Source organism: Scyliorhinus torazame, chromosome 3, assembly GCF_047496885.1.
Source record: "Scyliorhinus torazame isolate Kashiwa2021f chromosome 3, sScyTor2.1, whole genome shotgun sequence".
Taxonomy (NCBI): domain Eukaryota; kingdom Metazoa; phylum Chordata; class Chondrichthyes; order Carcharhiniformes; family Scyliorhinidae; genus Scyliorhinus; species Scyliorhinus torazame.
The window spans coordinates 243147702-243219790 of NC_092709.1; the positions used below are offsets into that span (position 1 = coordinate 243147702).

The following is a 72089-nucleotide window of genomic DNA, read 5'->3' on the forward strand; positions in this document are numbered from 1 at the left end:
TAACTATCATACATACTTTAACTGTGGGTTGACACTATGCTGACTTGACTGGAGACCTGAGGCAAACCTGACAAGACTATCTTACTACCACATGGTGTATGTTCTAGTTGCTGCTCACAGGCTCTGACTGTCTCAGAGGCTGCATCCCGAGAGAGCGGGAACACTGGTGCCCTCTGGCTTTATAGTGGTCGTGTCCTGTCTGGTGATTGGCTGCTGTGTTCTGTGTGTTCACTGGTCATCCTGTGTGTCAATCACTGCCTGTCTGTGCACCATAATATACCTGTGTGCATATTATAACAGCAGCCTCTGATTTAACGCTCCTTTACAGATTTAACTATGGATGGCCAAGCTTCTTAGGCCGGGCGAAATCTGTCAACTGAAGAGAGCTGAGGACAGTTTCGGCAATAAGTTAAGTGCTTTTCCCCCATCCCTTCAAGCTCTACCCCATCATAAGTTCTCTTTCCCTTCCCCCGGTCAGGGAGCAGACCTCCCACCATCCCGCGCGCCCACGGATCTATGCCACCCGATTGATTGCCTGGCCATCCATGAGGCACCCGCCCGATGAAGGATCCCCGCACCCTCCACCAGGATGGCTGCGGACTGAGTCTGCAGCCACCACCGGCCGTTCCCGATGGTCGATATGTGGTTCGAACCACGCCGTCGAGAACTCGGCCAGTTTTCCTCGGAGAATCGCGGGAGTGCCTTCAGACCGGATTTCAGCGTAAACGCCCATTCTCTGGCCCCCCGCTGATCGCGATTTTGGTGTGGACGCTCTGACAATCCAACCTCTTATACCTGTCAGTGCCGGGGTGACTCAGTTAATGTTCTTGAGCTGTGATCCTCACAGCACAGACTAGCACAGTGGCACCAGAACAACAGACTAGCACACATAGACCAGAGCTGCAGTTGGTTTTTAACATCTTTTCTTGTGTATTCCTGGAAGGGAGACCTCAGGAGTAGATCAAGATGGATCATCTATTCGGCACTTCTGGTTGAAGATTGTGAATTCTGCAGCACTATGTTTTGCACTGATGTGCTGGGCGCTCTCATCATTGAGGTGGGATATTTGTGGAGCTTCCACCTCTAGGGAGTTGTTTAATTGTTCACCAGCATTCACAACTGGTTATGGTGTGATGTCAAACTTGGATCTGGGGCTGGATTTTCCAAAAATGGGGCAATGACCCCACGCCTGCGTCAAAATGCTGGTGTTTCACTCTGGACTTTCCTGAAGAAAGTCCAGAGTGTTTCTCCCACCTGCAGGGGCTGGCAGGGCCCCGGAGTGCTCCTCGCAGCTCTGGCTGCGGATACAGGGCCCCGTACTGCCACCCCTTGCGACATGGCGGACTCGCACCGCGGACTCTGATGCAAGAAGTAGGTCCCCCCGAGGTCACGCGCGTCCGCGGATCAGTGCCTCCCGATCGCTTGCCTGGCTGTCCAATGGCCCCCCCGGTGAAGGATCCCCCGCCCCTCCACCAGGGCGGCCGCGGACTGAGTCTGCAGCCACTACCGGGCGTTCCCGATGGTCGATATGTGGTCAGAACCACGGCGGCGGGAACTTGGCCAGTTTTCCGTGGAGAATCGCAGGAGGGGGGGGGGGGGTTCTGTCAATGGTCCCCTACCGGTGCCACGTTGATCGCGCACGAGAGTTTCCCGAGCGATTCTCCGGGGACCTGAGAATCGCAGGTGCGGCGTCGGACTGGATTTCGGTGTAAATGCCCATTCTCCGCCCCCACGTTGATCGCGATTTTAGCGCGGAGGCTGGGGGAATCCAGCTCCTGATCGGTTAGTTATGGGATTGCTGAGCTCTACCGCTTGTTGCGTATGCTGTTTGGCACACAAGAATTCCTGTGTTGTAGCTTCACCAGGTTGACACCTCATTTTTAGGTGTGTCTGGTGCTGCTCCTTGCCTGCCCCCTTCACTCGTCATTCAATCAGAGTTAATTCCTTGGCTTGGTGGTAATGGTCGAGTGGGAATACGTCGGGCCAAGAGGTTACAGATTGTGGTTGCATATAATTCTGCTGCTGCTGCTGATGGCCCATGGCACCTCATCGGTGCCCAGTCTTGAGTTGCTAGATCTGTTTGAAATCGATCCAATTTAGCACGGTGGTAGTGCGGCACAACACAATGAAGGGTATCCTCAATGTGGGGATGGAACATTGTCTCCACAAGGACTGTGCGGTGGTCATTCCTACCAATCATGGACATCTGCATCTATGGCTGGCAAGTTGGTGAGGATACGGTCAAGTATGGTATTCCCTCTTGCTGGTTCCCTCACCATTTGCCACAGACTGAATCTAGCAGCTATGTCCCTTAGGACTTGGCCAGTATGGTCTGTAGCGGTGCTGCCAGACCACTCTTGGTGATGAGCATTGGAGTTCCCCACCCAGAGTACATTTTACATTTTTGCCACTTTCAGTACTTCTTCCAAGTGGTGTTCAACATGGAGGAGTACTGATTCATCAGCTGAGGGGTATGGTATCCGGTAATCAGCAGGAAGTTTCCTTACCCATTTTGACCTGATGGCGTGAAACTTCATGAGGTCCAGAGTCAATGTTGAGGACTCTCAAGGCAACTGTCTCCCAACTGTGTATGATGGTGTCGTCAACTCTGCTAAGTCTGTCCTGCTGATGGAACAGGACATACCCAAAAATGGTAATGCTGATGTCTGTGATTTTATTTGTAAGGTATGATTCTGTGAGTATGACTATGTTAGACAGTTGCTTGGCTAATCTGTGAAACAGCTCTCCCAAATTTTGACTAACCCCCAGATGTTAGTCAGGGTGACTTTGCAGAGTCAACAGGGTTGAGTTGGATGTTGTCATTTCTGGTCGAGGCCGGGTGGTGTGTCCGATTTCAGTCTTTTTTTGCGGTTTGATACAACTGAGTGGCTTGCCAGGCCATTTAAGAGGTCATTTAAGAACCAATGACGTTTCTGTGGATCTGGAGTCACATGTAGGCCAGACCTGGTAAGAATGGCAAATTTCCTTCCCTGAAGGACATTAGTGAACCACAATGGACAATGGTTTCATGGCCATCGTCTGAATTTTAATTCCAGATTTTTATTGAATTCGTATTTCCCCATCTGCTGTGGTGGGATGCAAGCCAGGTGACCCAGGGCATTTCTCTTGGTCTCTGGATTATGACTCAGTGACAATATCACTATGCCACTGCCTCTCCAGAGGCACTGGCCATTATTTGCCAATCTTCCTTAGACTCAGGTGTGGTGTCAGAGGACTGGAGTATTGCAAACATTTCACCCTTGTTAAAAAAAAAGAGGTAAAGATATGCCCAGCGACTCCAGACCAGTAGGTTTAACCTTGATGTTGCAGAAGCTTCTAGAAACAATACTACCGAACAAAATGAATAGTCACTGCAAATACAGGTTAATTAAGGAAAGCCAGCATGGATTTATTACGGGCACATTGTGTTTAACTAACTTGATGTAGTTTTTTGAAGAGGTAACAGAGAGGTTTGATAAGGGCAGTGCTGTGGATGTGGTTTACATGGACTTCCAAAGGGCAGATGATAAAAGTGCCGCGCAATAAACTTGTGGACAATGTTATTGCTCATGGAATTAAAAGGACAACTTAGATATTGTCATGTGTGAGTACTTTTAAGAAATGGGAGTTTATAAATGGGTGTGTATATAAATATCTGTAGTGAGAGTACTTTTAGGAAATGGGTGTTTATTACTTCAGTGATGTCAGAGAGGGGGTGGAGCTGGGCTGTCTGTCAACTTATTACTTTAGTTTTAGGCTGTTTGCTGCAGGGTGTGTTTTAGTTGCGTTTTCAGAGCTGGATAGTTGCAGTCACAGGCAGAAAGTGTATTAGAGTCTCTCTCTGTAATCTAAAGAATGTAAATCGATCCTTTGGTGATTTAATATTACTAACTGCTCGCAGTAGTGACTTTAACCTGATGTGCTTCTGTTTAAAGGTTTTTTTTCCAAGTCGTCTGGATGTTAAAAGGACAGCTTACAGATTACTTAGTGTTGTATTCTTTGGGGGTTATATTTGAAATAATGGTTGCTAAGATGTTCACTGTATGTTTTAAAAATGGTAACTTGAGTTCATAGAATAAACATTGTTTTGCTTTAAAAAATACTTTTCCATTTCTGCTGTACCACACCTGTAGAGTGGGCCGTGTGCTCCCCATACCACAATCTAGTAAAAGTAGTGGGTCAGGTGAACTCCATGATACACTTTGGGGTTCTCTAAACCTTGGCCCACAACAAATTGGGGGCTCGAGGGGGATAAAAGTCTATCTATTGGATTGGCTTTGTGAACTTAAAGACAGTGAGGGGTGAGCATATTGTGGTTGCTTTTCAGGTATGGTATTTCAGTTTAAGTAGGGAGTGTGTTGTGGATAATGGCTCTTTCAGAGGCTCTGAAGTTTTTGGGGTGGAGACGGTCAAACGCAGTACCTTATGGACAGAGACTAAAAGTGGACTGTTAGATTTGGCAAAAACATTGCAGTTAACATTACCTGACAAAATGCGAAAAGGTGAGGTAATTATGGCGGTGGCTAAGCATTTAAAGTTGCCTGAGATACAGTTTGACTCATTGGAAATGGCAAAAATTCAGTTACCAATCAAAGAAATGGAACATGAGAAAGAATTAAAGCAGCTTGAATACGAAAGAGAGAGAGAGGAAAAAGAAAGAGAAAGAGAGAGAGAGGAAAATGAGAAAGAAGAAAGAAAAACAGAAAGAATAGCCCTAACAGAACAAAAAGAAAGAGAAAGGGAGATACACATCAGGGAAAAAGATAAAGAGAGAGAGTTTGAACTTCAGAAAATCGCCATGAAACATGACAGTCAGTTAAAATTGGCAGACATAAAGGGAAACGTACAGTTGGTTGATAGTGATGAGGATAGTGAGAAAGAGCGTCATAGTCGAAGGCTTGATGGGGATCTATTTAGATATGTCCAAGCATTGCCAAGGTTTGACGAGAAGGAAGTGGAAGCCTTTTTCATTTCATTTGAGAAGGTGGCTGAACAAATGAAATGGCCACAGGACATGTGGGTATTACTGATTCAAACAAAGCTGGTAAGTAGGGTTAGTGAAATGTTTGCATCACTATCAGAGGAGGTATCTGAGACGTGTGAGGAGGTGAAAAAATCCATCTTCGGTGCATATGAACTAGTGCCTGGAAGCTTACAGAAAAAGGTTTAGAAATTTAAGGAAAGAATTTGGTCAAACATACATGGAGTTTGAAAAGATCAAACAGAGTAATTTTGATAGATGGATACGGGCTTTGAAATTAGACCAAACGTATGAAGCTCTCAGAGAAATTATACTTTTGGAGGAGTTTAAAAATTCAATTCCTGATGTAGTGAGAACTCATGTGGAAGAGCAGAGGGTTAAAACTACGAGATTAGCAGCAGAAATGGCAGATGATTATGAATTAGTTCATAAATCAAAGCTTGGTTTCCGACATCAGTTTCAGCCTGTGAGGAATAGAAACTGGGGACATGAGAAATACTCATGTGGTAAAGGTAAAGGTGATCTGATGGGAGATAATAAAGAAAGTATACCTCAGATTAAAAAAGAAATCCAGGAGAGTGGAAAAGAAATGAAAAATTTCAAATGTTTTCACTGTAATAAACTAGGCCATGTAAAGTCACAGTGTTAGTTATTGAAGAAAATCACTGGGAAGGCTGATCTGGTAAAACAGGATAAGACAGTGGGGTTTGTTAAAGTGGTAAAGGAAAGCCCAAGTGAAGCGAAGGAGGTGCACAAGATTGTACAGCCTGATCAAGAAGGGATTGATAAGAAGGTGCCAGATCTCTTTAAAAATTTTACTTGTGTGGGTAGATGAGGAGTTATGTAGTCTGGAAAGTATATTGCCAGAAAAGGTGGTAATATGTGGAATTCAGGGTGAGAGGAGTAGTGTTCCATTATATAAGATAAGGTTGGAAAGTCCAGTGAAGAGTGGTGAAGTGGTAGTAGGAGTAATAGAGAAACTATCTTGTCCAGGAATACAGTTTATCTTGGTAATGATATAGCTGGATCGCAGGTGGGAGTGATGCCTACTGTGGTGGATAAGCTAGTCGTAAATCAGACAGCTGAAGTGTTGAAGGACGAATATCCTGGGATTTTTCCGGATTGTGTAGTAAAGTCACAGGTTAAGACAAGAGGCAAAAGCAGGGAGTGAAGATAAAGTTGAAGTGCAATTACCAGAAACGATTTTTGATCAGATGGTTGAAAAAGAACAAGAACAGGTGGAGGATGAGGTGGATATTTTTAGTTCAGGAAAATTGGTGGAGTTACAACAAAAAGATACAGAAATAAAATGGATGTATCAGAAAGCATACACGGAAGAGGAATCTGAGTGGATCCCAGAGTGTTATTACCGTAAAAGTGATGTCTTGATGAGAAAATGGAGACCTTTACATATGCAGGTGGCTGAAAAGTGGGCAGAAGTTCACCAAGTAGTATTGCCCGTAGGGTATAGAAAGCAGGTGTTGTGAGTTGCACATGAGGTACCAGTGGGAGGTCATTTGGGAATCAGGAAAACTCAAGCTAAAATTAAAAAACATTTTTATTGGCCTGCTCTACATAAAGATGTAGTTTAATTTTGTCAATCATGTCACACATGTAAAGTGATAAGGAAACCTCAAGCCATGATAAAACCAGCGCCCTTAATACCCATTCCAGCATTTGAGGAACCTTTTACAAGGGTCCTAATTGATTGTGCAGGACCGCTTCCCAAAACAAAAAGTGGGAATCAATATCTTTTGACGATAATGGATGTGACTACTAGGTTTCCAGAGGCCATTCCAGTATGTAACATTACAGCTAAAAGGATTGTGGAGGAGTTACTTAAATTCTTTACTAGATATGGACTACCCACAGAAATGCAATTGGATCAAGGATTGAATTTCACCTCAAGGTTACTCAAAGAAGTTATGGATAGCTCAGGAATAAAACAATTTAAATCAACTGCGTACCATCCAGAATCGCAGGGAGCGTTAGAAATGTGGCATCAGACATTAAAGACAACGTTGAGGGCTTATTGCCACGATTATCCAGAGGATTGGGATAAAGGAATTCCATTCATACAGTTTGCAATTAGGGATGCACCTAATGAATCAACCAAATTCAGTCCTTTTGAACTAATTTTTGGTCATGAGGTAAGAGGACCACTTAAATTGATTAAGGAAATTGAGTGAGAAATCGGAAATTACATTATTGGATTACGTGTCAAATTTTAGGGAACGATTAAATAGAGCAGGTGAATTGGCTAGACAACATTTAAAAGTTGCACAAAATGTGATGAAACGGGTAGCGGACAAGAAATCCAAAGTTCGTAGTTTTGCCAGTGGAGATAAAGTTTTAGTATTGTTACCAGTGGTAGGTGAACCTTTAAAAGCTAGGTTTTGTGGATCTTATCAGATTGAAAGGAAATTAAGTGAGGTGAATTATGTGGTAAAAACACCAGACAGAAGGAAGACTCACCGAGTGTGTCATGTGAATATGCTTAAAAGGTACTTTGAAAGGGAAGGAGAGAAAAAGGAGGAGGTTTTAATGATCCTAACTCAAAGTGACGAACCAAATCCAGATGACTGTGAATTTGACATACGTCAAATTAAATTGGAAAAGGCGGATGTTCTTAAAAATTGGGATAAATTGTTGAGTTACCTTCCAGAGGAAAAACGAACTGACCTGGAAGAGTTATTGATATCACATGGGCATATTTGTGGAGATAAATTGGGAAGTACTAAAATGGCTATACATGATGTAGATGTAGGAAATGCTGTTCCAATCAAACAACATCCACACAGACGTAACCCTTTAAAATTGGCACAGGTTAACAAAGAAATTGAGGGTATGCTTAAAAATAGCATAATTAAACTGGGTTGCAGCCAATGGAGCTCACCCATAGTGATGGTACCTAAACCAGACGGTTCCCAACGGTTGTGTGTGGACGATAGAAAGGTTAATGCAGTTACAAGAACGATCTCTTTTCCTATCCCACGTTTGCAGGATTACATTGAGTAAGTGGGACAATCAGCTTTTATTTCCAGACTGGATTTACTTAAAGGTTACTGGCAGGTACCTTTATCCGAAAGGGCAAAGGAGATTTCAGCTTTTGTGACTCCAGATGGTATATACCAATTCAAAGTTATGCCATTTGGCATGAAAAATGCCCCAGCAACATTTCAACTGTTAACTAACAAAGTTGTTTCAGGATTACCCAATTGTGCGGTATACACGACGATCTGGTAATTTTCATCGAGACATGGAAAGAACATTTGAATCATCTGATTCAATCGACTTCAGGAGGCGGGTTTGGTGATAAACCTAGCCAAAATTAAATTTGGAAAAGCCCAAGTCACTTTCCTTGTCCATACAATTGGACAGGGTCGAATGGTCACACGGATGTGAAACCAACAATTATTGAGAAGTTTCCGATACCCTCAAGACGAAGGGAAATAATGCGATTTCTTGGCATGAGTGGATTTGTTTGAACATTGGTGAAAAAGTTTTGTCGCGTGATTGCTCCAGTGATGAACAAATGATTGCGTGATTGCTCCACTGCTCAAGAAGTGTCACAAATTCCAATGGACAGCGGAGTTTCAACAGGCACTTGACTGCCTGAGAGCTGTGATAACCAATGCTCCTGTGTTGGAGAATTACAAGGGACTCTGTAATCAGATAGAACTAAAGTATCTGACTTTAAAGGGTAATGCCGAGGCGAAGAGAAATGGACTGATGCAGAGACCTTCTTGTTCAAAGAGACTGTAAATTGAGAAGGATTTCAGTTGGAGGAAGAAGAACGAAAAAAAATGGACTAGATTATTAGACCTGTTTGCGTGTGCTTTTTTTTTAAACGATAGAGTATATTTACTGTGTGCATTTCTTAAAGGATGGTGAAAAGTTGAAAAATGAAACCATCTTGAAGTTGATGGTTTATTTTTTTTATCTTGGGGGGAGGTGTCATGTGAGAGAACCTTTAAGAAATGGATGTTTATAAATGGGTGTGTATGTAAATATCTGTAGTGAGAGTACCTTTAAGAAATAGGTGTTTATTACTGCAGTGATGTCAGGGAGGGGGTAGAGTTGGGCTGTCTGTCAGCTTTTTACATTTGTTTTAGGCTGTCTGCTGCAGGGTGTGTTTTAGTTGCGTTTTCAGAGCTGGATAGCTTCAGTCACAAGCAGAAAGTGTATTAGAGTCTCTCTCTGTAATCTAAAGAATGTAAATCGATCCTTTGGTGATTTAATATTAATAACTGCTCGCAGTAGTGACTTTAACCTGATGTGCTTCTGTTTAAAGGTTTTTTTTCCGAGTCTTCTGGATGTTAAAAGGACAGCTTACAGATTACTTAGTGTTGTATTCTTTGGGGGTTGTATTTTAATTAATGGTTGCTAAGATGTTCACTGTATGTTTTAAAAAGGGTAACTTGAGTTCATAGAATAAACATTGTTTTGCTTTAAAAAATACTTTTCCATTTCTGCCGTACCACATCTGTAGAGTGGGCCGTGTGCTCCCCATACCACAATCTAGTAAAAGTTGTGGGTCAGGTGAACTCCATGATACACTTTGGGGTTCTCTAACCCCTGGCCCATAACAATATAAAATTGGCTGAGAGTCAGAAAACACAGAAATAATGCTTGATGGATATATTTCAGCCTGGAGGAAGATTTACAGTGGAGTCCCAGTGCTATTCCTGATATATTTTAATGACCTAGATCTTGGTATACAGGATATAATTTCAAAGTCTGCAGCTGATTGAAAAGTTGGACGCATTGTGGACTGCGAGGAAGATTGTATACAACTTCAAAAGAACATAGACAGTTTAGTAGAATGGGCAAAAAAATGGGAGATGAAATTAAGTGCAGAGAAGTATAAAGTGATTAATTTTGGATGGAAAAATGCAAAGAGACATTATAAATAAGGTACAATTCTATTATTGATGCTGGCGAGGAGGGATTTGGGTGTATCTGTGCAAAATTCATTGATGGTTACAGGACAAGCTGAGAGAGCTGTGAATAAAGCATACAACACCCTGGACTTTATTAATAGGGGGATAGGTTATAAAAGCAAGGAAGATATGTTAAATTTGTATTATGGTTCAGTCTTGACTGAAGAATTGTATCGGGTTCCTGGTGTCACAGTGTAGGAAAAATGTGAAGGCATTAGAGCGAGTGCAAAAACATTTATGTGAAAGATTTTTTGGTGTGTGCCATCATGTTTGGTCTCCAAACCTAACATCTCCACCTGGATCCCTGTCTCACGGGTAGATAGAAACATAGGCATTGGTCCCTGTTAATATCTGGGATACTTAAAATAGTTTGCTTTCCTTGACCCTGCAAACTGTGGTAAAGTCAATGCTGGAGATGACTTGCAATTGGAATCCGGCATTTATATACGTTCTAAAGTTTCTAGATTTTGAATTCTATTATAATCCTACATTATTTAAAGCATTGCATGAGTCATGCATGTCCAATCAATCGCCTTGCTTCCAATTTTTGTCTGCCTTTTTGTGTCAATATTTGCAATTGTAAATTGCTAATTCAACTGCTCCAATCAGTTTTGGGATGTCAGCTGTCACAGTATAGTTGCCAGCTCTGCAAATGCAAGCTAATTCTTTCTTTTGTTGCAAACTTTTGGTTGGCCCTTAATTCGTAATTTGCTCTGTTTGTTTAACCTTTGCTCTAGAGTCGCCAGGTATCTTTATGATACCGCCACGAGGTTCAAGTTCAAGTAATGATCAATAACTCAACACACCAATTAGTAAGAGTCAAATCAAAACACATTTATTAAACACAGTAAATCACTGCTCATGCATAAACTCTACTTTCTAGACTATTCCTATCACTAAAAGGCCTATACTTAGCTTCGGAATTGGCCCACCAGGTCAGGGGAACAAATCGCCTTTCGTTCAGGTCCTGAGTCTGCAGGATTCAAAAGCTGGTATGGACTTGTAGCTAGGAGCACCTATCTCGTAGCGAGCGTTGACTGGAGACTTACTTGGTTGATGCGGAAGCTTAGACAGGTCACTCTCACGGGTTGATTCAAGTTGTTGAGTGACCCTGCCAAAGAAGACCGATTTAAACGTGGCGGCTTTACTTTATAGTCCCCAGGGGCTTCCTGCCCTTCGGGGCGGACCCCATACCTAGTTCCAAATAATTGGACTGCGTTCCAATCACTTGGATCGATTTCTCCAATACTGGAGTTCTTCCCTGATCGCTGGGCGGTCCCTAAATGCCCGTTGGCCTTCCTTTGTCTTGGCTCCTGCTGGCGCCGAGGAGTCTGGCTTGGCCTTATTCACCATAAGTGTTTCAATTGTGTCCGGGGATCGCTCATTAATATGCAGATGGCTGCTGGTTTCAGTGCTGTCTGGGCTTTTGCAAGTTCTAATACACAGGATTTCTGCACTTGCTAGTTTTTGCCTGTGTTGGCTGAATTTCCCTGTAGTCTTTGCGGACCACCATTTTAAGTCGGGAAGTGGCCAACACCCTACTTGTGATCCCTAACACGAAGCGTGAAGGATCACATAACTGCATTGTCTTCTCTTCCTGACCCAGCGAGCACTCTTCAATGGCCTCTACACTGACCATAACTATGTATGAACATTTTTTAACTAACAATTCTAAGTGGCGCTATGTCAGACAGGGACATGCATTACAACAAAAAAAATGATACCTCTAACTATCTCTCATAAACTACATTTACTCAAACATTCAATCATACTAACTTCCTAACAATACAAAAATAATAGCAGCATTCACATTTTACCTCTGGCTTGGCAGTCAAGCACAGGGGTGTACAATATTTCCAATTCTTTATTTGCAAAAGATGCAACACAAATGGTCTTTATTGTAGAACAAGGGGTTCGGGGGCCTGGTGCAAACTTAAAATAGGGGATCTCATTCTGTATTCCGGGGTGCTAGCGCGGTAGGCTCTCCTTCGCCATTTCCTCATGCGGATAGTCTGCACGATGCTGCAGAGTATCGCCAATACTAGAAGGGATTTGACTAGGTAGGAAAGGGAGTACCATGTTATGAGCTTATCACACCATGATGGTGTGGTGTTGCCTGTTACTGGGCTCTGGGTGCTATGGGGAAGTTAATCATTAACAGCCGGGGGGGGTTGGGGTCAGGGGGTTCACTTTCGCGCGCATCCGAATACACATTATAATGGTGGTGATCAACACGGAGGATGTCCTCATTGTTCTTCTTCTTTCTCTTCTCTTCTTTTCTTTCCTTGGGGCTTCTGGAGTTCTGTGGAATCAAGCATAGTTTCTGTTACTATCTTGGTTAATAGCTCGTATGTTAGTATGTCTGTCCTTTAGTGCAAATTCCCCTTTACAATTTGTCACCATGTGTGACTCCCTCATTTTTTTTTTAAACCGAATATTCAGGACAAGGCACACTTAAAAATACTGAAACAGTGTGAGCCGTCTCGCAGGCTGTGCGATTTACCATCCAAATGTTTGAGGTGTAAATAGCATAGGGATGGCAACCTAAGGGTTGCCGGAAAACAAAACAAAACTTTTTGAACCAAGAGTGCCGAAATGAGGTGCGTGTGGGCCGCGGCGGGTAAGATTTGGATGGAATCCCCAGGTAGGATGGTGATCAATGCTGTATGTGCTCTACCCGAGCGTAGCTGACCAGAGGGGGGTCCTCAGGCAGGGTGGAGACCAATGCCGTTTCTCCACTGCCTGAGCAACCGGCAAGAACGGGCAAGAAATGTAGTCATCATGGGGGGTTGCCGTATTGGTTCTACCTTTGAACCAGAAGAGCAGTTACGAACGGGGTTCTGGCAAGCTCTCAGCGGTTTCTGCCGATGAGCGTGCTGGCAAGTTCTTATAGGTTTCGGCCGACAAATATGGCGTGTGGCCGTGGAACTTCCGAATGCACAACAACATTTAACAATAACACTAACAAACAACATTAAACAACATGCTGCAGGTTCCATCAGAAAGGACACCGTTTCTTCCAAGCCGTTCCTTTTTAAAACATCATCTGGACACCTCAGTTATCAGTTGCGAACAGGGTCGCAAAGGGGTTCTCGCTTTGGGAGTCAGACTCAAAGTCGTCATCTTCTCCCGGATGCCATACTCTCGAATGTATTAGGGCTGATAGGGCTGTATGGTGCGATTTGGGGTCCATCTCGTCGTTCCGGGCGAGTCTGTATGAATTATCGCAGTGCCAAAAGGTGATGTCTAGTTCTGTGGGGACGGAGTCGTCGTCATAGGGCGGTGGTCTTTGGTGGGGTTTGTTGAGGAATGTGATGAGGAAGGGATCACTCGAATTGTGGTCAGATTCGCTGGGTATGGGTCCTGTTGCCTGGGGATAGTAGGGAGGCGTGCTGTGACTATCGTCTGAGTCACAGTCGCTGTCGCTGCTGCTTCTGTCTGTGGGCGTTCCGTGGTGGAGTCTAGAGGTCAGGGATGGAGTCGAGGGCGAGTCCGTGGATGTGGTGGGCGTGTTGGGGGAGGGTAGGGATACGTTGGGTGTGGGCGGGGTGTGATCTGCTGTGTCGAGCATGACGTGGTGTGCGTGATTGGACTGTGGGCCATATGCCTTAAGCTGGTTAATATGGAACCACGCAGTCTTTCCGTTGGGGTATTTAATTTTATACACGGAGTGGCTTACTTTGTCCGCAATCGGGTATGGACCCGAATACTTTGGTGACAGGAATGTGCTGGGGTTGTAAATTGAGAGCATGACCTGCGGTCCTACCTCAAACTCAGTCGCATGCACTGTCTTGTTGAAACAGGCCTTGCTCTGTTTCTTTCTTGTGCCTTATCTTACTGCAGCTGCTAGCTGAGCCGTTTTCACATTTTCAACTAACTGTTTGACTGCGTTCTCGTGTGCGAGGGCCGTCACTTCGGGGCTGGTCAAGTCCAATCCTAATAAAAATTGTGTGCCTTTCATGGGGCGTCCGGTCATGAGAGTGTGTGGGGTGTAACCTGTGGATGTTGAATTAGTATTTCTCAAAAACATCAGCGCAAAAGGGAGGACTGAATCCCAAGTGGTGTTGTTTTGTTGGACCATTTTTCTGAGGGTGGCTTTTAGGGTCCGATTAATGCGCTCCACGATACCACTTGACTGGGGGTGGTATGCGATGTGGAATTTTTGGGTAATGCCACATATCGTGAGGACGTTCTTCATGACACGTCACGTAAAATGGGAGCCTTGGTCTGATTCAATGCTGCGGGAGAGTCCCCATCTCGTAAAGATGTGGTGGGTTAAGATCTTTGCGGTGGTCTTTGCCATGTTCGTTCTGGGTGGGAATGCCTCTACCCATTTCGTAAAAGTGTCTATGACGACTAATATGTACTTGTAACCATTCCTGCAAGGGGGCAATGATCCTATAAAATCGATCTGGATGTTCGTCCAGGGGTCATTAACGGGGCGGGTGTGACTAAGTTGAGCTTTCTTTGCGTATCTGTCCAGATTGTTTTGGGCACAGATAAGGCAATTCTCAACGTAGTGCGTTACGTCTTCTTTTAAACTTGGCCACCAACAGAGCTGCCTGAGGTAGGCTGTAGTGGGATCAATTCCCTGATGTCCATGACTGTCATGGAATAAACAAATAAGTTGATTCCTGTCCTGTTCAAGAACCACATAAAAGGTGTCTTTTAACACCACAACGTCATGTGTGTTCAGTGCATTTTTAAATCTATCGTAAGGTGCCGTAAATTTTCCTTTCAAAATCTCCCTGAGATTGCTATCTTGCTTCTGGGCCTGCACTAAATCCTCGATATTAGTCTGCGAGACCGGAACTGCATTTACTGGTGCACTTTCGGGGGATGTCCAAAAATATCCATGCCTGGAAACTGCTTTGGCCAATGCGTCGGCTGTTACATTTCCAGGGGGGGAGGAACGGTGGTGACTGCGAACTTTAATAATACCAAAGGTCCTGTCCTGTGCTTTCTCTCAAATGTGGCGGAGCAATGGGGCTGAAGGGATGGGTTTTCCGTCTGAAAAAAAAAAATCCTCTTGCTTTCCACAGGGGTAAGAATTCTGTAAGGCGGTTGCAGACATAGAGGCTGTCCGAGTATACGTCTGCTGGGCTGGGGAAGGAATCCAGGCGATCCATAATATACGCAACGGCTGCTAGTTCTGCCGCCTGTGCGCCTAAGTGGCCTGGTAGTTTTAAGGAGATTTCTTCTCGGGCGTGTCCCTGCACGTCCTCAACATATATACCGCATCCTGTAATGCACTTCCCTTCTAATACTGTGGCAGAACCATCCACATAGATCCTTAAAGGTTCGCACGTGTCTGTGGGTTGGGGGCTCTGGGGTGAACTACCTATCTTTCTGGGGGGGGTTTTCGCAATAAAGGGGCCTGTGTTGTGGTGCGGTGAGATAATTTCACATTCATGCAGGGTGCCTGGGTACTGAAGGTTATCGGCTAAGAAAGTGTGGGTCTTGGTCCTTTTAACAGTGATGTCCCATCCTTGCAAAAGAAGGGTCCATCTAGCTGCTCTAATTTGGCTAACTGTACCGTCCTTAAGTCGTCCGTCGATTAAAACTTGGGTGGGGGTGTGTTCCGTGAGGATTGCGATGGGGTTTAATCCGGTTATGTAGGAAAAATACTTAATTGCCCAGAAAACTGCGAGCAGGTGCCTTTCACAGGCCGAAAACCCCTGCTCCACAGGATCTAGAAGTTTGGATGCGTTAGCCACAGGTCTTAACTGTTCGTCCCGTTCCAGGCGGAGCACGGCCGAAAAGGTGCGGTCGGTGCTAGCTATCTCGAGAGCGTAGGGGGAAAGCGGGTCTGGAACTTGTAGTGCGGGGGCTGCAATGAGGGCTCTTTTCAAAGCAGCCACAGCATCCGTATGCTGCGGAAGCCATTCCCAAGGGGCTCCTTTCTTTAGGAGTTCCGAGAGGGGTGCTGCCTTGCTGGCGAAACCATCAATATGGTTTCGGCAGTAGCCAACCAGTCCTAAAAACGACCGGAGGGCTGGAACATTCTGGGAAAGGGACAATTTGGCAATCGAGTCAATTCTTTTGTGCTCGATCCCGCGTTTACCATACGTGATAATGGTGCCCAAATATATCACTGTTTTCCAAGATCTGGGCCTTTTTTGGGTTTATTTTACAGCCAATCTGTTGTAGGAGTTCCAGGAGTTCGGACAGAAGCTCGATGTGCTCTGCCTTGGTGTCTGTCTGCAGTAATAGGTGGTCCACATACTGGACCAGACATTCGGGGCGAGAATGGTTTGACAAACCATTTGCCAGCTGTCGGTGGAAAATGGAGGGGGAGTTGTGGAATCCTTGTGGCAGGCATGTCCATGTGTACTGCTGACTTTTAAAAGTGAAGGCAAATTTGTATTGGCACGCTTTTGCCAATGGAATGGACCAGAATCCGTTCCTGATGTCCAAAACTGTAAAGTATTGTGAGTTGAGTCCCTATCTGAGCATGGTCTCGGGACTTGTGGCTACCGTGGGGGCTGCTGCGGGGGTGACTTTGTTGAGTTCCCGGTAATCGATGGTCAGTCGCCATGATCCATCGGGCTTTCTCACTGGCCAAATCGGGGCATTATTAGTGGAGGCTACTGATCTGAGTACGCCCTGCTCTCATAAGCTGTCAATCACTTTTGAGATTTCTCCCTCTGTCTCTTGGGGAAATCCGTATTGCTTTTGGGGTCTAGGGTCAGGTCCTGTGATTTGAACGGAACCAGTCATCCGGCCACAGTCATGTTTGTGGGTCGCGAATGCTGTCCTGTGCTTCTGCAGAACTGCCCTAACCTGCTTGTCTGTGCTAATCGTGGTCGGGTCAAACCAGAAATCGCCGACTGCGCTAATCTTGTTTGCGTATTCACCTATTGTGAGCGTTGCGGGGGCTCTTGCAGATTTTGCCATTTTCCAGACACACTGATTGACTGGATCAAAGGACAGGTTGTGGGAAATCACAAAATCAATGCCCAAAATGTGTTCTGCTGTGTGGGGTAGATCGGCTAAAACTATGGTGTGCTTTGTTGTTATATTGCCAATCTGAATAGGTACAGGGGCTGTGATGTGTCCCTGTTGTGAGTGGCCTGTGAAGCCGCGAGGGTAATTGTGGCTGTAGAGGGCCACGTGTCTTTCTGAAACATGGTGGAGGAATTAATTGTGGTGCGGGACCCTTGTGTGTCCCAGAGAAAATCGATGGGCTGTCCCCGTATCTTTGCTGCAACTACTGGTCGTCCGGACCTATCCCAAAGGGTGTTGCAGACCCAACTGGGGGAGCCCGAACACCATCAGTCGGTTCCGTTCCGGTCCGTCTGGTCTGAACGGGTGCTCACACTATGTATGGGCTCTGTCCTATTCTTATTCAGAGTGCCTGCCTGCTGGGCTCTCTGTGGCTTTCATGGGGCATTGCATTCTCGTGCAAAGTGTCCTAACTGTCCACAGTTGTAACACTCCTGTGGCTTTTGTGGGGGGCTGTTCCTGCCTTTGTTCACCCATGCGGGGTTCTGGTGCGTTTTCACCGCTTGGATGTCTGCTTCTGCCTGCTGTTCCTCGGGTTTCCTAACTGCGGGTTTGTTTTGGACAGATTGCTCCCAGGTGCGGGACAATCTCTTTGAAACTCATTTCTCATTATGCGCTTCTTCTGAGGGGTCATAGTTGGTACAGGCTTTTTGTCCTGCGTCTGTGGCATGGGAGATAAGGGTGCGGGTCCATTTGGCCATACCTTCTTGGGACAAATGGGCGTGGTCTAGATTATCGAAAGCGGCTGTAAAATGAATCCACAGGCGTCCAGCAAACGCTGTGGGGTGTTCTGTCTTTTTCTGCCTGCACTTATTCAGGCCTTCTACTGGGTCACCTCTGTTGTCACCGATCGCATCTAGGATCGCTGTGTGCCTTTCTGCAAGGGTGCCTCCTCCTACATGAAATGAAATGAAAATGAAATGAAAATGAAATGAAAAATGAAATGAAAATTGCTTATTGTCACAAGTAGGCTTCAAATGAAGTTACTGTGAAAAGCCCCAAGTCGCCACATTCCGGCGCCTGTTCGGGGAGGCTGTTACGGGTATTAAACCATGCTGCTGGCCTGCCTTGGTCTGCTTTCAAAGCCAGCGATTTAGCCCTGTGCTAAACAGCCCCTTCTGTGGGTCGGGAAGGGCTGCTACGGCCGAAGGGTCCAAACTCAAAACTGTGAGCTTCACGTGCTCACGCTCATCCAGGCCGTACATGGTCGCCTGCTGATTTACTGTAGCAAATGAGTGGTGGGGGTCTGAGGTGGGGAGGAATGGTGTGCTTTTCTCGCACGCGTCCCGTAATTGAGTCACGGTTAAGGGGGTCGTGTACAGGAATTCCGTGTCTCCTTCCGATGTGACTGTGCTGTGGGTGGTTACTGGGTTCATTGGTGCCTGAACTATCTGCTCTGTGGGGGGTTGGGACGATTTTCTCTTCTGGGGCTTTCCTTGCGCACATGTTCCCTGAACATATCTATGCGCGGTCTCATTTAATTTTTCCCAATCCGAGCCGTCTTCTGTATCTAACTGAGATCCAAAGGTGCTGTGGAATCCATTCTGAACTGAAAGCAAAGACTGAAGTTCTGCAATCTGCTTCCTGCACTTCGCATGATCTAGTGAGCTCTGTCTGTGCTCCGTGGTGGTAGCATGGAATGCTCGTAATGCTGCTTTCAGGTCGCTACACTGCCTTTGCAATGCCTCTACCTGTTTCTCTGTTTCCTCTCTTACCAGGACTGCACGTTGCGTGTCCTGATAGGCCTTTTCGTAATGTGTCTCGAAGCTGCTTAAATGCGCCAGACAAGACTGGTGTGCCCTCTTGGCATCATCCACCTCTCCGTCCTTTGCTGCTAACTTCCTTCACAACTCTATGTTCTCTTTCTCAACCTCACTTACACCGACCTTACTCATTCGATGTACTCCTTCTATCTCTTTAAGGAGTGTCCGAACGACCTCCTCTGTGCCTCGCACTTGTGCCAGACAGGACACGATTGCCATCGGCTTGCGAGCGTTTCCCAAGCTTTACTTATGAAACTCTGACAGGTTCTCCCACCAAGTATGTCCTGTACTCCCGGGTCCTGTTTCCTCATTGTCACAGAATTCACTCCAAAGGGGCCATCCTTTCCCTTTGAGATATTTCCTGATCTCCTCTTCCCAAACGGGAAACTGTCCTACTCTACTGCTGGTCGCTGCGACCACAAATTCTTCAGGGTTCATGAGGCTTTGCATTGCCTGCATTGCCATCTTTCCTCTCTAAATACTCTCTTAAATTTGGAACGAGGGGTGCTAAGGCGGTGCTGTAATTACGGGTACGACTTTCGCTATTTTCCGGAATACAAACTCCTAGTTACGCATGCATTAACACACTTCCGAATTATGAGGATTGATCAGAACTGCTTGAACACTTGTGGTTTTTTCTGTTCCCAATTGGATTCTAATTCAAATTTTTGGGTTCTCCCGGAGTGGTTAAGCCACTTCTAAGTCGGGTCCCGGCGGAGTTGCCAGTAATATGTTGCTAACTTTTGGTTGGCTCTTAATTCGTAATTTGCTCTGTTTGTTTAACCTTTGCTCTAGAGTCGCCAGGTATCTTTATGATACCGCCACGAGGTTCAAGTTCAAGTAATGATCACTAACTCAACACACCAATTAGTAAGATTCAAATCAAAGCACATTTATTATACACAGTAAATCACTACTCATGCATAAACTCTACTTTCTAGACTATTCCTATCACTAAAAGTTTAGATTCGGAATTGGTCCACCAGGTCAGGGGAACAAATGGCCTTTCGTTCAGGTCCTGAGTCTGCAGGATTCAAAAGCTGGTATGGACTTGTAGCTAGGAGCGCCTATCTCGTAGTGAGCATTGACTAGAGACTTACTTGGTTGATGCGGCAGCTTAAACAGGTCACTCTCACGGGTTGATTCAAGTTGTTGAGTGACCCTGCCAAAGAAGACTGATTTGAACTTGGGGGCTTTACTTTATAGTCCCCAGGTGCTTCCCGCCCTTCGGGGCGGACCCCGTACCTGGTTCCAAATGATTGGACTGCGTTCCAATCACTTGGATCGATTTCTCCAATACTGGAGTTGTTCCCTGATCGCTGGGCGGTCTCTAAATGTCCGTTGTCCTTCCTTTGTCTTGGCTCCTGCTGGCGCCGAAAGTCTGGCTTGGCCTTATTCACCTTAAGTGTTTCAAATGTGTCTGCGGATCGCTCATTAATATGCAGATGGCTGCTGGTTTTAGTGCTGTCTGGGCTTTGCAAGTTCTAATACACAGGATTTCTGCACTTGCTAGTTTTTACCTGTGCTGGCTGAATTTCCCTGTAGTCTTTGCGGACCTCTATTTTACGTCGGGAAGTGGCCAACCCAGGTGGCTACACTTTATGTCCCTTTCTTCCCTCCACTCGTAATAGCCATAATTACATATGAGAAAGCAAATATATTAGGAATGTGCAAAAGGGATCTAGTCCCTTCTTACTGATAATTGCTTTCCCTTACTGTAGAAAGCACCTTGCTTTTCCTCAATGCCACCTCATTGTAGCCCAAATAGAACTGGTGATTTATTGTATAAAGCATTGTGAGTACAAACGTGGACTCTTCACACTTCATTGCAGCTTTTGGAAGCTCCAACGCCACTACATTATAACTGTTGCTTTGTTATTGCTTAAGCGCATAACAATCAAATAACCCAAACACACTTGCACAATGCAAGACATGGCCTGAGTTCAGATTTACTAATTACGCTATCTACACACTAATATTATAAAATCAGTTATTTAACTTTGAATCAGTTCAATCTTTTAACACAAATGCAAAATTAATCAATAAAACCACTCAGCCTATTCTGAAGATAATTATGGACCACTTAAGGATGAACAATTCTTCTGTGTATGTTCAAGAATTATCTATATTTTTCTTCACAATATGGTGCAAAGCTCCAGGTCAAAATCACTGCATGAAGTATTCATATATATTTAGAAATAAACAGTTAACTGATTGCATCATGTAGATGATGACACTTTTGATGTGATTAAAAATAAATTCCTCTTTACTTTCAATTGACCAGTTTCACAGGTGACAATATTGAAGGGTGAGTTAAAAGATTTCAGTCCAATATATTGCTTTCTTCAGTGGTTCGAATAATTTTGCAATAAACCAATCGAATCTTCATTTCCACTGCAATTCTGAAGAGATTTTAGTTACATTATCCACTTAGAGCTGTGAATTCTTCTGCTGAGCTGACTGATGCAACAAGAATGACAGAGTGTATGCATACAGATGAAGAACAGATAGGCAAAGAACAATCAAAAGTATTGGGCTGTTGCAATTTCTTTTTCGCTTAATATATTAGCTCATGATAAAAAGCTACAGATGAGGAAACTCCAAGGTTAAACACTTTGGATGTGTCCATGATATCTGACCTCAGCTGGGGTATGGACAGGCGTACTATGATACATCTCTGCATTCCTTGGTGGAGGTGGGAAAGACTTATCCAGGATTTAAATTTCTGATCATTGGCGCTGCGGCTTAAATAGTTCAAAAGCCTGTCTAGTAAACAGGAGATCCTGTGTTCGAATATCAGCAATGCCTTCATACCTTGTGGGTGGCACGATAGCACAGTGGTTAGCACTGTTGCTTCACAGCTCTCGGGTCCCGGGTTCGATTCCCGGCTTGGGTCATTGTCTGTGGGGAGTCTGCACATTATCCCCATGTCTGCGTGGATTTTCTCCAGGTGCTCCGGTTTCCACCCACAAGTCCAGAAAGACGTGCTAGTTAGGTGAATTGGACATTCTGAATTCCCCCTCAGCATACCCGAACAGACGCCGGAGTGTGGCGACTAGGGGATTTTCACAGTAACTTCATTGCAGTGTTAACGTAAGCTTACTTGTGACACTTATAAAGATGATCATTATTAGTATAACTGTTGCTGGAAGGTCTTTGAAGGTGAAATTGGCCTTCACTAGTAGTATAAAATGGGTGACGACGAATTGCCAGCCCATATTTCCACCCCACCTGATCTTTTTCTCATTGAAGCCAGGTAGTGACGATAATAATTTATGGCGATATGTCGATCCATTCTTAGTCAAATACCCATTGTCTAATATCACAATTGTGCTGTTCAAAAGTGGATGGATTTTAACTATTTTAAAATTATTTTGTGACAGGCCTAAAAACTCGTTAAAATCTCCTTTTATCTTCTTAGGTTACCCCCAAATGAATGCCAACTCTATAGAGCTATTTATAAGCTGTTTCCTGCAACAAAGCGTGCCAATTTTATAAAATTTTAAATGGGTTTACTTTGATGCCTAATTATTGATGATCAGAAATCATGGTATACAAATACCTACCTCTGATTTTAAAATCAATACAATCCCATGTATTAGTTTTCCTCCATGTACCACACCCGAAGAGCGCATTGGCAACTATGGACTTTGATTGAATTGGTTCATGTTTATGCTTGGCAAAATACTGTAGTAATTTGCCATTGCCTTCTGCAGTATGGTTAGTCAGGAAGTTCTTCAGCTCTCACCGCTTGCCACCAGGCGCATTGGAAGGACTTACAGGCTGTTAATCAACCTGTTATGCCACATTATGAACATACCTTCTGTGATGATTGTCTCTTTAAGGGCAACACAGCAGTGTAAGGGTCACATGGCTTATGCAACCAATCGGGACTCAGTGTGGAATCACTCCATGGTGAGAGAGGCTCTTCCGCAAAGAGACATTTTGGGGTCAAGCTACAGCCACGGGGCTGCTATTTTCTTATTAATAAATACCTTTTGTGTTTCTGATGAACACTGTGACAGTGTATCTTTACATCTGGTGACAAAAAATACATTATTCTGACTGCCTCACAAGCGAGTTTAATCCTGTTTTAATCGACATCTGAAAAAAATACTCACCAGAATGTCTCTCTTTGGGCACATAGACCCATTTAACTCCTCCACAGAGGACTGGCAATCTCAAACATCATTCAAATCCAGAGATTCAAACTTAATTTGAGGGTGAGAGCCCCAGGTGACTTGCATTGCGACTTACATTGCTGAACTGAAGCAATTATCAGTATTGTGATTTTGGAGCCACCCAAAATGACATGTTACAGGTTAAGTTAGTCTGTGGCGTGAGCAACAAAGCTATTCAATGGAAATTACAAAGGTTGACATGAATTCTAAATGAGCAATGGAGATAGTGCTGGCCATGTAAAGCATTGAAAAAGGTGGTAAAGAGATGCAGAGCACAGAAAATTATGCCATTCACCGGTTAGGAAGCCACCAAAGCAGCACCAAGCGGGAAACAATTTCAGCCACACAAAACAAAAGGGTATAGAATAGCAATCAGTCAGTAATGCTTAAAGGGGAATGTTACCAATTTGGAGGGAGCCATACTTCATGAATCATGGTGTTTGTATGGGGGTGGGAAGAATGCTAGGATCCCAAAGAGGGTCCCACAGAAAACAAAGTCCAGGGGAGGGCTAGCCCTCCCAAACCTACAATTCTACCACTGGGCGGCGACAGCAGAACGAGTAAGGGGATGGATCAAGGAGCCAGAAGCCGAGTGAGTATGCATGGAGGAGGCCTCCTGCAAGGGGACCTCGCTCCAGGCCCTCGCCATGGCAGCACTCCCATCCCTACCCAAAAAACACTCCAGCAGCCCGGTGGTGATAGCCACCCTCCAGACCTGGAACCAACTACGGCAGCGATTCGGCCTGACTGAAATGGCAGACAAAGGTCCCATCTGCAACAACCATAGGTTCGCACCAGCGTTGACAGACGCCACCTTTAAAAAGCGGAGGGGGGGGGGGGGGGGGCATTGATAGTCAGGGACCTATACACCGACAGCAGGGTCACAACACTGGATGAACTGATGGAGAGATTCCAACTGGCCAGGGGCAACAAACTAAGGTGCCTGCAGCTTAAAAACTTCCTCCGGAAGGAGACAAGGTGGTGACCACCCATGACCACCACGACAGATACTACTAGAGGAGTTACTTGACACAAACATTCTAGGCAAAGGAAACTGTGGCGACATGTACGAATGACCGGCAGAGAGAGCTGACACCGTACATGACACAACGAGGAAGAAATGGGAAGAAGACCTGGGGCTCAAAATAGGGTGGGGCTTCTGGAGTGAAGCACTCCACCTCCACGTGTGCAAGACTCAACCTAACGCAACTAAAGGTGGTACATAGAGCCCACTTAGCAAGAACCCGTATGAGTAGGTTCTTCCCGGAGGTGAAGGACAGATGTGAACAGTGCCAAGGAGGCCCGGCCAACCACGCCCACATGTTCTGGTCTTGCCCCAGACTTGCTGGGTACTGGACAGCCTTCTTCGAGGCAATGTCCTAAGTGGTAGGGATGAGGGTGGAGCCATGCCCGAAAGTGGCGTTCTTCGGGGTATCAGACCAGCCAGATCTCTTCATGGGGGGGAGGGCGGACGCCCTTGCCTTTGCCTCCCTGATCGCCCGCCGTAGAATCCTGTTTGGCTGGCGGTCAGCAGCACCACCCAAAGCTGCAGACTGGCTGTCCGAGCTATTAGAATCTCTTCAAATGGAGAAAATCAAATTCGTCGTCCGACCACAGAACGTGGGAGCCATTCACCCAACTGGTCCGGGACCTGTTTGTGGCCAACGAACAGGCTGAGGAATAACCAAGTAGCCAAAAGCCAGGGGATAGTAGCCAAAATATGAGAAAAGAAAAGGAAGGAGGGAAAGACCGCGGGGGCGGGGGGGAGCAGCGCAGAGGGATAGCTAAACTCAATAGTAAAGAAAGGTGATCTGCAGGGAGAGAGAGGGAGAGGGGGGAGGAGGGCAGGGAGGGAGGGGGCAAAGAAGCAAAGACAGGAGGTAAAGAACAATAGAGGGGAACCAGAGAGGGGGGAAGAGGAAGACCAGGGAACACAAACTGGAAGGAGAGCACAGAAAACGACAGCAACCATGACAAACACAGCAACAGAGAGTAAGAACGTACAGGAGGAAGAAACGACAAACGGCCGAAGCAGAGGCAAATGCACAACAACCACAACAGTGAAAACCGACCGGGAGAAGAAAGCAACATCATCAGGGGCGCCACCAAGGCACTCCCCCCATCCAGATCCATTTTCGTAATACCGGTGCTGTATGTCCTCTCCTGGTGTTGGGGAAAAGCAAAGAAAAAGATATATGTAAAAATGGAAGAACACACAAGACTTGCATAATGGTACACTGTGAATGCCTCTCCAGTACCTCGATGTATATACACTTCCCCAGTTTTCCCCTCCCCACACCTTGTTTTTTCATTACTCACTAGTTACATGATTTTGCTAACTATGTAGCATTGTTAGCTTTATCTTGTATGTACTATCTTCTCTTTTTTCCCCTGTATTTGTTTTCTTTTTTGTTTGTGCACACCTGTAAATATACTATGTTCAAAAACCCAATAAAAAAAATTATTAAAAAAACATTCACTGCATGAGAAAATTGCACAGTGGGGTCAAATTTCAGATCATTCACTGCATGGATTTGAACATGGAAGCTGCCTTTTGCAATGTGGAAAGAATAAATGGGCAGTAAGATTGAACCATAACGCACGGTTATAAACTCATGTCTCAGTGATTTGCGAATCACTGCATGAGGTTGCCCATGGAATGCACTGCAAATGTGCAATTGTTTGGAAATGCAAAACCGTTCTTTAAAAGACACAATCAAACCGTACCTAACATTTGGGGAATTTGACCAATCTCCCATCACAATTCAGATACCACAGAATTGAAAAATGAAAATGAATTTTGCTTAACTTTTCAAAAATAATGGGCAGGATTCTCCGCCCCCACGCGGGGTCGGGAATCGCCGGGGGCTGGCGTGGATCCTGCCCCCGCCGTGTCCCGAAGTCTCCGCCACCAGAGATTCGGTGGGGGCGGGAATCGCGTCGGTCAGCGGGGGTGGGAATCGCACCGCGCCGGTCGGCGGGCCCCCCCCTGCCGATTCTCCAGCCCGCGATGGGCCGAAGTCCCGCTGCTGGAATGCCTGTCCCGCAGCGTGGATTAAACCACCTTTCGAACGGCGGGACAAGGCGGCGCGGGCAGGCTCCGGGGTCTGGGTGGGGCGCGGGGCGATCTGGCCCCGGGGGTGCCCCGACGGTGGCCTGGCCCGCGATTGGGCCAGGCCACATCAAATAACGAGATGAACACTATACACAAACCACTTGAACGATTAAACGGAAGAACAGAACAGACCAGAGTCCATTCGTGCCAAGTTCACAAATTAAGTCTCTGAAGTGGGTGACAAATTCTGGTTGACCGCCTCAAGGCTGGGTCAGGAGCCACCAGCTGAGGAGCGGGCTGGACTGCGTCAGAGTGAGGAGGATGCAGAGTAACCGGAATCTCTGCATAGTCCAGGTCAGGGACAACAGGAGGACGTGGCACTGGCAGAGGATCACGTAGCGAGCGTGGAACGAGACGAAGGGCACGCCGATTACGGCGCAGAATGGAACCATCCGGTAGACGAACCAGGAACAAGCGGGGAGCCACCTGCCGAAGAACCACAGCAGTTGCAGACCAGCCACCATCCGGAAGATGGATGCGAACGTTGTCATGCGGAGCCAGAGCAGGGAGATCAGTCGCCCGAGCGTCATGAGCCGCCTTGTGCTGTGTACGAGACAGTTGCATTCGTTGAAGGACCGGAACGTGGTCGAGGTCTGGGGCGTGAATGGACGGCACCGTCGTCCTCAGGGTGCAACCCATGAGCAGCTGGGCTGGCGACAGGCCAGTGAACAGTGGGGCCGAGCGATAGGCCAGCAGGGCGAGGTAGCCTTGCAGAGGAGCCGTTTGACTATGTGGACGCCTTTCTCCGCTTTGCCATTGGATTGGGGGTTCAGGGGACTGGATGTCACATGCACAAAGTTGTACCTCCTGGCAAAGTTGGACCATTCCTGGCTTGCGAAGCAGGGGCCATTGTCCGACATCACCGTGAGTGGGATGCCGTGTCGAGCAAAGGTGTCCTTACAGGCACTGATGACTGCAGACGATGTGATGTCGTGCAAACGTACCACCTCCGGGTAGTTTGAAAAATAGTCTACAATCAGAACATAGTCCCTGCCCAGCGCGTGGAACAGGTTGATGCCGACCTTGGACCAAGGGGATGTGACCAACTCATGGGGCTGTAGGGTCTCACGTGGTTGGGCCGGCTGGAACCGCTGACAGGTGGGGCAGTTGAACACTGTGTTGGCGATGTCGTCATTGATGCTGGGCCAGTCGGCGGCAGTTCTTCACACCAAGATGGCCCTCATGTAGCTGCTCCAAGCCGAGCTGGCGCATGCTGTGCGGGATAACAATGCGGTCCAGTTTCAGGAGAACACCATCAACTACCGCCAGATCATCTCTGATGTTGTAGAACTGCGGGCATTGGCCCTTGAGCTACCCGTCTGTTAGGTGGCGCATGACACGCTGTAGCAGGGGTCAGCCGCAGTCTCGCGGCGAATTTGGACGAGGCGTTCATCCGTGGCCGGTAGATTGGAGGCCACGAAGGCCACATGGGCGTCAACCTGGCAGACGAATCCTGCTGGGTCACGCGGGTGTTGACTCCCCTGGACAGAGCGTCAGCTATGATCGGGTCTTTGCCCGGGGTCAATACGAGCTGAAAGTCGTATCGCCGGAGTTTGAGCAGAATGCGCTGGAGGCGAGGCTTCATGTCGTTCAAGTCTTTTTGTATTTTATTGACCAGCGGGCGATGGTTGGTCTCGACAGTGAATTGGGGAAGGCTGTACACATAATCATGAAATTTGACGACACCGGTCAAAGGCATTCCTTTTCTTTCTGCGCGTAGCACTGTTCCGTGGGGGTCATGGCGCGTGACGTATATGCAACGGGGGCCCATGATGAGGCCTCATCGCATTGCAGGAGCACTGCCCCAATTCCAGATTGGCTGGCATCGGTCGAAATTTTTGTCTCTTTCGCTGGATCAGAAAAGGCCAATACTGGGGCCGTGGTACGCTTGGTTTTAAGTTCTGTCCATTCGCGCTCGTGGGCAGGAAGCCATTGGAAGTCTGTCGTCTTCCTGACCAGGTTCCTGAGAGCTGTGGTATGAGAGGCGTGGTTTGGGATGAACTTCCCTAGGAAGTTGACCATGCCCAGAAATCGGAGGACCGCCTTCTTGTCCTCTGGCGTTTTCATGGTTGTGATGGCAGCCACCTTGTCCGCATCCGGCCGCACACCCAACTGGGAGATGTGGTCCCCGAGGAACTTGAGTTCCGTCTGGCCGAAAGAGCATTTGGCTCTGTTGAGGCGTAGGCCCTGCTCCCGAATGCATTTGAACACACGCTGGAGGCGACTGATATGCTCCTGTGAGGTGGTGGACCAAATGATTATGTCGTCAACATAGGCACGAACACCTTCAATGCCTTCCATCATTTGTTCCATGATCCTGTAGAATACTTCTGACGCCGATATGATCCCAAACGGCATCCTGTTGTAACAATATCTGCCAAAAGGGGTGTTAAAGGTACACAGTTTCCTGCTGGATGTCGAGTTGAATTTGCCAGAATCCTTTCGAGGCGTCAAGTTTGGTGAAGAGCTTGGCCCGAGCCATCTTGCATGTGATCTCTTTGCGCTTGGGGATTGGGTAATGCTCCCTCATTATGGTGCGATTCAGATCCTTTGCATCAATGCAGATTCTGAGCTGGCCGGAAGGCTTCTTTACACATACCATGGAACTGACCCAGTCGGTTGGTTCCGTAACTCTGGAGATCACTCCTTGGTCTTGGAGGTCCTGCAGCTGCTGCTTGAGGCGGTCCTTGAGGGGTGCTGGGAATCTGCAAGGTGCATGCACCACAGGCGTGGCGTTCTGTTTGAGTATGATCTTGTACGTATATGGGAGCGTGCCCATGCATTCAAATACGTCACAGTGCTGGTCGATGATGGCGTTGAGCTGCGCCCTGAAGTCAGCATGCTGGAAGGCAGACATGTCATCGGGAGAGAGAGAGTGAACTCTTTGAACGAGGTTTAGCAGCTTGCATGCCTGTGCGCCAAGCAGAGAGTCCTTCTAGGAGCCCATGATCTCAAAAGGAAGGATGGCTTTTTGTGATTTGTGCGTCACTTTGAGTTGGCGTGAGCCGGTAGCAGGAATGATGTTGCCATTGTAGTCCAATAGCTGGCAGGCCGATGGGAGAATGGTTGGTTTGACATGAAGGCTTTGGAAAGCAGACCACGCTATGAGATTGGCGGAGGCACCAGTGTCCAAGCGGAATCGTATTTGGGACCGGTTGACCGTCAGGGTGGCAGACCACTCATCGCCTGGATCGAAGCTGTAAACCGACAGCGGCTAGTGTCTTTGCTTCGGGGACAGCCTGTTCTTCGTTACGACACCGACTTGAAAAGGCGCCTTCGGGTCCTCGGTGTCACTGCTGTGTGGGAGGTCGGAATCGGACTCGGTGACCGTGGGTGGAATTGCCTGAACATTCCTGTGAGGCTGGCTGAAGCGATGTGAATTGGAAGGCTGAGCTGCTCGACAGCAGGCAGCATAGTGGCCAGGTTTTTCACATCGTAGGCATTGTTGACATTTTGCAGGGCATTGCCGCTTTAAATGGGTGGAGCCATAGTTGGCGCACGTCGTGATGTCAACACGTTCGCTGCGCCACCGCGCATGCACGGTGCGGTCCTGCGTGGTGCGCGCCTGCGCATTACGTTCCTCCATGTCGCCGTCCCCTCGTTTGGTGCGTACAAGCGCGGGAGTCCGCGAAAAGCACACGAAATGGCCGCCCTCATCCAGGCTGAGGCCCTGGAGGTGTTCAACCACTTGGACCCGTTCCGCCTCGTGGGGACCTTGCCGCGCCGTTTCAGCCGCTTGTATATGGGAGTAGCGACTTGTGGCATTTTCATGTAGGACACATGTCTCGATGGCGGTCGCTAGGGTGCGTTGCTTTACTTTGAGGAGCTGCTGACGTAGGGCGTCCGACTGAACACCAAAAACGATCTGGTCGCACATCATGGAGTCGGAGGTGGACCCGTAGCTGCAAGATTGCGCAAAGATGCGGAGGTGCGTCAAAAAGGATTGGAAAAGTTTGTCCTTACCCTGCAAACGCTGCTGGAACACATACCGTTCAAAACTTTCATTCACCTCTACGCTGCACTGAGTGTCAAATTTGAGGAGAACCGTCTAGAACTTTGTCTTGTCTTTGTCATCTGAGAACCGTCTAGAACTTTGTCTTGTCTTTGTCATCTGCAAAGGTGAGAGAGTTGAAAATATGGGTGGCATGGTCCCCGGCCCTGGAGAAGAGAAGAGCAATCTTTCTGGTGTCCGAGGCGCCCACGCTGTCCGTGGCTTCGAGGAAGAGCTGGAAGCGCTGTTTGAAAATCTTCCAGTTGGCCCCAAGGTTGCTGGCGATGCGGAGCGGGGGCGGCGGGCTGATGTTGTCCATGTTGCAGAATGACGGAATGCTGGCGGAAGGCAGATCACTTGCAGATAGGTCTAAGAAGTGCTAGTATGCAACCACTCCTGGTATCATGAAGCGTTGGGTGTTCAGGATCACATACAGGTCACCAGCACTTGAAGTAGTGCAACACTATTTTATTAAAAGGTTAACTATTTAAACATACTCTGACTGTGGGTAAATACGATACCAGCTTTAACTAAAGATCTTTGCCTTGTCCTAGCCAGTTGATGCACTCAGCACTTGATGAATGTCTGTGTTGCAGGCTGTGAGCTCTTGTGCTCCTAGCTAGCTGCTACTCGAATGAGCGGGAACTCTGATGCCCCCTGTCTTTATAGTGTGTGTGCTCTCACTGGTGATTGGCTGCTGTGTTGTGTATGTTGATTGGTCCCACTGTGTGTCCATCAGTGTGTGTCTGCACCATGATATGCTGGTGTATATTATGACACCGGCCAGCACGAGTTGGGCATGCGAGGGAGCGGCAGCTACCGTGATCCCAGCACATGTGCAGAGGGGTCCTTCTCCGCACCGACCATAGTGGACCATTACAGCAGCCGGTGCGGCGGGAAAGAGTGTCCCCACGGCACAGGCCCGCCGGCAGATTGGTGGGCCCCAATCGCGGGTCAGGCCACCGTGGGGGCACCTCCCAGGGACAGATCCCCAGATCCCTCTGCACCCCCCCCCTCCCCCGAGGACACCGCAGGCCTGCAGAGCCAGGTCCCACCGGTAAGGACCTGGTGTATTTCACACTGGCAGGCCAGAGAATTGCCGGTCGGGGAGGGGGGGGGGCGGGGGCGTTGCCAACGGCCCCCGACTGGCGCGGCGGGGCGCGATTCCCACCCCCGCCGAAAAACCGGCGGCGGAGAATCTGGCAGCTGGCATTGGGGCAGTGGGGCGGGATTCATGCCGCCTCGCGGCTATTCTCCGTCCCGGCGGGGAGTCAGAGAATCCCGCTCCCTGGCCGGGATTCTCCACTACCCGGTGGGGCGGGCCGTACCGGTGCCGATTAGTGGCGTGAACCACTCAGGCGTGGTGCCACCAGCAAGGTGCGGAATCGTCCGCACCTTCAGGGGCTAGGCCGGCGCCTGCGATGTTGCGGCGCCGACGGGCTTGGCGCCGTGCCAACTGGCGCCGAAGGGCCACCGCCGGCCGGCGCGAGTTGGCGCGTGTGCGGGAGCGCCAGGGAGTAATGGCGTCATCCCAGCACATGCGCAGGGGGTTCTTCTCCGCGCCATCCATGGCGGACCATTACACTGGCCGGCGCAGAGGGAAAGAGTGCCCCCACTGCACAGGCCTGCCTGCTGATCCGTGGGCGCCGATCGCAGGCCAGGCCACCGTGGGAATCCTCCCGGGGCCAGATCACCCCCTGCACCACCCTGAGGACTCCGCAGGCCGCCCGCCCACCGGTAAGGACTGGTCTAATTTACGCTGGCGGGACTGGACGGAAACGGGCGGCCAATCGGCCCATCGTGCGGCGGAGAATCGCCGGGGGGGGGCGCTGCCAACGGCGCGGCGCAATTCCCGCCCCCGCCCAAAAACCAGCGCCGGAAAATCCGGCAGGCGGCATCGTGGCGGGATTCACGCCGCCCCCCCCCCAGCGATTCTCCGGCCCAGCGGGGGCGGGAATCGCGCCTCGCCAGTTGGCGGGCCCCCCCGGCGATTCTCCGGCCCGGATGGGCCAAAGCCCCACTGCTGGAATGCCTGTCCCGCCGGCGTGGATTAAACCACCTCTCTTACCAGCGGGACAAGGCGGCGTGGGCGGGCTCCGGGGTCCTGGGAGGGGCGTGGGGCGATCTGGCCCAGGGGGTGCCCCCACGGTGGCCTGGCCCGCGATCAGGGCCCACCGATCCGCGGGCGGGCCTCTGCCGTGGGGGCACTCTTTTCCTTCCGCCTTCGCCATGGTCTCCACCATGGCGGTGGCGGAAGAGACCCCCCCTCCACTGCGCATACGCGGGGATGCCGTGAGCGTCCGCTGACGCTCCCGCGCATGCGCCGCCCGGCAATGTCATTTCCGCGCCAGTTGGTGGGGCACCAAAGGCCTTTCCCGCCAGCTGGCAGGGTGTAAATCAGTCCGGCGTGGGCCTAGCCCCTCAAGGTTAGGCCTCAGCCGCTCAAGATGCGGAGGATTCCGCACCTTTGGGGCGGTGTGAAGCCGGACTGATTTGCACCGTTTTTGGCGCCGGTCGGCGGACATCGCGTCGATTATGAAGAATTTTGCCCCAGGTGTTTAGATCACTTGATAATTTAAGAGTGATAACTGTTCTCTGCGGAGAATTCAAACCTGCTGTCTTTGTTAAAAAGTGTTTTGGCTGATGGAAGTTGTTAGGAAAGTGGCTAAGAGTTACTTGTAGAGTACTGTATCTTTTTGGGGGGTTATCTGTATTAGTAGTTGATAAGATGTTTACTGTGTGTTTTTAAAATGTTAACTGGATTCATAGAATAAAAATTGTTTTTGTTTAAAAATACTTTTAGTTCTCAGTTGCATCACACCTGTAAAGTGGGCCCTTGTGCTCCCCATAACCAAAATCTATTAAAAGTTGTGGGTCAGGTGACTCCATAATATACTTTAGTGTTCTCTAAACCCTGGCCCATAATAATATGGACATTAAAAATAGGTTTTCTGAACAATTTTAAAACTCAAGTTGTATATCATATTTCATATTTTCAAAATATCTTGGTGGTGTGGGGGGCATGACCTGCTGAGGTATTTAACATGTCCACTGTTGCTTCAACAGTAACCAAAGCATGACCTGGAGAATGGTATTGACCTTCATGTTAGTGACCATTTCATCGAAAAAGGTTAGATTGACTAGACTAATAGTCTCATATTCTATCTTGATGTCGATAAGGAGGACAAAACAATTTTGGAGCACATTTTTCACTGCCCTAAATACAGAAGTGTTAAATGTAAGATAGCAAGTACAAAAAAATGGTACTTAAACAAGCTGCTCCGTGTCTTCATTTAGGAATGTCACAATAAGATTTACTGTTTTGTTTACAGTTTAGAAGTTGGTCCTTTTATTTAAAAAGCTCATTTGCTGCATTCTGAGTTGTGCAAGTTGGCCCAGGTTTTGTAATATTTTTTAGGATGTATTTAATTTGATAACAGCTGGTATTGCTAGCAAAAAAAGGCTGCCTTAGCCTTTGACATACCTGGAAATCATAATCTATAGCCCAGATTGCTATTGATTTTCCTTTCCCTGGGATTGCATTATAAAATCAATATTTTTTGCACAAGGTAAAATAGTTTACAAGGGCTGCAACATACTATTTGACTTCTGGAAACACACTGAGCTCTCTGAAGCCACCCGGGCAGCCAATTAAGAGAAAACATCTATTAGGTAAAAACAGGTCAGTGCTATTGATCGCTATTGATTTTCTTATCACAGTGAAAGACAATCAATTAGAGAGAGGAGGCTAATGTTACAGATGCAATTTAATAACCCAGAAGAGAGGAGGGTTTATTGATCCCTGACGTGGAACGCCGAGATTTATTGAAATATACTAAACTTCACCCGTCTTATGATCAAAAAAAAGGCCGAATTAGAATTCAGCTGATGCAATAGTCAGCTTTATAAAATAAACCGTATGAGATCAGCCCTATAATAAATTAAACTAAGACCGCAGGAGAAATGTGAGGCTCAGAACTCAATACAAAATCATTGTGCTATTGAGTAAATCCGTATGTCTAGCAAAGGTTGGCTCCCTCTCCCTAACATACAGACAAGTGAACCACCTGTCATTTTCAGGAGGAAAGTCGGTTTCGTCAACCATCCACAAATGACAACTAAAACCTTATTTGAGATTAAGGGGCACATTACAGCCCATTGTGCTCCGGTCTAAGTGCCAATTTATCTAGCTTTCTCTCTTCAGCAAATATGGGAGCAGATGTGTATAATGAAAAAATCTTCCTAATTATACTACCATTTAAGAGAATATATAAAGGTGTTGTATGTTCTTTAAAAAGGGTCTGCATGTAAAAAAGGGAACAGAGGAAAATCTGACATTGCTAATGGCAATTAATGAAGTGTTGTTAGGCGCCACCATTACTGAACAAAAAAAAACTTCTCCAAATTTGATATTAAAGCTTGTACCAGCTGGTGCACTGTTGTGTTTTGTCTGTAAATAGATGTACACCTTCATTCAGCCATTTGGATAGACCTGAATGTGAAACTTTCCAACAAAGGCATTATTGCATTTCACTATAAAATGTGTAGAGGGAAGGAAGAAGAAACATTGGCACATAGAAAATTATTTTTCTTTATTATTTACATCCCTTTCAGTGCTACCAGCAGCTGCAATTCACATTAATTTGCAGGACCAGTCAATTATAGCATAAATGGAACCACTTGAGCTGGAGTGACACAAAATTTTCAGGACATCTACACATGAAAAGAAATAGGAAGCCTGGTGTCACAGCAAGTAGGCATCCTGATTCAATAAAGCAACTGTTTCTTGTGGTCCGTTCACCCTCAACAACTTTTGGCATCAAAAGATTTAAATATCTAAAAAAAAAAGACTGGCTTGTTCAGTAGCTGCAGATATTTATGGTTACATTTTACAAATTCTCTGCTCCTGACTCGGAGTGTAGATCCTGAATTTGGGCATGCAGATCAGTTGGTTCCACAAACTTCCCATCCATCAAAATTAAAATTGCCGGATTGCTAATTATGTGGACCCTCTGGACTAAAAGCGGAGTTGAGGATTACTGCAACTGATCAGTCATTGAATGGCGCAGCAGATTCGATGAGCCAAATGGCCTACGTCTGCTCATTTGTCTTATGGTCTCATAATTCGCTGCTTTTTAAAGATTAATTCATGGGATGTGACCAACTTTGTGTAAGGGTCCTTCCCGTTGATTTCTTTATTTTTATCATCTTGATCCATGCATGCTCAATTGACATATATCTTTAAGTCGGGCAGGGGAAATGAGGAATTCAAAAGTTACAAAGCAGAACACTCTACTAGCTTTCGAACAGCAGAACTCAGACTTTGTGGCACCCAAAAGAGTGGGCAGGACTTGGTTCGATTGGTTGGCTGGTGGCGAATGAATTTTCCAAAAGGCCACATTCTGCCTGGTAATGGGTGGTGATTGGGTCCTACCCGAGTGGGATGATTTCCAGAGACCTCAGGAAAGCAGAGTTGAAGACCTGGACTCAGGGAAAAGGGGCCTGCACCCTCTCTCACCCTTGTGTTTTCTCCAGAAAAGCTGCTGTGTTTCTTAAACTGCAGTGATATGAATGAATCTACAGTGAAAACCATTTCAGACTGAAAACAGCAATTTCAAACTGAAAGCCCAGATTGAAGAAAGGTACTAGAAACAACCATCTGAAACAAATGGATGTGGTTGCTGCATCCAGAAAGTGTACCTGAGCAAGACACCCTAGGTGTTCAATTCAAGGCAAGCATCCAGCAGAGGGCAGTAGAGCGGAGCTGCTGATTGGCTGTTGCGGGGAAAATTTGCATCAGTGCATTGCGGTCACCGTATCTTGAAGGTGGTTTGTGGAGGAGCTGTTGTCAAGTGACAGTTAAACCCGAAACACTCCTTCAGTGTTTCCCTCCATACCTCCTCCTCTAACCAAAAAAAAAGACAATCACTGTAAGGATCCCAGCCGAGTAAAGATCAAGAGGGAGACTCAAGGGCAGGTAGAAGTAGGAAGAAGTTTAACGTGATGTCACTGTCATAATATACACCAGTATATCATGGTGCAGATACACATACACTGATGGACACATAGCAAGACCAATCAACACACACAACATCGCAGCCAATCACCAGTTAGAGCACACTCACTATAAAGAGAGGGGGCATCAGAGTTCCCGCTGATTCGGGATGCAGCCTCCTACAAGGACAGAGCTTACAGCTTACAGTACAGATCCTCAACATGTGCTGAGTGCATAGACTGGTTCGGACAGGCATAGGTTTTTAGTTTAATCTAACATCGTGTTAACCCACAGTGAAAGTATGTTCAACAGTTTCTAACTTAATAAAATAGTGTTGCGCTATTTTAAGTGTTGGTGGCCTGTATGTGTTCCACGGATCCAGAGCACCCAACACATCAGTCACAGCCTGCAGGTAAGTGATTGGCTGGTGACTGGTAAGTAGTTTTTCTTTTCCCTGAGGTGTTATCGTGCGGGGCACAGTGGTTGCTGAGAAGGGGAGTAAATTTTTTCAAAAACTTACTGTTGGGAGTTTGCAGCTGAATCTGGTCAGAGTGAGGACAGAGTGACTGCTGGGTAAGTTGTAAAGATTTAAATTGTTTGAGCAGGTCCATAACAGCTGATTGCTATTCCTGTGTGGGGCACAGTGGTTGCTGGTTAAGTGTTTTATTTTTACCTGTATTTAAGTTGGGCAGTTTCTAAACCCTAGACACTACACTTGTAGTGTCCCTCACCCTTCCACCTCCTTTAACCTGAGGGGTAGAGTGAATAACAGGTGAGCTCTTTCTTTTTTTTTCTTTTTTTATCTAGAGGGGATGACAGGGAAGGCAGTGCAATGTTCCCCCTGCAGAATGTTTGAGGTGAGGGACGCCGTCAGTGACCCTGCTGATTTCACCTGTGGGAAGTGCAGCCATCTCCAGCTCCTCAGAAACCGCATTAGGGAATTGGAGCTGGAGCTGGATGAACTTCAGATCATCCAGGAGGCAGAGGTGGTCATAGATAGTAGCTTCAGGGGTGTAGTTACTCCGAAGAATCAAGATAGATGGGTGACGGTGTGAGGGGCTGGGAGGAAGCAGTCAGTGCAGGGATCCTCTGTGGTCGTTCCCCTTAGTAACAACTATACCATTTTGGATACTGTTGAGGGGGACGACCTACCAGGGGTAAGCCACAGTGAACGGATCTCCAGCACTGAGTCCGTCCCTGTCGCTCAGAAGAGAAGGAGGGAGAGCAGCAGAGCAATAGTTATTGGGGACTCGATAGTTAGAGGGACAGATAGACGGTTCTGTGGCAGCGAAAGAAACTCACGGATGGTATGTTACCTCCCAGGTGCCAGGGTCCGTGATGTCTTGGACCGTGTTTTCAGAATCCTTAAAGGGGAGGGGGAGCAGTCACAAGTCGTGGTACACATCAGTGCCAACGACATCGGTAAGAGAAGGAATGGGGGATTTAAAAATGGAATTCAGGGAGCTAGGGTGGAAGCTGAGAGCCAGAACAAACCATGTTGTCATCTCTGGTTCGTTGCCGGTGCCACATGCTAGTGAGGTGAGGAACAGGGAAAGAGTGCAGATAAACACATGTGGCTGCAGGGATGGTGTAGGAGGGAGTGTTTCAGATACATGGATAATTGGAGCGCATTCTGGGGAAGGTGGGACCTGTACAGACAGGACGGTTTGCACCTGAACCAGAGGGGCACCAATATCCTGGGAGGGAAATTTGCTACGGCTCTTTGGGGGGGTTTAAACTAATTTGTCAGGAGGATGGGAAAACGAGCTGTAGTCCAAACGCCAGTAGTGAGGTACTGAGGAGGGGATCAAGGTCACAGGAGTGTACCAGCAGACAGAAAGGTGGGTTGAAGTGTGTCTTCTTCAATGCAAGGAACATCCGGAATAAGGTAGGTGAACTTGGAGCGTGGATTGGTACTTGGGACCACAATGTTGTGGCCATTACTGAGACATGGTTAGAACAGGGACAGGAATGGCTGTTGGAAGTTCCGGGGTGTAGATGTTTCAGTAAGAGTAGGGAAGGTGGTAAAAGAGGTGGAGGAGTAGCATTTTTAATCAAGGATAATTTGACGGCTGCAGAAAGGCAGTTTGAAGGGGATCTGCCAACTGAGGTAATATGGGCCGAAGTTAGAAATAGGAAAAGAGCGGTCACATTGTTAGGAGTTTTCTATAGGCCCCCAAATCGGAATTATGGATAGGTGTGGAGGTCTCAGGGTAGTTGTCATGGGTGACTTTAACTTTCCAAATATTGATTGGAACCTCTATAGGTCGAACAGTTCGGATGGGGCAGTTTTTGTACAGTGTGTGCAGGAGGGTGTCCTGACACAATATGTGGATAGGCCGACAAGAGAGGGGGGCCACATTGGATTTGGTACTGGGTAATGAACCGGGCCAAGTGTTAGATTTGTTTGTGGGAGAGCACTTTGGAGATAGTGACCGCAATTCGGTGTCTTTCTCTATTGCAATGGAGAGGGATAGGGCCATACGGCAGGGCAATGTTTATAATTGGGGGAGGGGTAATTATGATGCGATTAGGCAAGAATTAGGGAGCATAAGATGGGAACAGAAACTGTCAGGGAAAGGCACAAATGAAAAATGGAGCTTGTTCAAGGAACAAATACTGCGTGTCCCTGATAGGCATGTTCCTGTCAGGCAGGGAGGAAATGGCCGTGTGAGGGAACCATGGTTCACAAAAGAGGTTGAATGTCTTGTCGAGAGGAAAAAGGAGGAGTATGTAAGGATGAGAAAACAAGGTTCAGTAGGGTCGCTTAAGGGTTACAAGGTAGCAAGGAATGAGCTGAAAAATGGGCTTAAGAGTGCTAGGAGGGGGCATGAGAAGTCCTTGGCGGGTCGGATCAAGGAAAACCCCAAGGCATTTTACTCTTATGTGAGAAATAAAAGAATGACCAGGGTGAGGGTAGGGCCGGTCAAGGACAGTAGTGGGAACTTGTGCATGGAGTCAGAAGAAATAGGAGAGGCATTGAATGAATACTTTTCTTCAGTGTTCACAAAGGAGAGGGGCCATGTTTTTGAGGATGTGATTCAGGCAGGTAGGTTGGAGGAAGTAGATGTTCTGAGGACGAATGTATTAGCAATTTTGAAAAACCTGAGGGTCGACAAGTCCCCTGGGCCAGATGGGATATACCCAAGGATTCTTTCGGAGGCAAGGGATGAGATTGCAGAGCCTTTGGCTTTGATCTTTGGGTCCTCGCTGTCCACGGGGATAGTGCCAGAGGACTGGAGAGTGGCGAATGTTGTTCCTCTGTTCAAGAAAGGGAATGCGAATGACCCTGGTAATTATAGGCCAGTTAGTCTTACTTCAGTGGTCGGGTAGATAATGGAAAAGGTCCTGAAGGATAGGATTTATGACCATTTGGAAAGATGCAGCTTAATCCAGGATAGTCAACACGGATTCGTGAAGGGTAGGTCTAGCCTCACAAATTTGATTGAATTCTTTGAGGAGGTAACTAAGTGCGTAGATGAAGGTAGAGAAGTTGATGTCGTATACATGGATTTTAGTAAGGCGTTTGATAAGGTTCCCCATGGTCGGCTCAAGAAGAAAGTAAAGAGGTGTGAGATAGAGGGAAATTTGGCCAATTGGATGAGTAACTGGCTTTCACATAGAAGAGGGTGGTGGTGGATGGAAAATGTTCAGACTGGAGACCAGTTACCAACGGTGTACCACAGGGATCAGCGCTGGGTCCTCTGCTATTTGTGATTTTTATCAATGACTTGGAGGAGGGGGCTGAAGGGTGTGTCAGTAAATTTGCTGATGACACCAAGATTAGTGGAGTAGTGGATGAGGTGGAGGGCTATTGTAGGCTGCAAAGAGACATTGATAGGATGCAGAGCTGGGCCTAAAAATGGCAGATGGAGTTTAACCCTGATAAGTGCGAGGTGATTCATTTTGGTAGAAAAAATTTGAATGCGGATTACAGGGTCAATGGCAGGGTTCTGAGGAATGTGGAGGAACAGAGAGATCTTGGGGTTCATGTCCACAGATCTCTGAAGGTTGCCACTCAAGTGGATAGAGCCGTGAAGAAGGCTTATAGTATGTTAGCGTTTATTAACAGGGGGCTTGAGTTGTGCTGCAACTATACATGACCCTGGTGAGACCACATTTGGAGAATTGTGTGCAGTTCTGGTCACCTCATTATAGGAAGGATGTGGAAGCATTGGAAGGGGTGCAAAGGAGATTTACCAGGCTGCTGCCTGGTTTGCAGGATAGATCTTATGAGGAAAGGTTGAGGGAGCCAGGGCTTTTCTCTTTGGAGCGGAGGAGAATGAGAGGCGACTTAATAGAGGTTTATAAGATAATGAGGGGGATAGATAGAGTGGACGTTCAGAGACTATTTCCTCGGGTGGATGTAGCTGTTACAAGGGGGCATCACTATAAGATTCAGGGTGGGAGATATAGGAGGGATGTCCGAGATAGCTTCTTTACTCAGAGAGTGGTTAGGGTGTGGAATGGACTGCCTGCTGTGATAGTGGAGTCGGACACTTTGGGAACTTTCAAACGGTTATTGGATAGGCACATGGAGCACACCAGAATGACAGGGAGTGGGATAGCTTGATCTTGGTTAATGCTCAGCACAACATCGAGGGCCAAAGGGCCTGTTCTGTGCTGTACTGTTCTATGTTCTATGTTCTGAAGACTCTTTATCCTTTTACTTATTATTTTCACGCCTTTCTTCTCCTCTGTGTTTGTTTGTCTCATGTGTGTGTGTGTGTAGGGCAAGCTAAAGTGGGGGATTAGGAATTAGATAATAGTTAACCAATTGTATTTGCTGCAAATTTCATAGTTCTTATTATTAATAAAAAGTAATTGTGTTTAACTTGACAAACCTGGTGACTGTAATTATTGGGTAACCAAGGGCCAAAGACTTTGAGTGTTTTTTTCTCAGAAATATATATTAATTTCAATCATTTTGCGACTCCGGTTCAAGTGGGGCTGGAATTGACCGCCTACTAGCTCAGGGGGCTGTAATATAATTTGGGGGCTCGGGTCTGCAATCTTTGGAATGGTAGACAGTGAAGTGTGGGTGAAAGTATAGATTGAAAAAAGACACCAGGTTTGCAGCAATATATCATTATGGCTCTGGAAGCTGCTAAGATTTTTTTTCAGGTGGACGACTTGCCTTTGGCCTATTTAAAAGGGCTTCAAAAAGACAAGCTAATCGAATTGGTGGTGAATTAAAAATAGAGGTACCATCTAAAGTTAGATATATATGCTATATTAGTTGAATACTGGAGTCTGTTAGAAACAGGAGAGCTCACAAAGTAGTGCAGCATGAGAGACATTTTCTGGGGGCGGCGGGGGGGTAAATGAGTTGGAGAGAATTTGGTTTCAGTTTGAGCATAAGAAGGAATAAAAGGGAACGGAGAAAGAAATGGAAATTGAAATGATGAGGTTGGAATTAGAGAGAGAGGATAAAGCAAAAGAAAGAGAGTTCCATCGTAAGGCACTGGAAATTAGAGGGGAGCTGCCAGGAACTAGAGGGCAGCTTAATCTTAGAACGGAACGCAGTGGTTGTATGTTTAACTTTATACAGGCTCTACAAAAGTTTGAAGAGAAGGAAGTAGAAACCTTTTTTAGGGCATGTGAGAAAACGGCAACCCAAATGGAGTGACCAAAAGAAAAGTGGACATTACCCATGCAGAGTAAATTGATGAGGCGGGCACAGGAAATTTATTCTTCCCTGTCAGAGGGGATGTTTAAGAATTATGACAAAGGACAAAAGGCTTTCCTGGGTCCATATGAATTGCTTCCCGAGGCATATGCACAAAAGTCTCAGAATTTAAGGATTCAGCCAGGACAGAAGTATGCTGAATTCGAAAGGGTTTGGCGGAACAATTTCAATAGATGGTACGAGCACTGGGAGTTGAAACTGCCTATAAAACTCTCAGAGAGATCATTCTTTTTTAGAAGAATTTAAGACTTCTCTACCTTTTAGGAACTTTCAAGTGGTTATTGGATAGGCACCAGAATGACAGGGAGTGGGATAGCTTGATCTTGGTTTCGGACAATGCTCGACACAACATCGAGGGCCGAAGGGCCTGTTCTGTGCTGTACTGTTCTATGTTCTATGTTCATGTTCTAGACCAAACGGTGATAACTGGTAGACAAGCAGCAATTATGGCCGAAGATTATGAGCTGATCCATAAATGTAAACCTTTGTTCTATCACCCCCATAGGGATAGGAAGTGGGAGAGGGAAAGGAAGGCAGGTTGCCAAGGTAAGGAGTGGACAGGTGAAAACCCTCTGACGTCTTTTCCTCAGACCAGGAAGGAAGCTGCTGAGGGTGAAGGTGAGACTTGAAGGTTTCAGTGTTACCATTGTAATAAAGTGAGGCATGTTCGTTCAGCATGTTGGAAGCTGTGAGGAAAGCCCATGGGATTAGTTGGAGTTCATAAGTAGGATTCTGAAAAGGGAATAAAAGTGGAGAATACTACAGGGCAGACTGTAACTCGAACTGGAATCAGGAAACCTGAGGTGAACACTGCTTTGGGAGCAGGTATAATGAATGAGTTGGATGAGAGAGATGCAGGGTTTTTGTCTAAGGGAAAAATTACCCCATTTTCCTCAAATCAGCTAGCCAAAGCCATAGCTATATTTTTTTAAATTTAGAGTATCCAATTCATTTTTTTCAATTAAGGGGCAATGTAGTGTGTTCAATCCACCTACCTCGCACATCTTTTTGTGGGGGCGAAACCCACGCAAACACGAGGAGAATGTCCACATGGACAGTGACCCAGAGCCGGGATCGAACCTGGGACCTCAATGCTGTGAGGCAACAGTGCTAACCACTTGCGCTACCGTGCTGCCCTAAGCCATAGCTATTTTAAGGGACACAAGTGTGACGCAAAGTTTCTTCCTGGAGAAGGATTTGGTTTTACCTACGGAGAGTTCAATGAAAGTTAAGATATTCGTGAAGGGAATATGTGAAGATTATATCCTGGTTCCACTGTATGACATACAATTGGAGTCAGATCTAGTGTCAGGTCCAGTAATTGTCGGAGTGGTTCAGGAGCTACCAGTGAACGGGATAGACTTACTTTTGGGGAATGATTTGGCAGGAGTGAAGGTTGTAGCTTCACCCGTCCAAGGGAATAGCTACAGATAGTGCATGAGATACCAATGGTAGGACAGGTGGGAATTTTGAAAACTCTTAGGGTATTAAATGACTCAAAGAAAGAAAAGTTAAAAGGCATCAATCATGCATCAAATGACAATGGGAGAGCATCTGATCCTGCCGATACTGATGAAATTATCTCCATGAGAATGATACCTCACAGATATTTGTCAAAGATAAAATCTAGTAGAAAACCAGATTCCAAGAACTCCAAGATTGAAGGTGATCCTAAGAAAGAGGAGTCCGAATCTAATAGTAATAAAATGATGAAGATGTGAGAGTTCTGAATCCGATTTGGATTCTTATTATGAAGAAATGATAAACAACTGCTTAATAGACCTGACACAAACTGATCTTGAACAGTTGGCAAGTAATTCTTCCAAAGCTAAGGAAGAAGGCAGCAAACCAGAAGAAGAAAGTGAATCGGACTTTTCCAAAAATAATTTGTTACCGCCTCATCAAGTCAACACCTTGCCATCCATGCCTGTCTTTACAAAAAATATACAGAATAGCATAGCATCAGCTATTCAGGTTGAGGACAGCAATGGCTGTGAAATGACACCAAGCAAATGGCTAATTTACCCACATCCTTTTGAAGATCCACGGTGCCTCTTCAAGGTAAAGGCAGTAAATAGCAATGGAGATGAAATAATTAGTGATCAGTTCCTTTTGAAAATAAAGAGGGAGGTGGTTAAGAAACATGCAGTGATTCTGCAACCACATCTGTTGATAAAAAACATAAAATTAATGGAACTAACAATGTGTTATCCTCTGATTCTGAAAATAGAGAAGAAAAGTTGAAATCTGGAAAGCACAAATTGTATAGGTCCGTATTACTAAATGGAGATAAGGGGCGGGATTCTCCGACCCCCCCATCGGCCCGGAGAATTCTCTGGCCCACGATGGGCTGAGCGGCCGCCCTTTTTAGGCCGGTCCCGCCGGTGTAAATTAGACCTGGTACTTACCGGCGGGACCTGGCTCTGTGGGCGGCCTCCGGGGTCCTCGGGGGGTTTGGGGGGATCTGGCCCCAGGGGGTGCCCCCACGGTAGCCTGGCCCGCGGTCAGGGCCCACCGATCTGCGGGCGGGCCTGTGCCGTGGGGGCACTCTTTCCCTCCGCACCGGCTGCTGTAGACCTCCGCCATGGCTGGTGCAGAGACGAACCCCCTGCGCATGCGCTGGGATGACGCCGGCACACGCTGGCACTCCCGCGCATGCGCCAACTCGCGCCGGCCGGTGGAGGCCCTTTGGTGCCGCTTGGCGCGGCGCCAAGCCCCTTCCACGCAGGAGGATTCCGCACCTTCCCGGCGGCCCGACGCCGGAGTGGTTCACGCCAGTCCTCGGCGCCAGGACCGCCCGCCCCACCGGGTATGGGAGAATCCCGCCCAAGAGCTTTGATCACAAAGGCTCTGATGAAGAGGTAAAAGTTGTAATACAAAGAATGGTGCCTATAAAGCCAACCAACTCTGCAAAAATAGTACCCTCAGCTTCACTTGTCGCTGAAGGTAGTCATGTGAAGAAAAAGAGAGAATGTAAAGCATGAGGGGTTTTAAAGTCTTTATTGGTTAAAATGAACCAAATATTTCCCTCAGCGTTGACATTACTGCTTGTAGTTTGGCTGCAGAAGATCCTCTAAATTTGGATAAACATTTATTGGACAATCAAGAAAGACTGGCCGCATTACACGGGAAACAGAAGGAGACAGAAATGCAGAAGAAACTCATTCAGGGGATCCTCTTCAATTTGGACAGTCAGAAACCAGACAAAGGGAAGCATGTTGTCTGATTTTGAAGAGAGTGAAAACAAGGCACTCTTTCAATATATTAGAAGGAGTCTTGTACGTGTGTCTGTATGTGTGTGTGTAGAGAGTGGGGACAAGATAAAGTTAGCGATTAGGAATTAGATAATAGTTAACCAGTTATATTTGCTGCATGTTTCAGTATAGTTCTTGTTATTGATAAAGAGTAATTGTGTTTAACTTTACAGACCTGGTGACTGTGATTATTGGGCAGCCAATTTGCGATTCCGGGTCAACAGGTGTTGGAACTAGCCACGCACTAGCCCAGGGTGTCATAACATAATTTGGCTGCACTTAAATCGGAGCGCCATGTTGGAAGGCTGCCTTGATCTTACCCCCGCCCCCTCTGGTCTTTCAGGCCACCACCACCAGTTTTCAACGCCCCCCCCCCCCTCCCCAACGTTGGGTAGGCACCCGGGAACCCCTCTCCAACCCCAATACCTGGTAAGGCCCTCCAGGCCCGTTCCATGGCAATGTCAACCTGGCATCTGGGCATCCTGGCGTAGCCAGCCGGGCACCCTTCCAGCCTGACAGTGGCCCTCCCAATGTGGTAGTGCCACCCAGGCACCCTGGAACTGCCAGGACAACACTATCATGGTGCCCAGGTGGCACTGCCAGGTTGGCAACTCTATGGTACCCAGGTGCCAGGGGGTGTGACAGGGTACTACCCTGCCCTGTCCCTGACCACCTGGAGACCTCTAATGGACTGGGAGACCCATCCCAGGTGCTGTTATGCATGGTCCGTGTTTGAGTGGACCAGCACTAAACAGCCCCTGGCGAGGTTTCACAGGCATGGCCATTGAGTGCCAGACCCCAGGAGAACCCGTATGGCTCATTTTATATATACTGATCTGGATCATGCTCAGTAAGAACGAGATTCAGATCACGATCTAACGGAATCTCATGAGATGTAGCAAATCTTGCGAGAGGCCTTTCGCGAGATTCAACGACCCGACCCCACACCAAGTCAGGCACAATGAGACAGCTGAATCTCATCATAAGTGTCCGTGTCACCCCACTGCCCCAACCACCACCATCACCCCCCCCCCCCCCCACAGCACCTAGGTACGAGGGTGACCTAGTCCCACTCCCATCCCCATCTTCGTTGGTATCAGAGCAACATGATCCAGATCGCGTCAGGCACTGCACGTCAGGAGCATCATGATCGGTTCGGCGTCTGGTATGAAACCCATTTCGGGACTTTCCCGCTATTCACCCGGAAGAGCCGGATCGATTCTGGGCACAATGCAGCCTCAAAATCATGCCCAGTTGTACGGGAAAATGGCATTGAGAAAGAAGGTCTCAGATGATCTAGTTGAATGGTAGAGCAGGCTCAAGAGGTCCGAATGACCTACTCCTGCTCCTATTTCCTCTATTCCTATGTTGATGGTCTCTCTGGTAGTGCTTGCCCATTAATGGCTGTTGAATTACTCCGGAAACGGTGCCAGTTTTGTGTGGAGTACAATGAATTGATGCCACTGTTGAGGCACCTGAGCATGGCATTTTGTCAGGCAGCACCCGGCTCCGGCCATGATCCAACCGATTCTCTGCCCAATTGCCTTTCCCAATTCCAGCATTGGCCAACGGAGAATCCCGTCCTGGGTCACAAGCTGAGAGGCAGAAGAGGTGGTTGGATTTTCCACCAGCTTCACATCCTTCTCAGGTCAGCAGGAAAATACAAGTGTGCCTTGTAAGTCCGTAAGGGAGGAAGATCAGCTGCCTTCTGCTTCATTGGGCTCTTCTCAGGATGCTCCTGGTGTGCACAGCGGTTCCTTAACCTCTCTACTTGTTCGTATGTTCATATATATCTACACCTTTTCAATCTCAATGGACTGGTGATGATGAAGTGAGCTCCTTTCCTTCACCCCTTCAGCATTGCCACTATGTTCTCTGAACTTTGTGTGCTGGGTGATGAAGTGATTGATGAAAGGAGGGCTGCAGGACCGAGTAAAGAAGGTTTTATTGGAATGTTTCTAAAAGGGCACAAGGATTGCAGGAACTTGTTCGGTATTAGCAAGTCCCAGGCCTCTCTGGTCATTGCATCTTGCCTGTGGTCCAAGGGGGCCTTCATCTCACATCACCTAGTCCGCTGGTTCATCCGCATCCTCATTACCAGAGGAGGCAACACAATCGCCAAAGTCCTCATTATTGAACGCCTTCCCCATCTGCAGCTCCAGGTTACGCAGTGCAGAGCAGACCACCATGATCGGTGAGGCTCTTGCTGGGACATACACCAGATTTCGACACCTGAATGCAACTTTGGAATCCGATGGTCTGCTCCATGCGTGCTCAGGTTGGATGCTGGCAGGTGTTTTACCTTTCCTCTGGAGATGTGCATGGGTTCCTCTCAGGCATGCGTCGCCATGTCTTTAGTGGATATCCTTGGCTCCCAGTATCCATCCCTGAAGGCAGGGTGTGGAAAAGCTGTGGCACCTGGGGCACGCACACACCTGAAGGATTGTCTACCAGATGGACACTGATGGAATGGAATCCCTTCTGAATAATAAAGGGCACTCGCTGGTGCCTGGGAGTCTTGATGGCTACATTGGTGCAGTTGACGATACACTGTGCCTGTGGGAATTCAACAATGGCCCCGAATTCAAAGGACATCTCAGTCTGACTGCCCGTGTTGTGGCATTGCACAGCCCTCTTGAACATGGTATTCCAAACACCTCTTTGATGCACCTATGAGCTACAGACTGGGTAATTCCACACATGGTGCCCAGTTGATTTTTGGAAAGAGCAGAGGCGTTGAGTTGACAGCCACAATGATTTTCAGCGAAACTAGCATTGGTTGTCCACCAATCCTATGATCTCAGCTCACCTTGCAGCATGGTGCAGAGTTCAGTGATGGCCACCCTTGAGAACCACAGACTTCGGTGACAGTGTTTATTTGCCGTTTGGCGCAGGTTCAGCTTGGAATGGTACACTCTTTCCTGGACATAGCCTCCTCTGTGAGCAGCTTCCTGTTGGTATACTCCTCAGTGTCCTTCTGCGGTCTACTCCCTCTTACACTGGCACACTTGCTGATCCTGAGTTTGATAATGTGCTCCTGCCCATACTCAAACATCTCTCCCTCCATGTTGCCCTTCATCAGGGGTCACAAGGTCTGGGTAAATGAGGTCCAGGTGTCCTCTCTCTCAAATTTCTAGGTTTTCTACTAGGATGCCTCCCACCTGCCAAACCTGACCCTGAGCCCATCCCTCCGACCAAATGCTACTAGCCCCATGTGACCCTGACCTGAAGCCCCCTTAGTACTGTGACTTTTAACCCTGCCTTCTGCCACATTTGGCTGCTCCCTCTGTGCACCATCCTTCATGACGCCACGCTCTGGCTCTCCCATTATCTTCCAGAGAGAGGCAGGACATATCCCCCATTTCCTTACTGCCTCACTTCAACAGGTGGTCCCCTTGTGCCATTGATAAAATTGGAAAAATACCATAAAATTGGAGTTCATTTGACTTTCAAGTGCTTATAATTGGTATCCAGCCACCTTGATGTCAGAAGTCCACATTCTATTGTTTCTGTTCCTAGCAAAATCTGGAAGCAACATCAAGGGTGTTGGAATTCCAGTCAAATACTGCCTGCTCCCATTTTATAGTCCCACCTGCCCCCCCCCCCCCCCCCCCCCGCAGCCCCCCCCCCCCCGCCCCACCATCCCCTCCACATGCATAGCTGCATACCACCAGCCCACCTTGCTTCAAATGGCCCAGTAATATTTCAGTCAATGTACTTAGTCAAGGTTAGGCAGGAATTTTATTGTGTGGAAATTTCTAATACATCTCTTTTAAAGGCATAGCCAGATAGGAGCAGAACGGACGATATTTCAATCGGTCACAGAATTATGGATGGCAAAAACAATTTCTTTTTTTTTTATTGTTGTTTAATTTTCTTTCATGGCACTTACTCTGAAGAACACAATCCATCAGGAAGGATAATGCAATTTGCTTTCAAATGAAATAATTTGCTGTTCTGCTACTCAGTACAAAACAAAAGGCAAGGAAATGTGCTTCAGATTTTGCTTTGATGCATGTATTTCTGATGGCCGGAGTTCCCGAATGTTCTTTATATCTTCAGACATCAGCTGTGGCTCAAAGGTAGTAGTGCCCCATATTTTAAAAGGTTGTTAGCTCAAGTCTTATTCCAATGCTTTGGTGGAGGCCACATCTGCCCTCTCAGGTGGATATACAAGATCCATGGTGCTATTTTGAAGCTTTTCTGGAGCCCTGGCCAATATTGATCCCTTCATTAAGAATACTAAAGCAGATTAGCTGATCAGTGTCTCGTGGCTATTTGTGAGACCTTGCTGTATGCAAATTGGCTGTCAGGTTTCCTACATTACAACAGTGATTACACTTCAAAAGCACTTCATTGATTCAAAAGTGCTTTGGGACTTCATGAAAGGCATCAATTAAATGTGAGGTTTTTTTTTGTTATGTCCACCACAGGAACATCGGAACAGGAGGGGATCATTAGCCCTGAAAACCTCTTCCCCATTCATTCAGATCATGGCTGATTTGTACATCAAATCCATTTACCAAGCTTTGATCATGATCCCTCGATACCCCACTTGAACAAAAAAATCTATTGATCTCAGTCTTAAAAATTTCAACTCAACCAATATCCACAAAAGTTTTGGGGGGGCAATAATATTCCAAATTTCCACCACCCTTTGTGCGAAAATTCCGTTTTTCTTATGAATCATGAAGGCACAGGGATGTAATAATAGGGAATAATAATAAGTAAGGGAGACGTTATCCCTCCTTTCACTCGTACAAGGTGTGTGTGGGCAATAGTGCTTTTGCTTTCCTTGTTGACCTTGTGAGGTCGCAAATCATCTTTCTGCATGACTCTATGTGAGATCCTGGTGGCTGTGCTAAGTGCTTCAGAAACCTCTCTCCATAATGCTTGCACCCATCTATTATGGGGATTCCTAGTCTCAGCACCTAGACGCCAGCCCCTTCTTGTTCACACTTCAGTGAATAGAACAAATGTGTCAATAAACCTGACAGTCTTTCCTGCATCGGACCCCTCGGAAGCAGCGCCTCCTTCAGACATGTTTTAATTGTGGCTCCTCCTGTCGCAATAAAAACGTTTTTTGCAGCTCTCTAATCAGCTGCATAATTTGACTTTTCTCACTACCATCTATAATGAAGCCAATGAACAGCAGTTTAATAACTCTAAAGATACCCAGAGTCAATAATTAGAACTGTCCTGCATAAAAGCAGTGACCTGGTGCTCAGGTCACATGATGGGAGGAAGTCCCATGCTGCCACCAACCTGCCAATTGGAGGAAAATCCAGCCTCATTGTTTTATCTCAACATAATAATATTTCTCCAATAATTATTGCAAAGTGCAATTCTTGTTCAACCAAAACATTTAATATATTCTCATTGGTCTTCGCAAACCATTCTATGTGTTAAATCAAATGCTGTTTCCAATTGTTAATTAAGTTATTAAATGCAAGCCTGCTAAACAGCAGAAGCAGCATGCAGTAGACAGAGGTAAGTGACCCCCATAAGTAACGATTCAGAATAATGCTCTTCAGTGATGCCACATCCAATTAGGAATGGTGGTGGACAATTAAACAAGTAGTGGGAAGAGGAGTCTCCATGAACAACCCCACCCATAGCCATGGCAGAACACAGCATGTCAATGCAAAAGACGAGGCTAGTATTCGCAACCATCGTTTGCCAGAAATGCCAAGTGGCTAATCCATCAAGGCCAACTCCTATGATCACAGGATATCATGAGAATCAACTAAGCCCCTGGATATGGCAAAGTTTATGGGCCCTGTTCCTCGGCAAACTTGTGCATCCAGCCAAGCCGTTGCAGGAAATGCGACAACACTGCCAGATACCCAGCAAAGTGTAAAGTTTCCCATTTATGTGCTGAGTACAGAAAATAAGACAAATCCACCATGGCTAATTAGTGAACAACCAGCCTCGTTCCAATCATCAGCAAAGTGATCATAAAAAATTACAGCAGCAAAGGAGGCCATTCATATCACCTTGTCTGTGCTGGCTACAAAATGACTTCCCGTCTAATCCCACTTTCTAGATTTTGGTCCATAGACTTGTCAGATATTGTACTTTTAGTGTGTATCTGAGTATGTTTAAAGGTCATGAGTGTTTCTGTCTCATCCACTCTTTTAGTCAGTGAGTTCCAGACTCCCACCATCCTCTCCTCAACCTCTCTCTAATCAATTTACCATTTACTTTAAAATTTTGCCCCTAAATATTGACAATTTTGTGAAGGGGAACAAGCCCTTCCTATCAAATCTGTCTAGATCCTCATGTTTTATGCACTTCTATTAAATATCCTTTCAGCATGCTCCAAGGAAAACCACCCCAGCCTATTCAATCTTTCCTCACAACTAAAGTTTTCCATCCCTGGCAACATCCTTGTAAATCTCTTCTCTACATTTCTGGTGGGATCACATCCCTCCTGCAGGAATTGTACACAGTCGTGGCAGATGTTACTGACACTTACTCACCAATAACCTGCTCACCAATGAAGAACCACCTAAGCCACCACATTCCAGATCTCATTACAACCTTTTTTCAAGCATGGACAAAAATGATTTTCAGATATATGACAGGTGAAATCAACCATTAAAATTAAGACAATATTGCATGTGTGTGGCCCCAAGTAACCCCAGTTGTGGGAATATGCCAGTGTGAGAGCACATGTTGTGAGGCACTAACTAAGGGGGGAACGCATGGGTGAAAGTCCCAAAAAATTGGAGGGATGAGGGTCAGGACTCTCTCAGAATCCTCACCGCTCATTTTGGTTTTCTTATCTTTTCAGTACAGGATTCGGGGGAATCATGGAGCCTGTCAAGCTGGTATTTTTCCTACTTACGATAGAGCAGTAGAATAGATGCTGGGCCCATAGCTGTTCCAGGAGTAGCACCACAGATGTGGAGCCCCATTGGAGGCAATACCGATGAAGGGTATCCCTACATTGGACACTGTGTCTTCAGATGTCCTAACCACAGGATGTGCCTGTCCTAGGGGATGGTGAATCACCTTTGCGATGTCCTCAAGAGCTGGAACCGCATGGAATGTGATGTTACAGGGCAGCATGGTAGCACAATGGTTAGCACTGTTGCTTCACAGCACCAGGGTCCCAGGTTCGATTCCCGGTTTGGGTCACTGTCTCCCCGTGTCTGCGTGGGTTTCCTCCGGGTGCTCCGGTTTCCTCCCACAAGTCCCGAAAGACGTGCTGTTAGGTAATTTGGAAATTCTGAATTCTCCCTCTGTGAACCCAAACAGGCGCCAGAATGTGCCGATTAGGGGCTTTTCACGGTAACGTCATTACAGTGTTAATGTAATGTGACAATAAAGATTATTATTATTAAGGGGAGGACACCCACTGCCCGTGGCCCTTACAATGATGGCTGGTGTATCATCAATGACGACAGGCGAGAGTCGGAAGAGTAAACTGTGGCTTTAATTAGCTAAAAGATACCTGCTGGCAGCCGGTCCCAGAATGAGGGCAGGGCTGGAGGTTAGCCACCTTTATACTTGAGCCCGAGGGGCGGAGCCAGCAGGGACAAACCCAGACATGTAACAAACATTAAGAACAGTAATTACCATAAGTAAGAACAGTATGTACAATATAATAGTGGTTCACCACATTCACCCCCTGTTAAAAAAGAGTCCGGCGGGGGTGAATTGGACAGGTTGAATTAGAGATCGAGTCTGTCGGGGGCTGTGATCGCGTCAGTCCTGGCTGTGGTGAGGACACTGGTGTCGGATAAAGTGTTGAGACGTCCGTATCCAGGAGCGTGTCATCTTCCGGATAAGTAGCAACGGAGGGAGATGGTGTAGAGTCGTGAGTAGCAACGGAGGGAGACAGTATAGAGTCGGGGGTATTGGTGATGGTCACTGGGGAACCTGCGGGTGCCAAGTCCCGAAGGGAGACTGTGTCCTCCCGCCCGTCATGGTGTGCCACGTAGGCATATTGGGGGTTAGCATGGAGGAGAAGGACCCGTTCGACCAGAGGATCCGACTTGTGACTCCTCGCATGCTTCCGGAGGAGGACGGGCCATGGAACCGTCAGCCAGGAAGGGAGAGGCAGGTCGTCTTGTGGCCGTTGATCCAGGAGGCCATCATGGATTTAGTGAGTTGATGAGGTCGAGATTGGTCGAGGGTGATGGAGGCGAGCTTCAGAAGGTGGGTGGACTGATCGAGGGTAGCGGAGGCCAGCGTACGATCTGGTGAGCAGGGGTTCCGGAAGGTGGCGGGGTGATTCCAAGATGGCGCCCCCCACGGGTCGCACGTGGCGGGTGGCATTGAAGATGGCAGCCCCCACGCGTCGCACGTGGCGGGTGGCGCCGAGGATGGTGGCCAAGATGGTGGCCCACACGGGTCGCACGTGGCGGGTGGCATCGAAGATGGCGGCCCCCACTGGTCGCACGAGGCGGATGACGTGGAAGATGGGGGGCGGTCCCCGCGGGCTACACGCGTGCTACACCCAGCGCTGCTGGGTTTAGAAACAGGTCGAGCCTGGCAGACTTTAGAGAAGTGGCCCTTCTTTCTGCACCCGTTGCAGATCGCGCTCCTCGCTGGGCAGCGTTGTCTGACGTGCTTGCCCTGGCCACAGAAGTAACATTTTGGGCATCCGGAATTGGCAGGTCGCTGCGCGGCACAGGCTTGTGGCGCCCCTGGGTCTGGTGATGGCGGCGCCCATGACGTCCACGAGGGTGCCGCATGGTCGGAGGTGTATGGAAGGCCACGTCCAACGAGTCCGAGAGTTGTACTGTGTCTTGGAGGTCGAGTGTACCCCCTTCTAGTAGGCGCTGGCGGATGTAATTAGATTTTTGCTTGTGACATAGGCGTGCCGGATCAGCAATTTGTTGTGCTTGACATCCGATACCGCCTTACAACTGCAGTTCCGGCCGAGTACACGCAAGGCGCGCGGAAATTCAGCTTGCGATTCTCCGGGGCGCTGTCGCCTCGTGGCAAGGAGATGCCTAGCGTACACCTCGTTGACTTCCTTAACATACTGCACCTTCAACAGCGTTATCGCATCCTCATATGAGGTAGCGCCTCTGTTAAGAAGGAAAACTTGCGTGCTCACCCGGGAGTTGAGGATTCACAGCTTTAGGGTCTCAGCGACGGCAGCGGCGGAGGAATCAATGTAAGATTCGAAGCAGCTTAGCCAGTGTTCAAACGTGGCAGTGGCGTCAGCTGCTTGGGGGTCCAGCTCCAGGCGATCAGGCTTGAGTGATGGATCCATCTTAAAATTTTAGCTGATTAAATTGATGTACCATCAATGACGACAGACGAGAGTCGGAAGATTGAACTGTGTCTTTAATCAGCTAAAAGACACCTGCTGGCAGCCAGTCCCAGAATGAGGGAAGGGCTGGAGGTTAGCCACCTTTATACTTGAGCCCAAGGGGCGGAGCCAGCAGGGACAAACCCAGACATGTAACAAACAGTAAGAACAGTAAGTGCCAAAAATAAGAACAGTATGTACAATATAATACAGTGGTTCACCACAATGGCCTATTACGTTCCTGGAGCAGACCCTAACATTTGCTAGGATTCTAGACAGGACCCCAATCAATTTTTAAAACTTGTGAAACTGTGAGGAAAGGATACTTCGTTCCAGGAATGATTCCACACACAAATAGGTATATGGTATATTCAAACAAACGTTATTACTGATACCGTATTAAACTAACTACAGCAGCACAGAAAAGAGCTTACAATTACCAGTTAAATAATGCTTAACAATAAAAAGAATTATGTTAACTTCTAACTGATAGTTTTTTTATTTCCAGTCAAGCAAAACCCATCACAGATCAAAATACCACTTTTAATTACAGTTTAGCAAACACAAACTTACCTACTGTACACTTGAGTAAAGTTTCTTTTAAAAGATTGCTTTGAGAAAGAGAGAGTCAGGGAACAGCCTGCAGATTCTTGTAGTGTCAGATCACTGCTCAACCTGACAGCTTTGCAAAAGTTACTGTTCTGTTCACAGCCAAATCTAAATCGACAGCTCGAGACCCGGCACTCGAGATTCCTCCCATTACTACATAATCTTTACTCCACTAAAATACAATGACCTAATTACTTAATCAACACAATGCGGGATATCCTGGCCTCATCGCGCCCGGCTTGGTGACGTGATGAGGCCGCTGAATCTTGCGAGGAGTCTGCCACGAGATTCATGATGCTCGAAATGTCTTGTGGGATTCCATTGAATCCCACAAGGTGAGATGATCTGGATCTCACCCTCACTGAGATCCAGATACCCTATTTAAATGATATGACTGTGCAGGATTCTCCCGGCGCCAGGGAGCTAACAGCTGTGCCTTGGAAACCTCGCCAGGGTGCCGTTTAGTACTGGGCCACACAGACATGGACCAGTTGTAATGGCACCTGGGGGGGTCTCCCAGGCCATTGGAGCCTCCAGGTTGTCAGGAATTGGGAAGGGGCATACCCTTGCACCCCCACTGGCATCTGGGCATCTTTGCACTGCCAGGCTGGCACTTTTCACTGCCAACCAGGCATGCTGGCAGTGCCACCATGGCACTGTCAGGCCGGAAGAGACACTGCCAAGGTGCCAGGCTTGCATTGACAAGGTGCCCGGGTGACAGGTTGCCCATGCCAAAGATCGGGTCTGGAATGCCTTTCCCAGAAGTGGAGAAGTGAGGGGGAGCTCGAGGACCCTAGAAGAGGTACGTTGGATGCAGTAGGTGAACCAGAGGGTTTGTTGAGGGGGATTGAAAGATTGGGGCTGCCTTTAAAAATCGTGCCCTGATCCCCGAGTTATCTTCCTACATTTGCGAGCTGAGCTAATCAGTGCAGGAAATGATGTAAGTGCGGGAGCTACAGACCATTCCCCACCAAGGTAAAAAAAATGGCAAAGTGACGTTGAATAGTGGAGTCTTTCATGACACTGCAAGCACACCACTCAACATGTCCGAAACCGGACTGCTTTCTTCCGGTTGAATCATGCCCATTGCCTCTAATTATCTACTGCCCAGAAATCATGACAAAACCCATTAGCCTCTTCTTTTAAACATATGCATGGTTTAAGTAATGATGATCTCACCTTTACAACACTTTATTCGCACCTTTTCGTAGCCACAGTGACTGTCTTTCTTCTACATCAGGATTTTAAAAGAATGACTGCAGCAGAAACAAACACACCCTCACCCAGGATTTTAAAACCATTAATGCACCAGATACATATAATCCAATAGGCAAGATTCTCTGTCCCTCCGACCCGTTTTCCGGTGCAGCGCACCCCTGCCGGCAGCTGGATCCACCATCCTGGCAGCCGGCCAAAGGGCTTTCCCCTTGTGGGCACCCCCATGCATTCGGGAAATCCACGGGTGTGAGTGCGCTGCCCGCGAAGCAGAGGATCCCGCTGACGGAGAATCCAGCCCAATATATATACCAATTGTTTACATTTATCACAGGCCGCTTTGAACTTCTATATGAATGGCTCATTTCAGGGCAGCACCTGTAATCTATATAGCACTTCCTAGTCAGCTGCACACAAATGCATTAGGAAGATTACAGGTGTCTACTGTTTCTTATTCTTCCTCACCCTCCCTCTCTGTCTAGTGGTATCCTCAGGATCCACAGCAGAGGTTGAGGCGGTCTTCTGCCTTCCATGTCTTGTTCCCTGAGATGACATTGGCGAGTATCCCTTCGTGGTCCTGGACCTTGATGGTCCGAGTCCACATTTGAGCTGCCCAGGTGTTGCAATGATGTCCCTGCCGATGTACGGGGCTGGAAGTGTGTTGCTCACATAAATCAGTAAGTCACCCAGTGTGTCAGATGGGTTGGACACCCCACTGTCATTGGTTGGAGGGCCCCAGGCTGTGCTCCTGTGCTGATCCTCTTCAGGTGCCTGGGAGCCGCTGTGCTCCTCCATGGGATAGAGGGGCAGCTAGAGTGAGATCCAGAAGCCCCGCTGTCCTCTGGCGCTGACATTCATGAATTCCCATCATTGCGTGTACCATGCAATCGAAGCCCTACACCATGGAACTCATGTCTTCAGGCACAAAGGTCATGAGCTGAGCCATGGAACAGACATCCTTCGGCAGAGGGTGCACGGCCTTTACCAAGGGTTCTACTGCAGATGTGGTATTGGCCTTGTTGCGTTGGAGTGTCGACACCATCTCCTCGGACAGAAGGTGATGGGACTCTTCCTGCCGGCCTTGCAGTTCGAGGTGGGATGCTGTAAACCCTTCCAGATTCTTGTGACTCTGCTGCTGCAGTTCCATCAGTTCAGGGACGAATGGACCCAGGGGCACACAATCAACCAGGGGCACAGCAGTGTCCAGGGCCCCAACATCCCTCTGAGTGCCAGATCCCTGGGATGACCGGGCCTCCACCCACCATTTGTGGATCTTCAGCTGTGAGGTGCTCATCAGTAAGTCACCCAGAAGCCTGCCTACTAGTTAATCCCATCAAGGTGTTAGTATTATCGCAGCCCGATTCTCTCTGGATTTACCACCCACATCACAATTTTTTCTAACGGTGAACATGGGCGGAAAATCACCCCCACTGCATTCAGTTCCATACACAGGTCCTCAGATACTGAAACTGCATGCCCGCATGCAGCAAGAACTGGAGAATATTCAGATTTGTGCTGATAAGGGACAGTTAACATTCGTACTACTCAAATCCCAGATATTGACCACCCCCAACAAAAGAGAGTTCAAGCATCTCCCATTGATATTCAATGGCACTTCTTTCACTGACTCCCCCACTGTCAACATTCTAGGGTGTCATTAATCAGAAACTTAACTGGCCCCACTACATAAATACTGTATCTACAGGAGCAGGCCAGAGATCGGAAATTCTAAGTAAGTGACTCACCAAAGTCAAGGTGATTTACCATTTGCCAAAGTCTTTCCGTCAGCTACAAAGCACAAGTTCCCAGTGTGAGGGAATACTCCACCTTGCTTGGATGAGTGAAACTCCAACACTTAAACACCGTCCAGGAAAAAGCAACCCATTTCATTGGCACCCCATCCATCACCTTAAACATTTACTCCCTCCATATCAGTGCACAGTGACAGTGGTGTGTACCATCCACAAGATACTCTGCAGCAACTTACCAAGGGACCTTCGACAACACTTTCCAAACCCACAACCTTTAGCACCCAGAAGGGAAGGGTCAGCAGATGCATGTGAACCCCACCAGGTCCAGGTTCCCTTCCAAGTCACACATTATTCTAACTTTGTTACATATCACTATTCCTCCATAGCCACTTATTCAAAATTCTGGAACTTCCTAGTTCACAGCTCTGTGAGCATGCCTTCACCACACAGACTGCTATGCTTCATCGATGCTGCATATCATTATGAAGGAAAATTAGGGATAGCAGCAAGTGGTGGCCTTCAAAGCAATTCCCAGATCACGGGCGGGATTCTCCGACCCCCCCGGCAGGCCATCTAGGGCCGCACCAATTCTCCAGGCCAGATGGCCTGAAGTCCCGCCGACGGGACCTCGGGTCACGCCGGTGTAAATCAAACCACATGTCTAACGGCGTCAACCAGTCGTGATGGTTGACACCGGCCAGCACAGAGGTAGGGGTCGGCTTGGGGCGGCCGCCAGAGAAGTTACGGCACGGCCGCAGGTGGTGGGGGGGGGGGTCCCAGGTGCCGTTGGAGTGTGTGTGCCTGGGGGGAGGGGCTGGGGGGGAGATGGGGTGATGGGGGGGGGGGGTGGTTGGAGAGGGTGCGTGATGGAGAGGGTGCGTGCCGGAGAGGAGAGGGGGGGCCGGGGAGGGAGAGTGATGGAGAGGGTGCGTGATGGAGAGGGTGCGTGATGGAGAGGGTGTGTGATAGAGAGGGTGCGTGATGGAGAGGGTGCGTGATAGAGAGGGTGCGTGATGGAGAGGGTGCGTGATGGAGAGGGTGCGTGATGGAGAGGGTGCGTGATGGAGAGGGTGCGTGATGGAGAGGGTGCGTGATGGAGAGGGTGCGTGATGGAGAGGGTGCGTGATGGAGAGGGTGCGTGATGGAGAGGGTGCGTGATGCAGAGGGTGCGTGATGCAGAGGGTGCGTGATGGAGAGGGTGCGTGACGGAGAGGGTGCGTGCCGGGGAGGAGAGGGGAGGGGATTTGGGGACGGTGCGTGCCGGGGAGGAGAGGGGCGTGGGGTTGGGGAGGGTGCGTGCAGGGAGGAGAGGGGGGATTTGGGGATGGTGCATGCCGGGGAGGAGAGGGGAGGGGGGTTGGGGCGGGTGCGTGCCGGGGAGGTGGGGGGGGGGGGGCATGGGCAGTTGCAACCATGCAGCACATGGCACCTGGCTGCGGGGGTGGGGCATGGGCAATGGAGACATGTCGTCCATCCCCCCCCACCCCCACCCCCCACCCCCTGCAGGCCGTTATGTTTGGTCATCACCCAGCGATGTTGGCCGCCGTGGCGGAAGCCGCACTTCTACATGTTGCCCTGGGGGAACTGGAGCAGGAGCGTGCCAGGGAGGTGGCAGAGGCTGCCGCAGAGGAGCGTGCCGCAGGGAGGCAGGTGGCAGCCGCCCAGGCTGGAGGGCCGCCTGCATGACAGGACGAGGAGCAGGAGGTCGTGGTGGTGCCACGGTGACGGAGATGCCTGATGAGGCCCCGTGTGTACTGACCCTGCTCGTCGTACCAGGACCTCACGGACCGGGCATGCAGGAGGAGACTCCGGATGAACCGGGAAACCGTGGCACACAACTGCCCATGATGGCACACCTGGCACCGCGTGGCTCTGGGGGAGGACACCCTCTCCCCGTGGCCGTCAAGGTTATGGTGGTCCTGAACCATTATGCCACGAGGTCATTCCAGGCGCCGAGTGGGGACATGTCCAGCATCTCGCAGGCATCGGTGGACCGGTGCATCCGTGCAGTGACAGACGCCCTATATGCCATTGCGGACCGCTACATCCAGTTCCCTGTGCACCGGGCCAGCCTTGGCTGTGGCGGGCAGGATGCCCATGGTCCAGGGGGTGATCGATGGGCTGCACATCGCCGTTCGGCTACCTGCGGATAACAGGGCCGTGTTCACGAATAGGAAGGGGACCTATTCCATGAACATTCAGGTGCGACCACCGCATGAGGATCCTGCACGTCTGTGCCCGGTACCCGGGCAGTGTACATAACTCTTTCGTATTGCCACAATCTTTCATCCCACCATGTTCGAGGGACGCCCCCCCCCGCCCCCCTCCCCGGCTGAGGGGTTGGTTGTTGGGCGACAGGTGTTACCCGCTGCAGTCGTGGCTGATGACGCCTATACGGAGGCCACAGACTGACGCGGAGAACCGCTACAAAGATGCCCATGCAGTGACCAGGGGTGTGATAGAGAGGTGCTTTGGGCTGCTGAAGATGCATTTCAGGTGCCTGGACCGCTCTGGTGGGGCCCTCCAGTACCCGTCAGATAGAATCAGCCGTATCGTTGTGGTCTGCTGCGTCCTGCACAACATAGCCCAGCAGAGGGGCGATGTGCCGCAGGCAGAGGAGGGGGAAGGGGAGGAGCAGCAAGACGAGGCGCAGACCTCCCCAGATGAGGAGGATGGGGGCAATGGTCAGGACAGAAGGGCTGGACATGGACGGGAGGCTGCCCACTGTTACCGGCTGGGCCAGCGGGCAAGGGACAGGCTGATGGCCGCCTGGTTCACGGACTAGGGGGGGGGCGTGGGAATCGCCGAGTATGGGTATAGACTGCACACTACAGCACCAGCCTACCACCCTCACCCCACCCACCCAACACCAACCACCCTCACCCCACCCACCCAACACCAACCACCCTCACCCCGCCCACCCAACACCAACCATCCGGACCCCACCCTCATGCACACCACCCCTCCATTGCACATTCACCTGCGGCACAACGGCCGGGCTCACACGGTCGCCGGTGGAAGCGTGTCTATTGCAGGCCATGGAGGATGATGACAAGCCGCTCTGCGATGAGCTCTGAGCTCCACATCGTTGGACAATATCTGACCCATGGCCACAGTACCACCCTCCACCCGGACAGTCCCTGCATGCGGCCGTGACACTGCAGCGCACGGTCCCGTCATCTGCCCGGGGGGATGGCGAGGGTGACCCAGGGGGAGGGGGGGCACACTCACCTGCGGCTGAAGTTCTCTCACCCCTCACACACACTGGCGCTCACCTCAACCACAGCCCCGCACGCATCGGACAGAGCATAAAGGCAGCTTCTGTAGGTGAGAAAGTGATTTTAATAACAAACAGTTCATACACGTCCCCTAGCCCCTATAACTCATCTGTGCCCTGCACCCATGCCAACTTACTCAGTGTCTAATTTTTTGGCCTTCCAGGCCCTATGACTGTGTCTAGGTGTTTCCCCAGACGGTACAGCAGAACTGGAGGTGGACTCCTGTGATTCCTGCCCTGTGACTAGGGACCCCTTTGGCGGCCGTTTCCTGAGGCGGCCCGGCCTAGATGGGCCAGGCTGCAACTCGGGCGACTGGGAATGGTGATTCTTGTCAATCCGTCCCCTGTGTGTGGGTGTCGTGTGTGTCAGTGTCCAGTGCGTCAGTGTCCTGTGCGTCAGTGCCCTGGGTGTCGGTGAACTGTGCGTCAGTGTCCTGTGCATCAGTGTCCTGTGCATCAGTGTCCTGGGCGTCGGTGTCCTGTGCGTCGGTGTCCTGTGCGTCGGTGTCCTGTGTGTCAGTGTCCTGGACATCGGTGAACTGTGCGTCAGTGTTCTGTGCATCGGTGTCCTGGGCGCCAGTGTCCTGTGCGTCAGTGTCCTGTGCGTCAGTGTCCTGTGCGTCAGTGTCCTGTGCGTCAGTGTCCCGGGAGTCAGTGTCCTGGGCGTTGGTGAACTGTGCGTCAGTGTCCTGTACGTCAGTGTCCTGTGCGTCAGTGTCCCGGGCGTCAGTGATCTGTGCATCGGTGTCCTGTGTGTCAGTGTCCTGTACGTCAGTGTCCTGTGTGTCAGTGTCCTGTACGTCAGTGTCCTGTGCGTCAGTGTCCTGTGCGTCAGTGTCCCGGGCATCAGTGTTCTGTGCATCGGTGTCCTGTGTGTCAGTGTTCTGTGCATCGGTGTCCTGTGCGTCAGTGTCCTGTGCGTCAGTGTCCTGTGCGTCAGTGTCCTGTGCGTCAGTGTCCCGGGCGTCAGTGTCCTGTGCGTCAGTGTCCTGTGCGTCAGTGTCCCGGGAGTCAGTGTCCTGGGCGTTGGTGAACTGTGCGTCAGTGTCCTGTACGTCAGTGTCCTGTGCGTCAGTGTCCCGGGCGTCAGTGATCTGTGCATCGGTGTCCTGTGTGTCAGTGTCCTGTACGTCAGTGTCCTGTGTGTCAGTGTCCTGTACGTCAGTGTCCTGAGCGTCAGTGTCCTGTGCGTCAGTGTCCCGGGCGTCAGTGTTCTGTGCATCGGTGTCCTGTGTGTCAGTGTTCTGTGCATCGGTGTCCTGTGCGTCAGTGTCCTGTGCGTCAGTGTCCTGTGCGTCAGTGTCCTGTGCGTCAGTGTCCTGTGCGTCAGTGTCCCGGGCGTCAGTGTCCTGTGCGTCAGTGTCCTGTGCGTCAGTGTCCTGTGCGTCAGTGTCCTGTGTGTCAGTGTCCTGTACGTCAGTGTCCTGTGCGTCAGTGTCCTGGGCATCAGTGTCCTGTGCGTCAGTGTCCTGGGCGTCAGTGTCCCGGGCGTCAGTGTCCTGGGCATCGGTGTCCTGTGCGTCAGTGTCCTGTGCATCAGTGTCCTGTGTGTCACTGTCCTGGGCATTGGTGAACTGCACGTCAGTGTCCTGGGCGTCAGTGTCCTGTGCGTCAGTGTCCTGTGCGTCAGTGTCCTGTGTCCTGGGATATGAGGGACGGGGGATATGGGGGAAGGGGGATAAGTGGGATATGGGGGATGGGGGAAGGGAGATATGGGGGATATGGGGAAGAGGGATTAGTGGGATATGGGGGAAGGGGGATATGAGGGAAGGGGGATATGAGGAAAAGGGGGATATGGGGGAAGGGGGATATGAGGGAAGGGGGATAAGGGGGATATGGGGTAGGGGGATAAGTGGGATATGAGGGAAGGGGGATAAGGGGGATATGGGGGAAGGGGGATAAGTGGGATATGGGGGAAGGGGGATAAGGGAGATATGGGGGAAGGGGGATAAGTGGGATATGGGGGAAGGGGGAATGGGGGGCAGGCAGTGGGGGGTCTCACTTGGTGGTGCGCCCCCGACCTCTGCATCCGCAACCTCCCGGTCCTCGGGTACGTCTGCAAGTTCCAGGGCCCCCCCTACCTCATGGATGGTGAGTAGTTGCAGTTCGGGTGGACCCCCTCCGGTTCTCTCACGCTCCCGGTTGTTGTGAGCGTGCTTCTCCTGTGGGGGCGGGAGGGTGGCAGGGATAAAGGGCAACAGTGTTACGCAGACATATACATAGGGACCAGCGGTTGTGTGTATGTTGGCAGAGGTTCACAACCCATCCTGCCACTGCAGCCTGCATGGGTGGGTGCAGCCTTGACGGTTGCACCTCGGGCTGTGCCGCCCATCGGAGGTGTGGGGGGGGGGGGGGGGTATTCACCCTGGCTGCCCTGACAAGGTCATTGATTTTCTTGTGACACTGGGCGCCTGTCCTTGCTGTCACGGCCACGTCACTGACGGCCTCTGCCACCTCCCTCCAGAGGCACCGGCTGAGGCGTGATGCGACGCTACGGCCGTGTCCAGGGTACAGGGCCTCCCTCCTCTGCTCCACTGCGTCCAAGAGCGCCTCAATGTCGCGGGACTGGAACCTCGGCGCTGCACGGCTGGCGGCCATTTTGACGGGTCTCCGGGGTGGGGGGGCATCTTTTGTGCTGCAACGCGGGGGGGGGTGGCATCCTTTGTGCTGCAATGCCGCACGGCATCACTGATGGCGCGCCCGTCCATGACGGGTGAAACCGTCGCGAATGGCATCACGCCGCTGCTAGCCCATTCCTGGCCGGGGAATCCCGACGTTCCGGGGTGTCCGATGCCGGCGTCATTGCCGCCGTTTTTGGTTTGGGCCATCGCGCCGATTCACGGAGATTCCCCCCCCCACATCTGTGAATAAAAAATTTAAAATATTAACTTTTTATTGTTCATTCTGTTTAATTTTTAACTGCAATTTGTCTTAAGTTGTGCTCTTGTGAAATGTTTGACATGATTATTTCTTTATGATGCAGATGAGATTATTGCAAATCGCAGCAATAATAAAATAGTATGCTGACTTATTTCCACATTAGCTGTACAGATTTCTCTACATAAGCACTTCTTGCTAGTTTACTGGGAACATGCTGCGGATTGAAATAACATAACATCTTTCAGCATCTTTAGAAAGTCTCTGTAAGAAAATGCGATATTTTTAATGCATAAAATCATTGGTGGACTCCATCTCCCACTGGATATCGCAGGTTTTCTGTCAGAGAGCCATGGGAATGTCCCAATGGCTGATGACAGAAAAGGATCTGATTCATAGGAAAGGAAATGAACAAGCCTTACTCAGGGTACTGACATGGCGTGAAAGGTTCCTGACCCATCTGAAAATAGGACTCAGAGTCCCATATTTGAAAGTTTGCTTGCCTGTGCTGAGGACACCAACTTCCTTTATTTGTTTAGATACACTGCAGCACCTTATATGGTTCAACACATCAAGGTTTTTGGTTTTGTCATGTCGTGAGCTGTACCTGTTTGTTTTTTTTAAACAGGGAGAGCGAGCAATAGGGAAAGGGGAAGCTCCAATTCCGCACATCAGATATTATCAGCAGGACAAAACCTGCACCAGATTGATCTGTTGGTGGAATGGTTTAGTTTTTGTTTGGCTCTGTCAAAATAACAGAGGGTGTGGGAATTTGTTGGCACAATGGTTGTTTTTTCCTGATGTGTGATGAGTCAGCATTAATTAGTTTTAAGCAACAGGATTTTTTTTTGTTTGCTTTCACATTGGAAACAAAATGCACAGAATAATATGGCACCTAGAGACAGGTTACTGCTAAAGGTTAGGGAATCATCCATTCAACAGCTCATTTTTTTAAAAATTGTATGGTATACATGATTATTAAAAAGGAACAAAATTAGCACAGTACTTAGCACAGTTGATTCACAGCTCCAGGGTCCCAGGTTCGATTCCCAGCTTGGGTCACTATCTGTGTGGAGTCTGCACATTCTCCCCGTGTCTGCGTGGGCTTCCTCCGGATGCTCCAGTTTCCTCCCACAGTCCAAAGATGTGCTGGTTAGGTGGATTGGCCATGCTAAATTGCCCTTAGTGTCCAAAAAGGTTAGGTGTGGTTACTGGGTCACCGGGATAGGGTGGAGGTGTGGGCTTAAGTAGGGTGCTCTTTCCAAGGGTTGGTGCAGACTCGATGGACCGAATGGCCTCCTTCTGCACTGTAAATTCTATGAACTTCATTTGCTCTACTGGAAACATATTTTGACCGTGGTGGTTTGAGCAGACTGTGTGTCCTTACCTCCCTGTATCCTCAGTCTCAGATCATTCCCAGATCGTACAACTGACTATATTATTTGTCACACTCTCTGAGAGTGGAAGAAAAACATTTAAGAAGTAATGCAAAATGCATTGTTCAAAGGGATAAGAACATACTAGTTCTAAAAATAATTTAAAGAAAAGCATTCTTGTGAACTGCATGGTGTAGAAAATTGGAGCATTATTGCAATAGTGCTGGGAGATGTACTTGATTGTGCCCTGTGCTAACCAGGATGTTTTTTAATGTTTTATTTATTTTCTTTGTGTGATCAGGAGGAGCAGACGATCTGTCCCTGTTACTTGTTCAGAAGGGATGTCTCTGGCTTTGTGTGCTTGGTATTGACTTCTCGCCCACATAGAACCATAAACTGGCTATTTTGTCTTTAGCATATGTTCTCATGAATGCTCCTTTAACACCAGGCAGATGAGGATGAGGAGGTGCAAGGATAGAATCATGGGGATTTCTGGAGATAACAGTATGGGTCTAAGAAGGGAAGCTGTTACTGCAGGCGCTCTGGAAAGGTAATCTGGGCCAGTGTATTCTCCCTGAACTGGACAATGAAGGCGAAGCATTAGAGGAAAATGGTGCAGTAAACCATAACAAAGGCTGTAGGGATATTTGGGAGATAATGGGCTGAATTCTCCAATTTTGAGGCTATGTCCGAAGGAAGTGTCTAGTTTAACCATGAAAAAGACGGCGCCATTCCCGCACCGATGCTTCGCCCAGAGGGGGCGAGCAGCCACGCCACGTAAAACCCTTGGCGTTCCGGACAGAAACGGGCGGAGAATTGCCGGGTCCGTGGCCGCTCATGCGCACAGCGATGACCTGCAGTGGTCACGCCGTACAACATGGCACCGGCCGCGTGTGGACCCGGCCTGCCAGATAGTGCCCCCCTGTAACCCCCCTGGCCACCCCTGGACCACCTTCCACCACAGCCCCCGTCAAAGCTCCCCTGGCCAGCGGAACGGGTTACCCCCCTCCCCCCCCCAACCTGTGGTGGCACTGGACTCAGTCCGCGAGGTTGACGAAAACACAGAACACACGTGTCCCGCGTTAGGGGCTGGTTTAACACAGGGCTAAATCGCTGGCTTTGAAAGCAGACCAAGGCAGGCCAGCAGCACCGTTCAATTCCTGTACCAGCCTCCCCGAACAGGCACCGGAATGTGGCGACTAGGGGCTTTTCACAGTAACTTCATTTGAAGCCTACTTGTGACAACAAGCGATTTTCATTTTTTTTTCTTCATTTCCCACGCCGTTAGGAAGCCGGCCCCTTGGGGGCGGAGCATCGGGGAGGGCCTTCAGGTGATGGCTTGAGACCGTCCCAACGGCATGCGGCGTACTCACCGATAACACCATTTTGGAGGGGGTGGAGCATCCGAAAACGGTCTTGATTGCCACTCCCTTGATTTCGGCGTCAAAAGGGATTCTCCGCCCGTTCGCCGATTCCGATTTTGGCGTCGGCAAGCGGAGAAGCCCACTCTTTGTGCCACAATTGCAATCATGGAGATTTCATTTGTCACTGTGTAGAGACATTGGCTTATGTGGTGGGTGGAAATTTGATCAGAGGGTTTCAAAACATGCACTTGCAGGAATTTGGGCGAGAATAATGTTTTGGAGAGGAAATAGTCGTATGGTAGTTTGCGAGGGGGGTGAGGCATAAAATGTGTTGTTTTGAGGAGAGGGTAATAGCGATCGATTTGAAATTGATGGGGACAGTGCCTAAGAAGAGGTAACCAATTTCAAAAACTAGTAGCATGAGGGCCAGAAAGGGAGGTTGGATGGTCGACCATTTAGCAAAAAGGGGATAAAGGCAGTAGAAATGGATTGGATGCACGTGGATGAGGGGAGATGGAGAAACGAGAGTAAAATGAGAGTTCAGGGTGACTGCAGAGAAGACTCCGAGGGAAGATTTGGCTTGGTCAACAAGGGAAGCAGCAGAGCCAACTGAATGGATGGTCTCAATTTTAGTGACAAGGAGACCCAAGACATTTTTGCACTTGTTGAGTGGTGGAGGGGTAGGAGAGAGGGGCAGAGAAGAGAAGCTGGGGATTATCTTTGCTCTTCAGGGTGATCCTAAAATAGTTAATGGTTTATACAAGGAAGAACAAAGTCTGCTGGCGCTTGTAGTTCAAATATCGATAGACTAATGCATTTCCCTGAAAAATAAAACTAGCCGAAGAAGATGTGTAAAAGTTTTATATTCTCCTGTCATATATATATATATTTAAAATAAATTTAGAGTACCCAAATAATTCTTTCCAATTAAGGGGCAATTTAGCATGGCCAATCCACGTAGTCTGCACAGCTTTGGGTTGTGGGGGCGAAACCCACTCAAACACGGGGAGAATGTGCAAACTCCACACAAACAGTGACCCAGAGGTGGGATCGAACCTGGGACCTCGGTGCCGTGAGGCAGCAGGACTAACCCACTGGGCCACCGTGCTGCCTCTCCTGTTATATATATAAAATAGCATCCCAAATACCTAAACTAATGGACACAACTTGACCAAGAATGTCTTTCGAGTTACAACCACACTGCCACCTTAACACTGCAGCAGAAACTCTGTTCATAACAGGGGCGAAATTCTCCGGAAACGGCGCGATGTCCGCCAATTGGCGCCCAAAACGGCGCAAATCAGTCGGGCATCGCGCCGCCCCAAAGATGCGGAGTGCTCCGCATCTTTGGGGGCCGAGCCCCAATCTTAAGGGGCTAGGTCGGCGCTGGACGAATTTCTGCCCCGCCAGCTGGCGGGAAAGGCCTTTGGTGCCCCGCCAGCTGGCGCGGAAATTACATCTCCGGGCGGCGCATGCGCGGGAGCGTCAGCAGCCGCTGACGGCATTCCCGCGCATGCGCAGTGAAGGGAGTCTCTTCCGCCTCCGCCATGGTGGAGACCGTGGCGAAGGCGGAAGGAAAAGAGTGCCCCCACAGCACAGGCCTGCCCGCGGATCGGAGAATCTCGCCCCAGGTTTCTAATGCAAATCTGACAAAGTTACCGCTGCAGATTAGGGTCAGCTCCAAGGGAATTTTAGGCCATTCCTTTCATGCATTGTAGCTTGTCTGTTTGTACAAATGGAGCTATAATCTCAAGGTCAACTTATTTGAACTCCAATTTGAATTTAAACCAAAAAAAGGGTTGATATTCACTAATTTTGCTCAAGAATTAATACAGAAAATGCATAAACATCTCCAACAGCAATATGCTGTCGGCAGTGTAGTGGTTATATGGCTGGACACATAATCCAGAGGCCACAGGCTAATGCTCTGGGGAGATGGGTTCAAATCCCACCATGGCAGCTGGTGGAATTTCAATTCAATTAATAAACTTGAAATTTAAAACAAGCTAATCTCAGCAATCATGACCATGAAAGATTCATCCAATTGTTGTGAAAACTTGTTTGGTTCATTAATGCCCTTTAGAGAGAAGGAAATCTGCTATCCTTACCTGGTCTGGCCTACATGTGATTCCAAATCCACAGCAATGGAAGTGACTAGTAATTGCCCTCTGAAATGGCCTAGCAAGCCACGCAGTTCAAAGGCAATTATGGATGGGAAACAAATACTGACCATGCCAATGACACCCACAGCCCATGAAAGAAATTTCAAGTTGCTTCTGAGGCAGAAAGCTAATTTGAATATTCATGAGAAATATTGATGTATGCAGAAAATGTTGACAAATTAATATTTAAAACAAATCTTCCAATAAATTTTGTAGCTTTATTCCTGATCGCAGATATCATCAAATTCACTTCAACTAAAAACCTAAATCCACTTAGGGGACAGTGATCATTGTATCATTAGGTTTGGATTGGCCTAAAAGGATAAGGAATAATCTAAAGTAAGTATAATTACCTGGGGAAAAGCCAACTTCAGTGAAGTAAGAATGGATCTGCTCCAGATAAATTGGAATCAATTGTAAGCAGGTCTACTGGGCCTGAACAATGGGCTTTCTTTAAAGAAGAGATCATTCAGCACAGTCAAGATATAGTCCCCCAAAGGGGAAAGGCAGGGCAAAGAAACCCTGATCTCCCTGGATGGTAAAAGATTAGGGATCAAGATTAAGAAGAAAAAATATGTGTCCGACAAATGTAAGGTGACTAATACAAGTGAAAAGAAGGTGCAGAGGGAACTGAAGAATCAAATAAGAAAAGCAAAGAGAGATTATGAGAAGGGAGTGGCAGCTAACATAAAAGGGGGAATCCAAAATAAATAGTAAAAGAGTGGTAAAAAGAGGAGTGAGGCCAATTAGGAACCAAAAAGGAGATTTATGCATGGAGGCAGGGGCATAACTGAGGTATTAAATTAATACTTTGAACCTATCTTTACTAAGGAACAAGATGCTGTGCAGGTCATGGTGATAGAGGATGCAATTCAGAGATTTAAGGGATTAAAATTCATAGATTTAGATTTTTCATAGATTTTCATAGATTTTCTTACAGTGCAGAAGGAGGCCATTCGGCCCATCGAGTCTGCACCGGCTCTTGGAAAGAGCACCCTACCCAAGGTTAACACCTCCACCCTATCCCCATAACACAGGGCAATTTTGGACACTAAGGGCAATTTATCATGGCCAATCCACCTAACCTGCACGTCTTTGGACTGTGGGAGGAAACCCACGCACACACGGGGAGGATGTGCAGACTCCGCACAGACAGTGACCCAAGCCGGAATCGAACCTGGGACCCTGGAGCTGTGAAGCAATTGTGCTATCCACAATGCTACTGTGCTGCCCACTTGTTGATAATGAGGTGATATTGAATGGGCTGTCTGTAGTTAAGAGTCGCTGAGGAAGGGGCAGCACGGTGGTGCAGTGGTTAGCACTGCTGTCTCACAGTGCCGAGGACCCGGGTTTGATCCCAGCCTCGGGTCACTGTCCATGTGGAGTTTTCACATTCTGCCTGTGCCTGCGTGGGTCTCACTCCCACAACCCAAAGATGTGCAGGGTAGGTCAATTGGACACACTAAATTGCCCCTTAATTGGAAAATAAAATGTGGATACTCTAGATTTATTAAAATGTAAAAAAAAGAGTCGCTAAGGTGCCAGGACAGGATGGATGCATCCAAGGATACTGAGGGAAGTGAAAGTGGAAATTGTGGAGACACTGGCTTAATTTTCCAGCCTTCCTGAAAATCACAGGTGGTGCCAGAGGACTAGAGAATTACAACTGTTACACCCTTGTTCAAAAAAGGGTGTAAAGTTAAGCAAAGCAGCTACAGGCCAGTTAGTTTCCCGAAACAATATTTCACAACGTAACTAATAGTAACTTGGGCAAACGCTGGTTAATTAAGGAAAGTCAGCATGGATTTGTTCAAGGCAAATCATGTCTCACTAACTTGTTGGATTTCTTTAATGAGGTAACAGGTACGATGAGGGTAATGCTGTTGATTGGCCTTCTAAAAGCCATTTGATAAAGTGCCGCCAACAGACATTTGAACAAAGTTAGAGTTAATGGAATTGAAAGGACAGTAGCAACATGCAGCTGGATTTTATGGGAGTACAGTGGTCCCCGATCCCTCTGGCTGAAAAGTAAGAGACAAGCACAGAAATGATGGTTGCCTCTCAGAAATTTAATACTAAGAGCAGCGTTAATTGTTTTAACATGAGATTTCTGCCTTTATTTTGAGAAGAAGTCCCACTTTGGATAGATAGTCCCAGTAGGGCTAGGTGGGAATGGTGGCCACTGCAAGGATTACAGGCAGACTCAATGAAGAGGATCTTGCACTCAAGGTAAGTCTGTGGCACAGGCTAAGCTGGGAGTAGATTGGCAGGCCCTGGTTAGCGGTTGCGGGACTAGGTTTGAGATGCTCTGGAGGAAGTATTATCTTGGCAGGAGGGCTGCCTCCGATGGGCACAGGGGACATGCAAAGGTGGTTCAACACCCTGCCCGCGCGACACCAGCCTGCGCAGCTAAAGCAGCCAGGTTAGCCACATGTTGTGGGCATCCTCCTGCCATGGGCAAAATTGTGGCTGGGGTGGGATGAGGCCCTTGAGTGGTCATTAATTTGAGACAGGTCAGGGGTGGTTGGGTATGCAGCCGGCAGGCCACACACTGGATTTATGAGCCTCCGCCTTTTAATGTGCACAATGAGGAGCATAAAGTCCAACCCATGGATATAAAATTGGCCGAGTGACAGGAAACAGAGAGTAGTGGTTAAGGAATACACTTTTGGACTGGAGGAAGGTTCTCCTTGCTCTTATATATATTATATATATATATATAATATATATATTTTTTTTTTTAAAAATCTTTCTTTTTAATTTTTCCAATTAAGGGGCAATATAGCATGGCCAATCACCCTACCCTGCACATCTTTGGGTTGTGGGGGTGAGACCCACACAGATACGGGAAGAATGTGCAAACTCCACATGGACATTGACTTGGGGCTGGGATCGAACCTGGGTCCTCAGTGCCATGTGGCAGCAGTGCTAACCACTGCACCACCGTGCCGCCCCTTCCTCATATATATTAATGACCTACATCGAGATGTAGAGAGCACAATTTCAAAATTTGCAGATGACACAAAACATGGGACCATTGTGAGTTGTGAAGAAGATAGTTCTGAACTTCAAAAGGACATAGGTAGGCTTTGGTGAAATGGGTGGAGAAGTGGCAGACAAAAGTTATTACAGAAAGGTGTGAGGTGATTCACTTTGGTAGGAAGAATACGGAAAGACAATATAAAATAAAGGGTACAATTCTAAAGAGGGAACAGAAGCAGAGGGAACTGGGTGTATATGTCATTAAAGCTGGTGTAGCCACCTGGGTTG

At 48.2% G+C, this 72089-nt stretch overlaps 1 pseudogene; it reads left to right on the forward strand.

Moving 5' to 3' along the window:
• Positions 1–2535: 2535 nt before the first annotated feature.
• Positions 2536–49476, forward strand: LOC140409419 (uncharacterized; annotated as a pseudogene).
• The last annotated feature ends 22613 nt before the right edge of the window (positions 49477–72089 follow it).